The sequence below is a fragment of the Engraulis encrasicolus genome, chromosome 4, assembly GCF_034702125.1.
Source record: "Engraulis encrasicolus isolate BLACKSEA-1 chromosome 4, IST_EnEncr_1.0, whole genome shotgun sequence".
NCBI classification, from domain to species: Eukaryota; Metazoa; Chordata; class Actinopteri; order Clupeiformes; family Engraulidae; genus Engraulis; species Engraulis encrasicolus.
In genome coordinates this window covers 49,451,917-49,524,005 of record NC_085860.1, presented here as the reverse complement: position 1 = coordinate 49,524,005, position 72,089 = coordinate 49,451,917, and the positions used below count along the sequence as shown (strand labels likewise).

At 44.7% G+C, this 72,089-nt stretch overlaps 2 protein-coding genes and 1 pseudogene across 2 annotated transcripts; 2 read left to right on the top strand and 1 right to left on the bottom strand.

The window, feature by feature from the left end:
- The first annotated feature begins 20,805 nt into the window (after positions 1-20,805).
- On the top strand, positions 20,806-24,179 carry LOC134446952 (uncharacterized; annotated as a pseudogene).
- Positions 24,180-24,381: 202 nt separating this feature from the next.
- Positions 24,382-45,396, bottom strand: LOC134446953 (uncharacterized). The gene is made up of 4 exons (XM_063196246.1): positions 45,213-45,396; positions 44,907-45,000; positions 41,863-42,059; positions 24,382-24,575 (listed from the first exon to the last, which is right to left on the bottom strand). Exons 1-4 carry the CDS (start codon positions 45,391-45,393, stop codon positions 24,382-24,384), a joined length of 666 nt encoding a protein of 221 aa, XP_063052316.1. The 5' UTR covers positions 45,394-45,396.
- Positions 45,397-50,339: 4,943 nt separating this feature from the next.
- Positions 50,340-53,043, top strand: LOC134446951 (uncharacterized). Its single transcript, XM_063196245.1, has 2 exons — positions 50,340-50,781; positions 50,926-53,043. The coding sequence occupies exon 2, from the start codon at positions 51,837-51,839 to the stop codon at positions 52,500-52,502; it is 666 nt and encodes a 221-aa protein (XP_063052315.1). The 5' UTR covers positions 50,340-50,781; positions 50,926-51,836; the 3' UTR covers positions 52,503-53,043.
- Positions 53,044-72,089: the final 19,046 nt, after the last annotated feature.

The following is a 72,089-nucleotide window of genomic DNA, read 5'->3' as shown; positions in this document are numbered from 1 at the left end:
TTAGCCACTGACTGTGGGGTGTGCTAGCAGCACTACAGTGTTGTCGCGCGAGATGCTACGTCATACCCGTCAACACCTCACTCCACGATGATTGACATTGACATTATCCAATGGTCGGGGCACGTTTATTTTCTACTCGAGGACTTCGGGCTCGACAAGGCTGAACCAGACCCCTGTGCGAGCTCACGAAGATGCACGAAGCACTAGGGGTCTCGCGAGAGCCAGGCAGCCCTAGTCAACATGTTGGATCAGGAGATGATAAACATGGAGGACACCACCACACGGTACTGCATCTCCAACCTGACCATGGAGGTATACAAAATCGGCATCGAGAGACTGGCAAAGGCTTGGAATGACCACCGAATTCCTGGTATGTGATTTTGCTGAAGTACAGATATTATACAGAAAAGGTTGACAGGTGTGTGCTTATTACGAGGGGATATACATACACCTTATAACAGTTTAACATTGTCCATTGTTAGGTAAATGTAGTGGGCGAGACCGTTACAGGAAGTAGTTCGACTACGCCACCCCCGGGGGTGGAGCCCCCGGAGGAAATGAATTAGGGGTAGTTACAGATACCCCGGACCAACACACAATGTACCCGCACAATAGATTACCAGGCAAACACAGGTTCGTGCACAATGGAGGCAGAGACAGTGGTGACAATTAATAATTCAAATCTTTATTATTCTTTGCGTTATAAAAATATATTTTTCTCACTCTTTGTAATAAATATAAAAAGTTACTCACAATTCGTAAAGTGCAGGGGGGTGGGTGTGCTGTCGCAATCACCCGCAGATAGATAAACACTTGCCCCAAAGTATGTTCACGTTAACAGTAAAGTGCAGGGGTGGGTGTGCTGCCACCACACCCGCGGATCTTGAACACCTGCCCCAAAGTATGTTCCTTAATTCACAATAAACAACACACCTGGTAGGCCTAAGGCCTTAGAACCTACACTCAGGTTGTCAGACTTTGCCACTAGGGGCTGGCACGGCTAACACAATAGGGCGAATGGCACACCTCAGGATTAACAAAAGAAAAAGTAAAGAAATAGTTCACAACAAACAGAAATAATTCACGGCAAACAGAAACAACAAGAAATCATAGCAAACCATGCAAAATAAATCAAAATCCAATTAACACATGCAGTTAAATAAGAAATTAGATAATTGAATGAAATAATGAAAAAAAAGGAAATTAGGCACAGCAAACGAAAGAAAACGAAAATCAAAATATGAGGTAAACCAACCCCAGAGGCTCAGCTCAGTGCAGTCCCCTAGGTATCCCCACACACACTCACACGCACCAACGTACACACACGCACACACACGGTGGAATGGCTCCCACACCAGCTCACACCGAGCCGAGCGCCCACACACACACACACACACACACACACACTGAACTAAGCGCGCCAACGCACACACACACACGAATGTCCAATTTCCCGAGGCCGGAGCAGCAGCCGAGATACGGGTTCCCGGCTTCCAGAGGCACCACACAACCGGGGCTAAAAGTCGCCGCTCGTGCACCTAAACGCGTGGTGTGTCTGACCACGGCCACACGGATACAACCTGCGAGGGAGGAGGAGAGCGTTAGCCAAGCTAGCAGGACACCCACTATCACACGATTCTGCTGCCGAGAGGTTACCTTACCCGGAGATGAGGGTGCACCGATGCGCGATTCTCACAGTCGGAGTGCCAATACAGAGGTACAAGGCCGAGGCGCCGGTAGCGACCACACGCTGAAACCATAATAATGGCCGTCGTTAGCAACCATGGTACGAAAACAAACAGTCAGGGCTGGGTAAAGGCACAAGCTAACCCACTATAATACATACCGGCATGCAGGAGACGGGAAATGCGCAAGGTAACCGTTGGTATTGTCCACCGAAGTCCTTGCCAGTGGAGAAGCAAGAGATCACTCTAGCCAAGTAAGAGACGCCAAGTTGGAATCACAACCTATAGAACAGCAGACGCGAAGTTAGCCACTAGCTGCTGGCTAGCACATAAACAGCGACAAGAAATGGTCCACATACTCACGAGGACAAGAAATGGTCCACATCTCCTAGATCTGAACTGGACACCGCACTCCTCTCAACGGCGAGGGGAGAAGCAACCACAGCATTCGCCGGTGGCGATGAAACGCGCAAAGGGGGACTTTGCAGGCTTACCGAATACTAGCCACTGGCAGTGTTTATGAAGAGACTTCCCATAAGCCTCTACGAGCGGCGTGGTGACGTGTGCCGCAGCGTCAGACTTTCCCTTAAAGGAGCAGCGCTCCACTACAATCTACCCCCCACATGTTGAATCGTCGGCCCGACGATGCAGGTACGCTTTCCCCCCCACTCCCAGATCCAAAATTCCATCAAGAGTTTGAAGTCGCCCCACCAGGCAGCCGATGGGGATTAGAGTGTTGTCCCGCGTTAGACCGGAAAGTCCGGCGTGGGGGCACCTCGCTGCTGCTAGTGCCACGACCGGGTGGCTGAGCGGCCGAACTGCCGGGGGAAGCCTGCGAAGTCCGACGCTGCCCTTCGTTTCCTCCTGAGGTGCCACCCTGGGGTGCATGGGGCTCTGCTGGGACACCCCAGCCAGCATCGCCCACCTGCTCCCCAAGAAGGATATCTTCTTCGCTCGATAGCTCCCCTGAGTCGACAGGGGTAGGTTCGCCTGGTCGGCCCGACCCTGGGGGCTGTTGGGGGCCAGGGGGCCCACCACTCCTTTCAGCATGCTGCGGTGAACGTGCTTCAGCTTCGTTGGATCGTTGACGGGGGCGATCGTGTACACGGCTCCGGTCTCCGAAGGGGTACGCACCACCATGTGTACCTGGGAGTTCCACACATCTTGGATTTTATTTCGACCTCGCACGCCGAGGTTGCGTACATATACCCGTTGCCCTACTTCTAAAACAGCAGTCTTCACCCGTGCATCGTGTCTGTCCTTGCGATATTCCGCCGCTGCGGCCAAACGCTCCCGAGCCCCATCAAATGCCACTTGAAGCCGGGCCTGATGCTCCTGTATCCAGTCGCACACTCGACCATGGACCGGTGGCCGAACTCGGCCCAGGAGGAAGTCTACGGGTAGCTGTGGCTCTTGGCCGAACATAAGGAAGTGTGGCGATTCTCCTGTCGCTTGATGCGGGGTGGTATTATAACAGAAGATTACGTGAGGCAGGCAAGTTGCCCAGTCGCGCTTCCGAGAGACCGGTAGAGTACGCAGGAGGTTGTGTAGAGTGCGGTTAAATCGCTCACATTGGCCGTTCCCGGCCGGGTGGTACGGGGTGGTTCGGGACTTCTGGACCCCGTACAGCCCGCAAAGCTGCTGAATCAGGGTGCCCTCGAAACAGCGCCCCTGGTCGGAGTGGAGCCGACCAGGAATTCCGAACCGGTAGAACCATTCCACAAGCAAGACCTGGGCGACCGTCGAGGCCCGCTGATCCCGGGTGGGGACGGCGATGGAATACTTACTGAAGACGTCCGTGATGACTAAAACGTTCTCCACCCCCCCCGACGTGGGCTCCAAAAGCGTGAAATCCACAGCTACCACTTCGTTGGGCCGAGATGCCAGTAGGTGGCCCATATGCGCGGCGGCTAGAGGAGGCTCCCCTTTGGACTCTTGGCACCTAAGGCACTTTTCACACCATCGGCGCACCTCCGCAAACATGCGGGGCCAGTAACACCGTTGCCCAACCAACTCCAGTGTTCGATTAATCCCCTGGTGGCCATGGTGCTCGTGGAGCTGGTTTAGGACCTCTGATTGCAGGGCAGCCGGCAAAACCAGCTGGAGGCACTCATCACGGCCACTGGGGTGTCGCACTCTCCGGTAAAGGACTCCATCGTTCTCCACAAACCGTTTCCACTGCCGCAACAGGATCAAGGCCAAGGGTGACAGGGCTTCCCGTTCCTCACGAGTAGGCCGCCGACGCGCCTTCCAGAAGGCCAGAATCGGCTGGATAACAGGGTCTCCTTCTTGCAGAGCGCACAGGTCCGGCAAAGGGTGGGAGGGCAGCACCGAAACAACCAACTGAGAGGCGGTGATGCTACCCCCCGGGACAGCGGCCGGTTGCAGCTGACCACCGGGGTCGCTTGCTTGCAGAGTGCGCAGAACCGGCAAAGCGTGGGGGAACAACCCCGAGACACTGGACTGAGAGGCTGTGCCGCCATCTCCCTGAGCCGCTACCTGTTGCAGCAATCTAGGGACCGCTGTACCCGGAACCAGTAGCCTAGCGCAGCCAGACCCGTACAGCAAAAAGCTGTACCAGGGTCTAGGAGAGCTGGGCAGCAGTGTGGGCGGGATAAACGGTTGCTTCAGCACTCAACGTCACGCAATTGGATGGCAAACAACCAATCCCCACACACTTCTGTGTAACGTCACAGCTGTCTCGTACACGCGACACGCCCCTTTGTAGTTGAAGCGGCAATTTCGAGCCGTCGTAGCAGTGAATTCGTGTGATGACCACAGCCACAAACAAGTTTCCTAATAAATCGTGTTTTCACTTATACAGTTCAAAAATGCATCGTTTTCAACCACATGGCCCTCCTTGATCAATCAGCGAAATGTCGAGCAATTTGGGGCTTGTTAAATGGTTATATTTATGATTGTTGTCAACATGGCATGTTCGGTGTTAGCTAGCTAGCTGTATACCCATAACTAATACATGGCTAGCCGCTAGGTCGGTAGACCAGGTGCCATTCCCATCTATTTAGTAAGCGACTTACAGACTTTCAAAGCTCCCAAATGTCTCGTTTTTAATGACATGGATCTTATTAGAATTTGGGGCAGGCATATAATACAAGGCTGGATACCTAGCTCTGCTATTGACGACAGGTTAGCTAGCCACTAGCGAGGGCCTCTTTGTAGGTGAAACGGCAACTTCCAGCCGTCGTAGCAGTGAATTCGTGTGATGACCACAGCCACAAACAAGTTTCCTAATAAATCGTGTTTTCACTTATACAGTTCAAAAATGCCTCGTTTTCAACCACATGACCCTCCTTGATCAATCAGCAAAATGTCGAGCAATTTGGGGCTTGTTAAATGGTTATATTTATGATTGTTGTCAACATGGCATGTTCGGCGTTAGCTAGCCAGCTACCCATAACTTTCCCGGATTGTCGCTCCCAACCAGGACGCTCCCCGGTCAGCTCGCTCCCACTAGCCAGACTATCGATCCCACCGCCATATAACGGAGCTAGTTATCTTTTTGATGTTAGTTTTTTGTTTCTAACCCTAGTTTTTTTTCTAAGACTAACCCTAAACCTAACCCTAACCTGGATACCTAGGTCTGTGTTGTTGACGACAGGTTAGCTAGCCACTAGCTTGGTAGACTCGGTGTCATTCCCATCTATAAGCTACTCAAAGACTTCCAAAGCTCCCAAATGTCTCGTTTTTAATGGCATGTGTCTTGTTAGAAATTGGGGCAGCAATTTCATTCTACACCTACAGTAGTGGTCTGATAATAACGTGTGACTATCTGGTTCTGTAAAATGCTCAACTTAGCTTACCGAGCTAGTTTAAAACATCGAATGATCAAATGGTAATGTGTTGAGATCTATTTGTGCCCCATAAGTTCATGGTGTATTATTACATCAATCCATGTCAGCCACGAAATGTATTATCATCCAGGCTTTTTAAATTAAGTAAACACTTTCGTGCTGTACGTAGCACGGACGGACACCATGCTTCTTCTTAGAAAGTTTCCTGTTTACTAGGTAGCCCGGCCCCCCTCGCGATTTGATTGGCCCTGTCATCGGATAACTTTCAGCCTCGCAAAACGACCGGGGTCCGCTAGACTGCCCCCGGGAGCAAATTCAATTTGCGGTCGCTAGGGGCGTCTAGATTTCTAGGCTACGGAACCAGGTCACTCACGTCTTCTTGGTCTGGCTGATTCTGCCGCGACAGGCCGTCCGCATTACCGTTAGATTTACCTGAGCGGTACTTTAATTCAAAATCAAATGATGCAAGCTGTGCGGCCCACCGGTGTTCGACCGCCCCGAGTTTGGAAGTAGTGAGGTGACTCAGGGGGTTATTATCAGTGTACACGACACACTTCTGGCCCAAGAGATATTCGCGAAACTTCTCGGTGACGGCCCATTTTAGGGCGAGGAACTCGAGCTTCATAGAACTGTAATTGTTCATATTCTTCTCCGTAGGTCTTAACGTTCTACTGGCGTATGCCACCGGTCGGACTTTGCCGTCCACCTCCTGCGAGAGGACCGCGCCCAGCCCGCAATGGCTGGCGTCGACCTCAAGAATAAATGGGCGGCTAAAGTCCGCGTACGCCAGTACCGGCGCCGACACGAGCCTCCCCTTGAGTTCCTCAAAACTTCTTTCGCAATCCTCTGACCATGCATCAAGAAACTGCTGCCCCGAGGGCCGACGGGAACGGCTCCCGTTCAAGGTGGCCACCAATCGATGCAACGGCGCTGCCAGCTTTGCGAATCCTTCGACGAATCGTCGATAATAGCTGGCGAAGCCTAGGAATGATCGGAGCTCCGACACATTGGCAGGTCGCCGCCATGTGGCCACTGCCTCCACCTTGCCAGGGTCGGTAGAGACCCCGTGCTGGGAGATCACATGTCCCAAGTACTGAACCTCCGGCTTAAAGAACGCGCACTTCCCTAATTTAGCCTTCAGCCCCTCCGACTGCAACCGGGTCAAGACCATCTCCAGGCGCTGTAGATGTTGCGCCACGGTGGACGAGAAGATCACGATGTCGTCAAGATACAGTAGAACGGAATGACACTGTTGGTCGCCGAACATACGTTGCATTAATCGTTGAAATGTACCCGGTGCATTGCACAGGCCAAAAGGCATTCTGTTCCATTCGAACAACCCGAAGGGGGTACAGAATGCCGTTTTGGCCCGATCACCTTCTGTCACGGGGACTTGGTTGTACCCACTGGCTAAGTCCATCGTAGAAAACCAGCGGGCACCTGCCAACATGTCCAATGTCTCCTCGATCCGAGGAAGCGGAAAGGCGTCCTTCCGAGTTCGGGCATTTAACAGGCGATAGTCGACACAGAGTCGCAAGCTCCCATCCTTCTTCCGGACTAGAACAATGGGAGACGCGAATGGACTACTGCTTTCTCTGATGACCTTCGCCTGGAGGAGCTGGTTGATATGGGTTTTTACGGCCTCGTAGTCGGAGGGGGCAATGCGCCGGTAACGCTGCCGGACCGGTGTCGGATCCAACAGCGGGATGTCGTGCGAGATTAGGGAAGTGCAACCCAAGTCGCCCTCATGGGCGGAGAAGACCGAAGAGTACCTCAGAAGCAGGGCCCGGACCTCAGCCTGTTCCTCGGCAGGCAGGGGTAACAAGTCCACTGCGCGGATTTGTGTCTCCAAAGGCGACGGGGCAGGCGCCTGAGGGTCAGTAATGGCGGCCACGGAACGGACCTCCACCACGTCCCGTGGCAAGCTGATGATCGACACAGCATTCACCTGTCCGAGTCTAGTACGAGGGTACAGCAGGACGTCCGTACAACCGACGTTAACTACAGGGATCTGCACCAAGCCACGGGTCACCTGCACCAAGGCAGGGGACACCAGCAACCCCCCGGGCAACCCCCGGTCCGTCGGCTCAAAGAGGGTTCCAAGCCCTGAATGTTGCTCAGGGCAGGTGGCAGGAATCAACTTCATGGTCCCCCCCGGAACCCGCCATGGCGCACGGCCCCGGACATTCACCGCGCCGCTGGTCTCGGGGGTGGGCCGGATTTCAGCCTGATGACAGTGTTGCAGCGCTTTCAGCACCGGTCGAGGGGCAGTTGACACTGATGGGAGATCGAAAAGCGTGGGACCGTGCCGCCCAAAAAGTTCCTTATAACACTTGCCGATAACATTCATACCAAGAACCCCAGGGACCACGGAAGCCGTGCCCCCTGGGGGGTCGCGAACGACCAGAACACCGCAATCAGGCATACTCTTCCCGCAAAGCTCAATATTCAGCTCCAAGTAGCCCAAGTAAGGAATCTCTAGGCCGTTGGCCGCTCGGAGCTGCAGCCAGTGACATGAGCGTAAACGCTCCTGCCCCAAAGATTCGAAGTTGGCAGCGAAGAAACTTTCAGTGACGGTGGACACCATAGACCCAGTGTCAATGAGACAGGGGACCTGAACCCCGCCTATCCGGACGAGCAGATGTGGACAGTTAGAAAGTAACGCCTCGGCGGCATTGGGAGGGTGAAGGGCATTACGTGAGCCAAGAGAGGCCCCCCCCCGGACTGTGACTCCTCAGTCCGGTGGGCGTCAGTTTCCCGAGGGCTGGTTCGGTTGGAGGGGCCCATTCTCCGAAAACCCGGAGCCTCTACGGGAGGGTGCTTGTGGGGGCCCCACCACTCGTTCTCCGTCACAATCCGCAGCAATATGGCCTGTCGCACGACAGCGCCAGCAGACAAGGGGTCCCTCCCGAGGAGACCGACCTCGCCTCCGTGGCTCCCCCTGTGTGGCCGCACCCCGAGAAAAATGCTGCAACTGAGCCTGTTGATTTTGCACCATTTCCATGAGCTTCGCCATGTCGGCCTGCAACTTCTCCATATCAGATCTGGTCGGCGCCCCACCACGGGGATCCATGCTTACGGCGCAAGAGGTACCAGGGACCCCAAGGGAGCGATCGAGTGAAGACAAGGAAAAGCTACGCGGCCGCTGCGGTTCGGCGGCGCCCTCCCGTTCCCAACGCATGGCTTCCTTACGCACCGCGATCAAAGTGGCTAACGGCGTGGTCCGAATGAAACTCTTCAAGTGACGACGCAAGGCGCCCTCGTTAACATGCTCCACAAACTGATCACGCAGAAGAACGTCAGCGTTAAGAATTCCCTCAGGCGCATTTCGTCTAACCTTATCAATAAGGGTCATTAATGCGATTGAAAACTCTAGCAGTGTCTCTCCCTCTTGCTGTTTTCTCGAAAAGAACGCCTCCTGCAAGGCCACGTATGACTGTGGGCAACCGTAAAGCTCCTGTAAAATTTCAAAAATTTTCTCTGGGTTTTCTTTTTCTTCTCTCGGCCTATAGCGGATCTCATCCCGTGCCTCGCCATCCAAGTGATCGTAAAGAAAATAGGCTCTCTCGGCAGCAGAAAAATGGCGCGCCCGCATACATGCCTCCGCCTCCTCCTTCCACGCCTCGATACTTATGCCCCCATTTCCCCTAAACAATGGGCACTTCTTTTCCCTTGGGACAAAGACCAAACGTTCTGTAGCGGACCCTGCCGGGGCGCTACCATTTACTGTGCTCGTACTTGTGGCCCGCTGGGCGAGGGAGGCCTTTAAGCGCTCATTCTCGGCTCTTACCTCAGCCAACTCATCCCTAATCTCTTGTGCGTCCCGCGACATGCTGCGGAAACCGATCAAGACAAATTTGGAAAATGCAAAAACTCACAGGGATGGCTGGTCCAAATCCCGAGAGAGAGGCGGTCTCCCAACCTCGGCTGCTGCTCCGCTTCTACAGGAAAAACACAAACTCACAGCGCTTATTCAGTGGTGCTCTCACTTTCAACCAACCACATACATACACTCATTCAACCATTGACCATATGACAAATTTCTATTACAAAGAGTGACAAAACAAAACCTAAAAAAATGAAACCAGTGTCTCTGCTCCTATGCCAATCCTGCCCGACTATAAGCCAAAATGTAGTGGGCGAGACCGTTACAGGAAGTAGTTCGACTACGCCACCCCCGGGGGTGGAGCCCCCGGAGGAAATGAATTAGGGGTAGTTACAGATACCCCGGACCAACACACAATGTACCCGCACAATAGATTACCAGGCAAACACAGGTTCGTGCACAATGGAGGCAGAGACAGTGGTGACAATTAATAATTCAAATCTTTATTATTCTTTGCGTTATAAAAATATATTTTTCTCACTCTTTGTAATAAATATAAAAAGTTACTCACAATTCGTAAAGTGCAGGGGGGTGGGTGTGCTGTCGCAATCACCCGCAGATAGATAAACACTTGCCCCAAAGTATGTTCACAGTAACAGTAAAGTGCAGGGGTGGGTGTGCTGCCACCACACCCGCGGATCTGTAAACACCTGCCCCAAAGTATGTTCCTTAATTCACAATAAACAACACACCTGGTAGGCCTAAGGCCTTAGAACCTACACTCAGGTTGTCAGACTTTGCCACTAGGGGCTGGCACGGCTAACACAATAGGGCGAATGGCACACCTCAGGATTAACAAAAGAAAAAGTAAAGAAATAATTCACGGCAAACAGAAACAATTCACGGCAAACAGAAACAACAAGAAATCATAGCAAACCATGCAAAATAAATCAAAATCCAATTAACACATGCAGTTAAATAAGAAATTAGATAATTGAATGAAATAATGAAAAAAAAGGAAATTAGGCACAGCAAACGAAAGAAAACGAAAATCAAAATATGAGGTAAACCAACCCCAGAGGCTCAGCTCAGTGCAGTCCCCTAGGTATCCCCACACACACTCACACGCACCAACGTACACACACGCACACACACGGTGGAATGGCTCCCACACCAGCTCACACCGAGCCGAGCGCCCACACACACACACACGCACACGCACACACACTGAACTAAGCGCGCCAACGCACACACACACACGAATGTCCAATTTCCCGAGGCCGGAGCAGCAGCCGAGATACGGGTTCCCGGCTTCCAGAGGCACCACACAACCGGGGCTAAAAGTCGCCGCTCGTGCACCTAAACGCGTGGTGTGTCTGACCACGGCCACACGGATACAACCTGCGAGGGAGGAGGAGAGCGTTAGCCAAGCTAGCAGGACACCCACTATCACACGATTCTGCTGCCGAGAGGTTACCTTACCCGGAGATGAGGGTGCACCGATGCGCGATTCTCACAGTCGGAGTGCCAATACAGAGGTACAAGGCCGAGGCGCCGGTAGCGACCACACGCTGAAACCATAATAATGGCCGTCGTTAGCAACCATGGTACGAAAACAAACAGTCAGGGCTGGGTAAAGGCACAAGCTAACCCACTATAATACATACCGGCATGCAGGAGACGGGAAATGCGCAAGGTAACCGTTGGTATTGTCCACCGAAGTCCTTGCCAGTGGAGAAGCAAGAGATCACTCTAGCCAAGTAAGAGACGCCAAGTTGGAATCACAACCTATAGAACAACAGACGCGAAGTTAGCCACTAGCTGCTGGCTAGCACATAAACAGCGACAAGAAATGGTCCACATACTCACGAGGACAAGAAATGGTCCACATCTCCTAGATCTGAACTGGACACCGCACTCCTCTCGACGGCGAGGGGAGAAGCAACCACAGCATTCGCCGGTGGCGATGAAACGCGCAAAGGGGGACTTTGCAGGCTTACCGAATACTAGCCACTGGCAGTGTTTATGAAGAGACTTCCCATAAGCCTCTACGAGCGGCGTGGTGACGTGTGCCGCAGCGTCAGACTTTCCCTTAAAGGAGCAGCGCTCCACTACATAAAGGAAAACCAAACGATTTGGCAGCTGGAGGGTGTCCAAAGAGAGTAGACCAGGCACTACTACCGCTTGCCTCCCAAGCAGCTGATCTGTACCAGCAGGATCTTGGCTCCTCTCTAACGCGAATGCCCTCCTTCGCTTCGGACCCGTTCTCAACAGAACAAGAAAAAGTCTTGGCAGAAAACAACTTTGCCGAATACTGTCCTGACCTCACTGCCCTTCATGACTCAGTGGTCAACCATGACTACCGTCATTTTCAGGATGCTCTGCTATACCTGATACACACCACACAGCACTAATTTGAGCATTGTAATTAAACATAAAGCTCCATGAGTGCATTGCTTGCAGAGTTCTATGCATTGTTGCCAGGTGTGCAATAATTATCGTTGTACCATAATTCTGTCCATTTTGTCCTCTGTACGATCAACAAAATATGATGTAAGACAATTTCAAAGTTGTCATGTAGTTCATTTAGATTCCTTGACACAACAATTTGGATCTTGTACAATAGTTTCCTCCCAAAAATGATAATTCTGAGGTTTTGATTCGATAATTCATCATTTTCCATCTGGCAACACTGGTTCTATTTACATCTGTGCACTGTAATCAGTGTTGCAATTGGGATGAGCGTCGGCATGCAAAAACGGGAAAAATTGGCCATTCGGCGGTTTTTTAAGCCATTTTGGGCCCATAGAAGTCAATGTAATTTGTTGAATTTGGGCGGAATTTAGCGCATTTTGGCGGTTTTTGAGAAGCTTTTGGGCGGGATTTGGTCAGACACATCTGGCAACACTGACTGTAATGCTGTGTACAGACCAGGAGCGAATGAAGCGACGGAAGTCATTATTTCTCTATGGAGGGCACGCGACCTGCGCTACCAAAGCGAATTCGCCAGGAGCGACCAGAGCGAATTTTGACGATTAAACTAAATCTAATCGCAGGCGAATTCGCTCTGACGTTGTTCGGCGACAACGAATCGGAACGTTCATATCTCCAAATGTCCCAGGCTGTCAAGCCAGAGCCGTTATGTGATTAGTTGAATCAAACATGTCAATGCTGCGTCTGGAGCGAATACAGCGAATTCAAGACGAAACTTCTTCTGCTGCCCACGCTACCAGGCAGCGTAGTTCGCTCTTGGTCTGGACACAGCATAAACACACATTCTTATCAGAAACATGCAGGAGGCGGTTGCAAATTTCAGGTGTTTTTAATGTTCAATCTGTGAGTACAAACAACAACGTTAAGTTAAATGCATGTTTTTTAACAATAAATAAAAAAATAAACCTATGGAATGTCCCCAAGTGCAGAGAGGGCTTCATCTAGTCCACAAATTTTGTGGACATTGCCCGAGAAGAAGCCCGCTCTGCACTTGGGGCACGTGTCCACAGCGTTGGCCTGCCACTGCTCCACGCACTGCTGGCAGCCAATCATCGAGTTGCAACACGATGTCGCCATCGGACTGGTCATTGGCCCTACAAAAAAAAAACAAATACACAAAAGTTTGAATACTATTGCCTTGCAATGCTGATCATTAGAGTGAACAAAACGGCGGCTCAGTTCCCAGTCAATTACTCCATACAGCTTAAAGCACCAAAAAAATCAGTTCTGATAAATACAGTTTTCCTCGATTGTTTCCACACAATTTCTGGTACTTCACAAACAATTCTGGAAACATCTCACCCATTGGCCAACTTCCCTAAAATGGAACACAGACAATGTTGAAATACACTACACATTCTCTACTGACCTTGGCAGATAATACATTTAAAGGCCTCCTTAATGTGCCCCGCTGCAGTGTCGATCAGGACCAAGACGGTGCCCTTCTGGGTCCTGGCAAGCTGAGACAGTGATGAACTCACACTTGGGAGGCACTGCGCCGCCTCTACCACTTCGTCAATTTTTTGGAGGACCTCCTGCAATGCAGCTGACCCCACCTTTGAGCTAAAACCAGAGGCCAAGTAAACAACAGACAGACAATGAATAACAAGGACAATTAAGTGTGCACTGTTTTTAGCAATTAATTTCTACAATTCATGCTGCCCATTCACAAATGTTACCTTTTTAAGAAATACTTTGCATTACCATCAAAGTCTAAGTATTCACTACGACTGGGAAAATTGCATTTTTCATACATTTGGCCAAAGGCAGCACAGTTTCAATGAGCAATGGTTACAGTCTCTGGAGCAATGTGGTGTTAGGTGCCTTACCGAAGGACAGGGAGGTGCATATGTTGTTTGCAACAGAATGACAAACTTCATTCACAATCAGTGCAACTTTCTAATTAGACAAAATGATTGCACAGATGTGTGATTAACTTGAACTTGCATTGCATTGTTTTGGTGTTCCTTTCTTTGTCATTTGAAGGAGGTCATGACATGATGAGTTACCTTTTGTTTTTGGTTGCCACTGTCTGTTGGTAGTCGGCGAAGACAGCCTGTGGCACCGCAAAAAAAAATCTGGAATTTTGCCTCCTGAACACAGATCCTAGAAATAAACAACTTAACGTTAATATTTCCAGTGCATAAACCTGCAGTTTCTGTGCAAGACATGATTTGAGGACCTCAATCGGTAAGCGTGTTGTTTATTGTGATTTCCTTTTTGTTATGCTTAATATAGCCAATATCACTGCAAGCTTACTATTTCATCACCTGTGCACTCTTATGATGGAACCACACTATTGTTATATAGTGGACAATGCAACACCATTCAACAATGAGTTTAGTTAAGCAGAAACACACACACAGTGGGGCAGTATATGACAAAATCTGGTACCTCGAGTCCCCTCTGAGTCCATAATTTGGTGACACTGGGCGTCTGTGAGGACGTACGTGTCCTCCGTGGGGACAGCCAGGTGCACCTTGGTGATGATGCTGTCGACAGTGGCCTCATACTCCAGGAAGCGGACCACGATGGTGCGGCTTGGTCTGACAGCCCCGTCCAGCTCAGCCAGGTAAATTGATCTAGGGAAGATAAGATAAAGCTTTATTGTCTGTAACACATGAAACAGAAACTTGACATTTGACAAGACTTGACAAAACAGGACAAGACAATACATGTACTGTATGTTGAGTAGGGCTACAGCTGAGGGGATGAAGGACTCCTTATCTAATTTTGAGTGCTAGTGGAACACTGAAGCGTCAACCAGATGGAAGCAGTTGGAAGGAGTGAGGGGGGTACTTGGTGATCATTTCAGCTTTCCTGATCACTGCACCAATGTACAGTTCAGATAGGGAGCTTTGAGGTGAGCCAGTAATTTTGATGGCTTGGTTCAGTCACATGAAAGTTTATTCGTTTGTCCAGGGCCGCTGACAGGTTTGGCTGGGCACGGGACAAAAAAATATCAATGGGCCCCCCTTCCTCCTACGCCCCCCCCCAAAAAAAAACAACCACCAAAAAAAACAAACCACCAGATTTTTTTCTTGATAATGGAGGAGTGGTGGGTGCTGTGTTCTTAGACCTTCGCAAGGCTTTTGACACAGTCAATCATCCAGTACTCCTCTCAAAGTTGGCGTGCTTTCAGCTGGCTCCAGGTGTACTAAACTGGATAGAGTCCTATCTATTAAATAGGGCCCAATGTGTTAAGATAAATGATAAAATATCTTCCTTAAAAGCATGCTCTATGGGGGTGCCACAAGGTTCCATATTGGGACCTTTGCTGTTCAGCACTTACATAAATGATCTTCCATCTGTATGTGAGGGTGTGGAGATACTGATGTATGCTGACGACACTGTATTATTTACACACGGCAAAGATCCGGTACAGGTGGCCAGCAAATTGACTCAAACACTAACTAAGGTCTCAATGTGGTTAAAAACCTCCTGTCTCACACTAAATACCAACAAAACTGTCACAATGTATTTTCACAATAGATTTAAACTAAATGTTGTTCCAGACATATATGTTGATGGAACAAAGCTAAATAATGTTGATGAGTTTAAATATTTAGGCGTGACCTTAGATTCTACTCTTAGTTTTAAGAAACACATTAAAAAGCTGGGTAATACTGTTAAGTATAGCATATCAAATTTTAGACATATCCGTAACTCTGAGTATTGATGCTGCTGTGACTTATGTCAATGCTATGATCATGTCCCACCTGCATTATTGTTTATCAAGCTGGTCCCAGGCCAACAAGACTGTCTTAAAATCCATTGATTCACTATACAAGCAGGCCCTGAAGGTCCTAGATAGAAGATCTTTTCAGTACCACCATTGTCCTATACTGAGCAAGTATAATATGCTCAGCCTTGAAAACATCATACAATTTTCTGATCTGCGGCTAATCCATAAAATCATTCACAATGCAGCACCCCCACCCCTAAGAACATTTGTTCAACCCTGCTCTGAATTGATGAGCAGAACGTCAAGATCCACCATTAGGGGTGATTGTAGTCTCCCAATCCGACGAACTGCTTTTGCTCAGTCAGCCTTCTCCTTCAGGGCAACCAAAACATGGAATAGTCTACCCAGTAACCTAAAAAGTATTACTGATTATCAGGCCTTCTCAAGGGGTGTGAAAAAATGGATATTAACCAACCAGTCTTGTCAACATTAATCATATGTTTTTAAAATATGACTCACACTGTATGCCATTTTAGTGTGTGTGTGTGTGTGTGTGTGTGTGTGTGTGTGTGTGTGTGTGTGTGTGTGTGTGTGTGTGTGTGTGTGTGTGTGTGTGTGTGTGTTTGACCTATGGCCTATGGATGTGCTTACTTGTTTATATCTTGTCTATGTTATTGTATTTTAATATTTGTTTTACCTGTCCAGGGACTGCAGATGGAAATTAGCTATATAGCTATAATCTGGCACAAGCCATCTTTTTACTTCTGTAATCAATGTGTATTGTGCATGGTCCCTGTTGAACTAAACTAAATAAACTAAACTAAACTAAGAGAGACCAGGTGGCCAGACTACACTTTCGGCCTGAAAGCGCACCACAGACTCTCACATGATATGCTACCGGTGTAAGAAATGGCATTGGTACCAAAGTAGCCTCACAATGATGCATACAATGCCATAGTAAATGATCTAGGCCAGGGGTGTCCAACCTTTTTTTAACCGAGATCTACTTTTGAAGTTGATGGTCTGCCGTGATCTACCAAGTCAAATTTAAGGATGTCGGTGTGAAAATTTCTGATCACCATTATTATGAACAAAATGTTTTTAGTAGGCTACTATGGCCGTATCTTTTCAGTGTATTTTTAAAGTGTGTTGAATAGGCTTATGTTTATGTAGCGGGCAGAGCGTAGTGCTGTGTAGGAGGTGCCACTTCGGGTGGCGACGCAAGCCAATTGTGTGCTGAGCGTAATTAGGTGGCACAGGTGGCATGTCATTTCAAATGGTGGCGGGAGCTTGCCAAAGATTGCTTTGTTGGTGGTGCAGTTGAGCCAGAAGGTTGTTTGTTTGCTGTGCGGCCCGTGAAATTGGAAGTTTGTGTCGGTAGTGCGGAAACGTGAGCAATTTGGGGATTATCGATCATTAAGCCGCATGCAAGGTGCCTACGTTGTCTGAGTAACACGGGACGTGTCTGGATCGCAGCTGATATACTGCACTGAGCTGCCGACACGCGCATTTAATACTTCCTACAGAAGCACGGGCGCTCGCGTTAACCCCTCCTGCGCTGCATTGTAACAACTTCATTGGGAAGTTTAATCAACGTTTAACTTCACCGGTCTCAATCCCAAGAACGCAGCCCAGTCACTGACTGACAGGCGGCCGGTGAGCGCACGTCTCTCTCCAGTCCTGAGGAGGACCATTTTAGGAGCCACAGCCACTGTTTTTCCTTGTTAATTTGTTTGCATTTTCTTTTGAGTTTGGTGGGACACTCCCCTCAGTACGGGTTTTAATTGGAGTTACTGCGCAGTAGGCTACTTTTGGGCCGACAGCCAATCGGTGAGCCACGACGTGGCCCAGCGCAGTGTTACACCCGTCTTTCGTCTCCTGCTTGAGTGTGCGTGTGTGCGCGTGTGTGTGTATGAGTGAGTGTGCACTTTGTGTATGTTTTCTGTGTTTGTCTATTTAACTATCTAGGGCAATGTGCAATATATTTGTTTGAGGACAGTGTCGGTTTGCAGTGCAACACGTGTGTAGTGTACAACCTGTTAATAGTGTTTGCAATTACTTAGCCTACTAAACTGGGGTGCCGTGAATATTGTGTGCAATATACAGTGTGTGTGATCAATGTGTGTAGGCCTACCCTTTTATTATTTTCTATGTTTGAAGCATTGAGAGTAAATAAAATGGAGGCCAAAATTCTATTTCATTGTTGAAGCCAAGTTGGAGCCAAGGTTGGACCCAAAAAGACCAAAAAATGGCCAAATCCCATTCATTCCTATGAGAGACATAAAACCCTGTATCTCCCTTAAATGCCACTCCAGGGGGATCATTTTTCGCTCAACTAGTAGGTCCCCTTGCTCTCCAACTTACCAGGGTGGTGATTTTTTGTGGTGATGTTTTATTTTAGAGAGATATTAAAAGTTAAATTGACCAATGAGCATCAGAACATGGTTTGATTGACCGTTAGAAGTCTTGTTGTTGTCCAATCAGCACCTGCGTTTGGCGTTGCTAAGGTGGAATGTAAGTTGGAATGTTCCCAAATCTGGCTTCAAAGCGTTGAATGGCAAATAGCGTTGATTTGGCGTCCATTCTATTTACTGTCAATGGTTTGAAGTGATCACCTGTGTGACTATTGCATGAACTACACCTATTTGGTGTCCACTTAACCACTGTCTGTCTTCAAGTTGTTGCTGCCTGCCCTAGTGGCCACTATTTATTGTATGTCTTATTTCTTATGTGTTGTCAATAAAATTTGTATTTTTGATTACATCAGCCCCAATTGTTCCTTTACACGAACAGCCTGCATTAAGGCAGTTAAGAGGTCAAAAGGTGTTTTGCGCTCATTAGCGCCCCCTGGTGGTTACATTTACATAACGCATCGTTGCGCACATGTTCTGTTACTGACCCGATGTTACATGTGTGCACACATGAAACAACTGCAATACCCTGACGGTCACTTCCTAATGCTTTCCCCTTAATACCGTGGGACTAATTATCTAACCAATACAGTACCAGCAGCTTGCTACATAGCCTACTTTTGAAAGACAATATTTTCCCCGTCACATTAAATGTCTCGCGATCGACTGTCACTCCCCTCGAGATCGACTGGTTGGGCACCCCTGATCTAATCAATACAGTACCAGCAGCTTGCTACATAGCCTACTTTGAAAGACAATATTTTCCCCGTCACATTAAATGTCTCGCGATCGACTGTCACTCCCCTCGAGATCGACTGGTAGCTCGCGATCAACTGGTTGGGCACCCCTGGGCTAACTAATACGGCAAACACATGGCCTGTATCGGGTCTTTTTGAATTAATGACTGCAATACCATCGATAATAATGTCGTTTTACTAGCAAGTACTTAAACTTTGACAAGGCACTCACTGGCAGACAGAGATTCGGATGATGTAGTTGTCGTGGTTGGAAACTTACCGAAACCTTGTAGAGCTTGTCTCGCATGCTGGCTCGCACGCGACCGACAAGCTCTCCCCCGGCAATGCTGGCACTTTACACATGTCCCGAATTGTAGTGGTTTTCTCCCCGCTTGATGCTTCTTCCTTCGTCCTGGAAGAAGGAGGTGAAGCTGGAGAGGGATACTGCCATCCTGTCAAATTCCAACTGTCAAAGTTGCCTGAATGACGTTAGTTTCGTGGGACGCAGTTGTAGTGCCTTGACTACTTCACAGAACAACTAACTATACGGGGCCAAGATAACTATTCCTATTCCACCGCAATCATATGTGAAATCCAGCGGACGTGTCAAACGGAATCGTGAGTTAGCTTGACTAGTCCATTCAAAGTTAAGCGACTTTCAGCCCCACAGACCGGAAGTAGAAGGGTGTGACTTAGGTGCCCCATTGCCTACAGTACATCTAGCAGCACTGACTGAGGTAAATAAATAAGTCCAACAACGTAAAAGGGTTAGCACTGTGGCTAACTGATGGTACTATCTTTGTATGAAGTATGATTTTGTAAGTGACTTTTTATGATGTAGTTTGTGAAGGCTGCCCCCTCTAGCAAGGAGGTCAAGCAAGTTAAGAAAACATAATTACCTGGAAAATCCTGGCCAACCTGACGATGTCTATGTCGTTTTCACGCATCATTGTGCGCTTGGTTCCCCTGGTAAAAATGTGCACGGGATGATCCATATTTGGCTTGCTGAACTTCCGTTTGTAGTATTAATTTAAATTGCCGGTAACGGTGTGTGGTGGTGGTTCCTCAAAGCGGCTCGGTAGTCTCTAACGCGCGCATAGAGTTCTAGTTCTAGAGCCAGTTATTTGATTTCTGTTTTTTCATAGCAATATCAGAAAATGGTAAACGGGCCGTCTTCCGTCTTTTCAGTACCCTGTAATGAATATAAATAATTGGCAACAACGATATTGAAAATCAAAGCATAATTCCACAATGGTCCGTGGGGGGTCCGCTCATTTTTCCGACGCACCATTGGTCCGATGCGTCAATGTTCCGAACATTTCCCATTGATCCTACAGCACTTAGTCTCAGATAACTTTTTACCAATTAAATGAAACCCTTTGCCCCGACCAAAAGCTGCTTTAGATCACCGTCATCTCTGAAGCCTACGCAGTGGTCATGCTGCTGTCTGTGACAGGTTAGGTTTAGGGAAAGTTTTGGTCAAGGCACAAATTTAAAACTCAGAAACATTGCAATAGCCTACTGACAGGTTAGGGTTAGGAATGGTTTTGGGTTGGGCACAATTGCATTAATGACTGGTTATGTTTAGGGGTGGTTTTGGTAAGGGCACAGCTAGACCGACTCAGACGGCATCTATGTGCTCGTCGCAGCGCATGCAGCTGAAGTTTCTTGGCACCGGGAAAAGCAGGACATACGACCTGGGATGATGACCAACCCCAAACAGCCATTGGTCGGAACATTGAGCTGTCGGAGCAAAGGATTTCATGTAATTATTTCGAGTTAGTGGGCTGTAGGATTAATGGGAATATTGACGAATCGGACCAAAGGGGTGTCGGAAAAATGACATGCTACCGGTCCGTGGATCTCTTGGCCATTCGATTTCCTTTTCCAAATCGGGAAATAGAAAACAAAAAATAACTCGTTATCCGATTTTTGTTTTGGAAATCGGGAAACGAAAATCGGAAAACGAACCAATTTTCAATATCCGTTTCATTCTCTTAAATGCGGGCAGGCTTGTAATTGGGACCGTGTACGGTCCGTGTACTTTTTCGTTCATTCGTTATTCAATTTTGAACGTTGGACGAGAAATGAAAAAGGACTCGTTTATTATGTTTTGCGCTTGAATATCACTTGTGAAATAGGTTCAACCACCATATTTAGTTTTTCTTGTAAGTATTTTAAAATAGTCAATGAATACCAGAAAATCGGAAAAGCACATTTGAAAAATGCCGTTCTGAATTGTGTATTAGTTTATTTAGAACTTGACTTCAGGGTGACCTGGAAGCAGTTAGCCTCGCCACACCGACCGTCCCGGCTCAGACTCGAAGTCGCCTTGTGCATGTGCATGAAATTATGGCCTCATTGGAAGCGTACTCCGACATAATCCGTGAAATGATACGGAAACATGCTACGCATGCAGATATTTCGCAGCACCTGACTGACATTGGAGCAGGACGGGGCTGTTCAGTCATGAGTGTGAGGAGGTTTTGTGACGCTCACAACCTCACTAGAGTGGTGTCTGATGCTCAATTGGAAGTCGCAGTTTCTTCAGCTGTTAATGAGGTAGGATTGCTTTGATGTTTTGATAGTGCCCCTTTCATTTAACGTAGGATTTAAAAAAGCCAGTCGTTATAACACAGTACATGCTGTTCTCTTTGAACCATGTGAACTAGTCTATCGCTCTATCGCTTTCTTTCGTAGACTGGCCCAACTTTTGGTCGAAAGTTCATGACGGGGTACTTGGCGAGCAAAGGGATTGTCGCTGCAGAAAATCGCGTTGGTAGAATCCAACAAGGAGTTGCCCGACCATACCACGAAATGAGACGCAAGGTAGGCTACTATATTGCATGAAATAAGACAAGAAAGGGAAAACAAACAACCTCCTTATGAAAGTCCACATGAGAGACTCAAAGCTGTCTCATTATGGCATTCCACGACAGGCTGTGCGTGACGTCACTGTTTACATTTCTCATTCTTCCGTGCGGCAAGAGCTTGTGTTGTGAAAACAGTGCCTACTCATACAGAAGGTAAGCTTCGTGACTTACTAAAGAATTGTGCAATGAAATCTATTTCCATATCACACCGGATATAATTATTATCTCCATCCTATTTTTAAAACGTCTGAAATGTGAAAGATTCGTAGCCATCAGAAACCTAGATGGCTCCGAGTTGCATGTACACTCACGGTAGCCCTACATAACGTCAACACTACAAAGTAAAGACCTTCACAATGGTTTTAGGCAACCTAGAGTAGTGGTCATCTGTTATGTGTAACAGCTCGTTTTTATGAGAAGTGGAATACACTGGAATCTGATCTGACGTTAGCTAGCAAGCTAACAAAATAGCTATATCCAGAGCTATGAATTGTGCTCTGCACGTTTTCCCTTCATGTGTCCACGTTAAGTAACTGCAACTTATCACATTTTGGTGTGCCATCGGTATGCAAACAGCTATATAATAGAATTAAAATCAGCTTAGCAAATTCCAATGTTTGGACTTGCAGCTGGTGACGGTAGATAATGATATAGCCTTATTCCGGGTGTTGTGTGGAAAGCTTTCATTGCACAGTTCCAGTTCTTTAATGAGGCTTATCTGGGTGTGTTTGTGACATGAAAAACGATTATGATCAACTACACAGCCAACTGTCAGAATGCAATGTCCCGTCTGAACATCTGGATAAAGACATTCAGTGACACACTGTTTTAAGCACATTCCATACCTGGCCAAATCTTCAATTGGCTAAATAAATTGAGACCATAACCCAACATGACAAATAGCCTATATTGTAACAAGTCATGTGATGTCCCGAATAGAGAATGCTGTTATCTCAGCTCTTTTTGCCACCCAACATTTTTGAACACGCGCAGTACATAGAGAAATACGTACATAGAGAAATACATCAGGTTGCACTCCTGCTCTGTGAATATTGCCTTTCACCTCTCCCCACATAGTCTACAACAATACAGCATTAACTGGAATGTATTGTAGCCTACTGTAGGTGAATCATAAACACTAGGCTAGCTCTGCATTGCTGCATTTGAACAGAGATTATCAGACATGGCCAACTTCATTTGTGTTGCAGGGCCTGCGGAACTTCAATCCAATCCCATACAGTGCTGCCTATATGGGGCACAAGATCCACTTGGATCAAAATGAAAAACTGGCAATGTTTGGAGTGACGCATGTGATTGCCATAGATGGCTATTCTAGCAAGGTAGTGGCACATGCAACACTGTAAATTAATCATAAAAGCCATTCTGTTTACGGTTTGAGGTTATGACACTTATTGGTGAAGGAGGTTGTCCATTGTGACAGTGCAACTCATTTTATGCCCTAACAATTCAAGGTCTGCTGTGGTTGACTATGGGATGTGGGATCAGGTTCGTGTCGACCATGGCAAGGAATTCTACTTGACATTATTCATTCAAGAAATTCTTGCATCCCACCGACATTGTCAGGACAAACCCCCTTATCATCAAACCCCATCAACAAAGGTAAATAATAATAAAAAAAAATATTATTTTCCACACGAATAAAATTACAAGCAAAACATGCCATGCAATTAGAGTTGTCTGCCTGCGTTGTGTGTGTGTGTGTGGGGGGGGGGAGGGGGGTCTCTTGCAGTTGACCGTGGTGACTGTCGCTGCTGTGCCTTTTAAGAAAGTGTCCTCGACTGATGTCTTAAGAACATTAAAACATCTCAAATAGCCCTTATCCAGCTTACAGACCAAGAACTCCTGGACATGGACTGCAACATCAGCAGATTCTGTGTGTCAAACCTGACAAGACAGCTCGCTGAACTTGGCATGAATAGAGTACTTGATGCTTGGAATGCACACAGAATTCCAGGTAACTGTACCCTTTACTTTGCATGGCACTGAACATAAAACTTGTCAAAAAAGGGAGTCCAAGGCACTCTTCTTGTGGAAAAATATTAAAAAGCCTTTATTGAAACATGGCTAAACGTTTTAAAACATGGGAGCAGAGACCCACTTGTTGTGAATTTAGAGTTGAACACCTGTACTGTGCGTAGGTGTGTGTGTGTTTTCAGCCAGAAGGGAAGAGATGGGGGTTAGGCCTTTCTCAAGTGAAAGGGCAGCATATGTGGTCAGCAATGTAGTTTGACAGTGTCTGTGTTATAATGTAATGAAATTGTAATGTGTCATCATGTATATCTACAAAAAAAGGTATTATTTGACTAATATATTTTTGACCAATTCTCATTACAGGGAAAGGAATACCCAATCAGCTGGCCAAGGATGGATGCTTGAAAAAGGTACCCGAGGGACTTCTACCCCATGCCACAGAAGCAGCCAACATGTACCAGAGGGAAGTGGGAAACCCTCTCACAAGAGTGTCCTGCTTTGGCACAGACCCACTCCAACTTGAGCAGAAGATTACTGTTGAGCGACAGTTTGCGGAAGCATTCCCAGACGTGACATGCCTGTACAACAGTGTTGTTAACAAAGACTTCAAACCATTTCAGGATGCAGTAGGTCACCTGATAGACCTCACCAATTCGCACATTTAAATGAGATTAAAAGATGAAAATATTCAAGATTAAAAAAACTTTATTAAAATTTTACAGATGTCACACTGTGCTTTTTTAATTTCTAAAAAACATCATAAACATTAACTTAACGGTAAAATGAATAACAATTTAAGGTATGCCTCAAACAGAACGTGCAAAACAGAGTGCCATATAAATCAATAAACCAACCCTTGTGGTTAGCCTAATCCACCCTTGTGATGCCCTCAAGGGCTTTCAGGGCCTCAGAAAGCCCAGACACCTCCACAAGGTTCGCGGCCAGGTTGCCTGCTCTGCACCGCACACAGTCTGCACTCGTTTGCAGGGAGCGGGTCAAACATGCCTTGCAACCAAGAATTGCCCTACAGCAGGTCCCCAGCATGGGGTCGACCACAGGCCCTGCAAGACAGAGACAAAAGGATTTTAACACCAGGGACATAACAGTAAAACGGGCCCACAGCTCGGTACATTTCAGGATTTAAGAGCCACAAACCTGGCACATTAGAACACAAAAACAGGAGCGGAAATATACACAGGTTTATACACTCACCGTCCACTTTATTAGGACACGTTGCAACTGTTTATTGAGGCAAATTTCTGATCAACCAATCATATGGTGGCAACTCTATGCATTTGTGCATGTAGACATGGTCAAGATCAGTGATTCTCAAAGTGTGGTCCGGGGACCACTAGTGGTCCGCGACAGAGCTCAGGTGGTCCGCGAGGAGGAGGATTTCTACTTTTCCAAGACAAGCTAGCAGTAGGCTTTATTTCTAACATTATTACATAGCTAAACATAGCTGAAGTCACAATTTCACCACAAAAAGACAGGCTTGTAATTTGAATAACAAGTAAGTGATTTGCATCAAAATTTGTCGTGTCAAATTAGCAACCTTAAACTCTCAATTCAGTTGACAGGTGGTCCCTGGACATTTTTTGGGGGACAAGGTGGTCCTTGGTCTGAAAAAGTTTGAGAAACACTGGTCAAGATGATGTGATGCAGTTCAGACCGTGCATCACAATGGAAAAGAAAGGCCATTTAAATTACTTTGAACATGGCATGGCTGTTGGTGCCGAAAAGGCTTGATTCAATATTTCAGAAAATACTATATACCGGGATATTCACACATAACCATCTCTAGGGTTTACAAAGAATGGTACAAAAAAAAAAAACACAGTGAGCAGCAATTCTGTGGGTAAAAAAATGCCTTGATGATGGCAGAGGTCAGAGGAGAATGGCCAGGCTGGTTGGAGCTGATACAAAGGCAACATAAGTCAAATAACCACACATTATAACCAGTGGTGGACAAAGTAAAAGTAAAAAAAGAAACCGTTTTTTTTTTTCCAGCAGAGGTAACCTATCTGAGTAAAAAGTAGACCAATAAGTGAGTTCGCAATTACCGGCGCGAAATGAATTATGGGTAATATTCGCCATTTTGAGAGATAAACAAATCAGCGTTGCCCCGGGATACATTTAAACGCGCATGATATTTTATCTAGCCAGGTTACTCCGAGCATGTAATGTTGACAACAAACAATTCACACAACCATTTAACAACCCCAAATTACTCAACATTTCGCTGGTAGGTCAAGGATGGTCTTGGGGTTGAAAACAAGACATTTTTGAACTTTTTAAGTGAAACCAGAATTAATTAACGAACTTGTTTTGGAGAGATGTATGGTAACTAACAGAATGCTAACTATCCGGGTTGCTAGCTAAATCCGAGTATGTAGTGTTGACTACAAACAATTCACACAACCATTTAACAACCCCAAATTACTCAAAATTTCGCTGGTAAATCAAGGAGGGTCTTGGGGTTGAAAACAAGACATTTTTGAACTTTTTAAGTGAAACCAGAATTTAATAACGAACTTGTTTTGGAGAGATGTCTGGTAACTAACAGAAGACTAACCATCCGGGTTGCTAGCTAAATCAGAGTATGTAATGTTGACAACAAACAAGTCACACAACCATTTAACAACCCCAAATTACTCTAAATTTCGCTGGTAGATCAAGGAGGGTCTTGGGGTTGAAAACAAGACATTTTTGAACTTTTTAAGTGAAACCAGAATTTAATAACGAACTTGTTTTGGAGAGATGTCTGGTAACTAACAGAAGAGTAACCATCCGGGTTGCTAGCTAAATCCGAGTATGTAATGTTGACAACAAACAAGTCACACAACCATTTAACAACCCCAAATTACTCTAAATTTCGCTGGTAGATCAAGGAGGGTCTTGGGGTTGAAAACAAGACATTTTTGAACTGTGTAAGTGAAACCAGAATTTAACTAGAAATGCATTCTCACAGAAAATGCTGGAAGCGGGCTTGCCTTTTGGGGCAGAGATGAAACAAAGTACTATTGAGAAAACAAAGCTAAAAGAAATCTTGGAAAAACTCCATCCACCCAGTCAGAAGTTATGGGCCAAACAATTCAGCCATCTTGGATTCAGCCATCTTGAAAGTGTTGTAGCTCTGCGTTTTGGGGATATACTAAATGACATACATGGTATTTTAAGTTGGCTAAGGAACACTGCATATGATATAATTTTGAAAATCAACATGGCTTCGAGCGGGATTAGAACTCACAACCTCCATATCTGTAATCCAACCCCTTTGCCATTGATATTAAATGACATACAATACATGATATTTGAAGTTGGCTAAGGAACACTGCATATGATATCATTTTGAAAATCAACATGGCTTCGACTGGGGTTCGAACCCCCATATCCCTAATTCAGCACATTTGCCATTCATACTAAATGACATACATGGCATTTTAAGTTGGCCAAGGAACACTGCATATGATATAATTTTGAAAGTCAACATGGCTTTGACTGGGATTCGAACCCCCAACCTCCATATCTGTAATCCAGCACATTTGCCATGCATACTAAATGGCATACATGGCATTTTAAGTTGGCCAAGGAACACTGCATATGATGTAATTTTGAAAATCAACATGGCTTTGACTGGGTTTCGAACCCCCAGCCTCAATATCTGTAATTCAGCACATTTGCCATCCATACTAAATGATATACATGGCATTTTAAGTCGGCCAAGGAACGCTGCATATGATATAATTTAGAAAATCAACATGGCTTCGGGTGGGTTTCGAACCCTCAACCTCCATATCTCTAATGCAGCGGCATGCATTACCACTAAGCCAAGCAGCTAATTGTCATGCATAGTCCAGCAAGACTATATTACATTGCATTGCAGAGCTGAACAGGGTTGCCAGATTGGGCGGTTTCCCGCCCAATTGGGCGGTTTTGCGTTGGTTTCTGCGGGAAGGAACGGTCTTGGGCGGGTGTGTAACAATTGGGCTGTTTTCAGATGAGTTGGGCGGTTTTTTTTTGTGGTTTTTTTTTAAATCCCTCTGTAGCTTAGGCTACCCCTTCTGTGCCTCCTCCAATGTTCAGACAACACATTTAGCCTTGGCTACATCACCCATAGAATATAGGCTACTATTCTACTCCAGCTCAAATCCCTATCTACTCAACTCCAGCCCAAATCAACATATATCTTAGCGCTTGCGCCGTTATGACAGCCGAGAGTGTGGACTCATTAATTTCACGTCTCACAGCAGCATTGCGCTCACCTGCATGTGAGGATAGAGACCGTTTAGACCATCAATCTTTTATAGACAGACAGCCGGGAACTGTAGGAGTGTAGACTGGACTGTGCGACTTCCAAGCAAGGAGCGATTAGTCTCTCGGCGCGCTGGACTCTAGTCGCCACCCAGTGCATGTTGCGGCGCCGTAGACCCCAGGGATGGTCTTGCTTCACAGGACAGTTACGTTTTAACCGTGTGTGAGAGAGAGAGAGAGAGAGATTTGTTTTAATGATGGTCATGTGAACGAGTGGGGAGGGTCGAGGGTCTTAACTGAGAGGGGGTTAGATCATTTTGTGGCATGTGTCAGTGACATGCAGAAGTGCCGCAGTGACATGTCCATTGATTTTATATTAACCACAGACTTATACTAATTATTATCAATAAGTGTAATAATATTTATTAATAAAAAGTATTATTTTTGGGGAGCGCATGAGCCAATAAATTAAACCACCGGTTGGATACAGGATAGCCTGAAAGTGGTGCGCAACCGAGCTTCAGCTATCCAGGCACAGGTGTAGGGAAAAATGATCAATATGAGAAGTTCATTAATAAACAACGCACTGGATACAGTCCCCCCCCCCACACACACACACTCACACACACTTTATCTCGTTAACAACGCGTTTCGCCCTGTGCTTCTCCGAAGACGCACTGGGCGAAAGGCGTTCTCTCAAAAGAATAAGCTAGAGAGAAAATAAAGATCAGTATCCACCGAAAGTGGTTTGTTTACAGTTAATGGCTTACAACCAGGGCCGGTTTTTAGCATAGGCCGGCTAGGCGGTCGCCTAGAGCGCCATGTGAAGAAGGGGCGCCGAAATGGCGCTCTCCTATGCGTAATTTTGCGATATGAAGTTTTTTTATGAAGTCGCAATCAACAAAGAGTGGCGAAAGCGCTCCTCACGGCAAAGCGCCCCTCAGCCAATAGTAATATCTCTTCCAACTGTCTCTGGGAAGTCTGTGAACCAATAAACAGACAGTTCTGAGAAAGGGGGCGGGACGAGTGACAGCGTGCGGTCTATTTTGAATTTGGAGATTCACTCGAGAGACACAGGGGGCAAGCGCAAACAGTAGTGCTGCTCTGCTGGATGGAGATTATTATGTTCTCATTAAACCACTCATTGCATGATGCAGGAGTTTCAGAGGGTGTTTTGGAACTATGTGATTTAATCAGCAACCGTTTGTGATTATGGAAAGCCTAATAGTTATGAGGTTACTATTTGGAATTAGAGAGAAAAAGAGCTTTGTTTTTGATCAGAGAAATCGCTAGTTAGCATGCTAACATTAGCCAAGTATGCCAAGCAATGAAATCCAGTAAAGTAGCTGTTAGTAGCCTACTCACTACTCACTAACACCCACCTGATATCATAATACTTGCTTAGGTTGACAAGCAATGTAAAGTAAGACTGGTGCAATGTTTAAAACAATTTTAGCTGCCATATCTCCTTCCATCCACATGAATTACCTGCTTGTTGTAAGCTTAAAAAAACATTAATTTCCAGACCAGAATGACATAGCCTACATTAATCATGTAACAGAACCATGCACAGCAGACAAGTGAGGCTATTTACTATATTTTGTATATTATGAAATTCAATAGCGTGACAGCTCTTCTCCCTTTCTCTCACCCTGTCCCTCCAAACACATAGATAGCCCCCTTCTCATTCTCCTACTCACAAATGCACCACTATTTCCAGTCCAGAAATGAAATTGGTTTGGAAGACAGCACAAATGTGTAGCTTATTAGAATTGTTATGCTGCCATCATGCTTTGTGATGCTGTAGATAGTGTAGATCAATGCAGACCTCCTTGGTAGGCTTATTGTCTACACATGCATTTTACATGCAAATGTAGCCTACTGTATCACTCTCCTGGCATTTCAATTTCACGTTACAAGTCAAACACATAGATAACCTCCCTCTCATCTGGGGTTGGGGGCCCCACCACCATCACATCCAACACACCACACAGTGAAGCTACTTTCATGCGACTCAATCTGATGTGTTGGTCGCCTGTCAAAAAGAACCACAAATCCATTTGATGAAAAACTGTTATTGTTCTTGATGCTATTTAGGTAAGCTTACTAAGGATATTAGTCTTGTGTTCTGTGAGGTATAAGAAAGATTTTTTTTTTCTTTCAAAGGTAGGGGGGGGCGCCAGAAATCAAACTCGCCTAGGGCACCAAATAAGCCAGAACCGGCCCTGCTTACAACACCATGACAATTGCATTCACATAGCCCAAGCTTTCGTTTACAAGGTGGACACTTACATTTCAATAAAGTAATATTATAATCATTCAGTTATAGCCTAGGCCTACAGGCCACATGTGGTTTTCAGTCTACAGCCTGCTCTGTTGGCTGGCCGTCGTTGTGGCTGTCTGACGATTGCACTGACAGACTTCGGCTTAACACAGATAGGCATAGGCTATAGGAGACGTAACTCAACCGGCATCAGCAATAGCCTATTTGCAGGTTGTCCTATGACAAATATGGCTGTGAATTGATTAACGTTCTACCCCCAGCTAAGCAGTCAATCATTGTGACAGAGCAGTCAAAGTCAAATCAAATATTGAACTTTATTGTAATACCATGACATTACGGTGCATTTAGGCCTACACAATCATTTTGTCAAAACAGACAATAACAAACAACCAAATTAAAAATCATTCAAGATTAAAAACAAAATTGTTGGTTTTGTTCATTTGAACAATTAGGCCTAAACAATAACAATTAAAACTCAGGGCAGAGTTGAGGGAGGATATAGGCGACTCCCCCTATTCTAGACAACCGACATAACAGTGAATAGCCTACGGTAAATTAGGCCTATTGTGCATAGGCTATGCGTCAAATAGGCCTAGGCTACCCATCAACAAACCAGAGAAGAAAGAGAGAAATTTGTCAGCATGAGCCTGAATTTAGTGGAGCTGCTGTGTGGCGATGCATCCTCGGTCAACCAAATTTTAAAAACAATTTAAAAACAAAATTGATTTAGTTTATTTTTAACAATTAGGCCTAGGCTATGCTGCGGTGCAGGATTAATTACGGTAGGCTACAACCAGAGAGGTCTACATACCGGTAGGCTGCTGGTGACGGCTCTATCTTTATCTGTTAGCTAGCAAAATCCACAGCACACAATCGTTGTATACAGTATGGTGTGGGTTTAGCTAGCTAACAGATCGAGATTGAGCCGCCACGATAGCCTACCACAATAGCCAATGTGTAACCCAGTCTGCATAGGCTATATAGGTTAGGCTTACATTTTCCGCACTGCAGCCGCCGCAGTCACGTCAATATACCTGAACCTGAAATATGTGTGTGATCGTTATGGGTCACACTGTCTGTCACTGGCACACTACAGTTCCCTATATCCCATTCTTTCCCAAGATGCGTAACGTTACGTTGTTAAGCTGTCAGTGAGGCGTAGGGGGACACTACGACGACCCGCCCCCCTCGACTGGATGTCCGGAGGCTCCAAACGGAACGGGGGTAGATGCCTACTGGGCTCAGAGTCAGACCCCGGGCCCCAACAGTCAATGGGCCCGAGGCTCTCTCACATCTGCCTTCTCTTTAAAATCACACTTTTGTAAATTAAAATGTTCTCCGGGGACAACCCAAACCCCCATCAACACACCCAGGCTAAAACCCTGAATCAGTTTGTAAACTAGGGGTGGGGTGGGGGGTCTTTCTTGTTGTCTGGCCCAGGGGCCCATGGAATCATAAACCGCCCCCGATTGGGAGTCAACTTCAAGGGCGAACTGTCACTGTGAGGGGCCCCTGTGCTAGCAGTAGTTTGCTAACACGAGCTTGAAGCACCGTTAACAAGATCGAGATGCCAAAGTGGGCGAAATACAAGAAGCAATACAGAAAGGAGTGGGAAACGGATCCCGAGTTAAAAGTGTGGATCGGGCCGGCCCAAGACGAGGGGAAAGCAAGATGCAAGTTCTGCAACACAGAAATAAGGGCGCATCTGAAGGACCTGCGGGACCATGCTGCAACAAAAAAGCACACGGCGAGATGCTTGGCGCCCTCGGTCAAGACCTTCACCGTAAGCGCTGCAAAAGTCCACGATCCACCCTCATCACAAAAACGGCGTGAGTTGCGCATTGCCACTTACGTGGCTTGTCATACTTCCATTAATGCCGTAGACGAGCTGTCAGACATCCTGCAAGACGAGACCGGTGCATTTCAGATGCACCGGACGAAATGTACAGCCGTCATCCGCTCTATGTTGGCCCCCCATTTCAGGGCAGAGTTGAGGGAGGATGTAGGCGACTCCCCTTATTCCCTGTACCTAGACGAGACAACCGACATTACAGTGAATAAGTTGCTGTGCATATGCATCAAATACCCATCAACAACCCATGATAAATTTGTCAGCACGTACCTGGGTTTAGTGGAGCTGATGAGTGGCGATGCATCCTCGGTCGCTACAGCAGTAATGGGGTTCCTGGACGAATGCGGTCTCTCCATCGCTGCGCTTGTGGGGATCGCCACTGATGGGGCCAGCGTGATGGTCGGGAAACATCACTCTGTGTATACGCTGTTGAGGGAGAGGCAGCCGACCCTCAAATTGATCCGGTGCGTCTGTCACTCACTCGACATTGTCGCACACAAGGCCATGCCCCGGCTTCCAAGTCATGTGGAGTACCTCATCAGGGAAACATACAACTGGTTCGCACACTCATCAAAGCGCCAGTCTGACTACCGAGCAGTGTACGAGACCATCAATGGAGGGGAAGCACCCTTGAAGTTGCTGTCGCCAAGCGGGACACGCTGGCTGGCAACAGCTGACTGTGTAGACCGCATCGTCAGCCAGGAGAATGAGTTGGGGTTGCATTTTGCCATGGCAGCCAGCGCAGAGCACTGCTATGCTGCCAGGGTGCTCGGTGAAATGTACAGGGACAAGTCCAACAGCCTGTACCTCCACTTCCTCCGACCAGTCCTGGCAGAAATTAAAGCGGTCAACAAAGCATTCCAGCTCGAGACAGGGGATAGTGTTGCCGTTTTCCGGGACCTCAGTCAACAATGAGGCGTGTGATAAAGCCATCCGTGTTCCGCACTCATAGCCAAAAGCAGCTCAGAGAGTTGGACCTCGCATCCTCCGCTCTCTACCTGTCCCCCTCTGATGCAGATCTGGGCACCATCTTCGGACAAAAAATGGAGGAATGTTCTCTGCCCCCGGACACCAAATCCGCTGTACAGGCGAGATGATTGGAGTTCCTCAAGGAGTTGCTGGTCCAGTATCAGATGCGCCTACCCGAGTCACTGGAGCTGCTAGCACAACTGGAGCTTATATGTCCACCGGCCGTGTTGTCTCGCACCACCACCATCCACGACCTACCCAAGGACTTTTTCCAGGGGTGCCGCGATACCCTGGAAATCCAGTTGAGGAACGTTGCGTGTGCTGGTTTCCCGGCTGACCTCCCCATCGACAAATTTTGGCTGGAAGTGGCAAACTTCAGGGACGCCGGAGGCAACGCATGCTTCCAAGAGCTCGCCTCTGGAGCCGTTAAGATGCTGACGCTCCCTATCTCCAACGCCACTGTAGAGCGAGCCTTCTCGCAGGTGTCCCTACTCAAGAATGACTTGCGCAATCGAATGGGCCTGCCTCTTCTGTCCAGCCTGATGGACGTGCGTGCTGGATTGGCGCGGAATGGACTGACGTCGGCCACGTTTCGTCCACCACAGTCCTTGATCGAAAAATTCAATTCGACCATATATTGAACTTCTACAGCCTATTTGTTTTTGCACGTTGCATAGGTTTAATGCAGTGCTTTTGTTTAGATGGCCTATGTTTCATTGAAAGTCCTTGTTCGTAACGATGTAGGCTAGGCCTACCTCGCGCCTGTTCAGTGTTCAAATGTCAACTGCCAACTAGTGCCAGTTATCAACCGAATGAGAAATCGTCCAATCATTGTACAGTTCCAATCATTGTACAGTTCCATCACGTGCTCCCCTGTCGTTCACTGTTTTTTTTTAACTGAAGCAAAGTAAATGGCAATTCAATTTCAGACCAACATGTGTTTAGAGAATGAATGAATGCATGAATGAATGAAAGAGAAAGAAACTTTACAGTCTTGTGCGAAAACACAGTTTCAGTGCTCACATCAGAAGCACAACCTAAGTCTTCCCCAAAATTCACTGAGGTAGGTAGGCCAGGTGAAACAAATCCAAAAGCCCTCTGCCAAAATTCTAACTTAGAAGAAAACAGATCATATCACTGAAGTCTTTATGTCACCTGTGTGTGGCTGTAGCCAGAGTTAATAGCCACTGCACTCATCAACAGTCAATGATGTAAGGGGGTGAGCGAGAGAGAGCCAAGAGGGGCACAGAAAGAAGCTGGGGGAGCAGCTCATTGGTGAAGGCCTTGGTAGCCAGGTTACAGTACTTATCTTCACGGGGGGGGGGGGTCTCGTCTGCCTCCCCCTCCAATCCCGACGAGGCACCATCTTCAGCTCGGGGCGCGTATCCATCCGGCCGTAGGCCACCGCGCTCCCTCCGTGAACTGTCAGGCTGCCTGGGTCACCGTCCATAGGACTCACATCGCGTACCGTCTCATCCTCCGCTGGCTCCACCCGGATACCGGTATGCGGCGTTCTCTCCTCTGCTGCCGCTGCTCCCCAGCCTTGTCACAGTCACCGGGCCCCCCTCCTCGGCTCACTCACCTGCTCCGTGCTCACCCCTCGTCCTGGTCGTCTCCCGTCCTCCCTTCGCTGTCCAACCCTTGGTTTAAAAACAGTCATTAATCCCGTCTGCACCAATCATTCTTCTCAGTTGTTTAATCAATCACACCTGCATATCATTGTCATCATGAAAACACAGGGGGCAGCCATCTTTGTTTTACCTGGTGTCACAATAAAAGTTCACCCAAGTTAGTCACCCTGTGACACAGGTAGGGGGCGTACCAGCGCCCCCCTTTTACTACCAGCTACCCTGAGGAACATACTGCACACCCACAGACGCACCAGAACACCAGAATCAAGTTTTAACAATTATATTTATTTTCCATGCACCCATGTCAGAAGTGTCCAATTCTGCATCAGTCCATTGTCTCTAAAATAGTCCCAACTACTCAATGTCCCAATCCCACAAACCCCAAGTTCATCTTCGTGTGGCCTGCGTTGGGTCTGGTCGCAGGCAACGTCAGGTTCTCGTCTGGACTCCTCTCCTGGGCGTGGCTGGGGGAACAGGTGGGGAGAAGTCACTAGCCGGTGTTTGTGCTTACGAGCAGAGCTAGTAGGTTACTAAAATAAGCTACTCAGTCAAACAGGGGGTCACTACAATTATTCGTGAATCAATCCACACATTAAGTGTTTCACACATCATGCTTAAGAAGGGAAACATGGCACCAAATGGCACAGCACACTAGACCAAACGAGAGTAGCGATCCCACTGCGTTAACTGACCAGACTACTGCTAAAAATAATAAACATCTCTGCCACAGCACCGGGGACTCAGAGAGAGGGAGAGAGAGAGAGAGAGAGAGAGAGAGAGAGAGAGAGAGAGAGAGCGCAGCACATCCAAGCGGGGGCATCACGGGCATAACCACGGTGACCAGGTAACGAACGTGAACTTAACTCATTGAGGGGTGAGTGATCTCACCCCTCCATCTCCGACTTCGCAGAAACCCCTGGGCTCAGGTCACGGACTTCATTCGGGCACTATGCCGTCCGACTCTTCCTTCGAGCTCCAGGCCGCCTCGATCCCTAGGATCGTCAAGAGTCCCGGTTCCATCTCACATTCTGGCCCCGTCCGGATACCGGCTGCGTATGCCTCCTCCGTCTGATGCGTGCTGGCCGTCGCAGTCTCCCTCTCCAAGCCGCTCCCCTTTCTGTGTCTCAAAACTGACATATAAATGTTGGCCTCCCCAGTGTACTCCAATCGCACGTCTCCCCTCATCTCCACACCTGTAGCCATTCATCTGATTGCGCACACACCTCCACGGCAACTCATAGGGGGCCGCCATGTCTGTTTACTCGTGTGTTGCACTCCAAATGTCCCTCTATGGACACAAGCGTCCAATATCGTGGTTCCCTCCCCCACTTGACATAGTCACCCCTGTGACATTTAGGTAATGACTCCCAGTGAGCTGTAATTGAGTTTAAAATGTTAATTCTCTATGAATCACTCCTAGGTGCTACGGCAATATCTGGGAAGATGAGGCCCTTTCTCAAATAGGCCTACATTGAATGACAGCTGTCACGGTGTGTTGCCTACATACACATAAAGATATAGCGTTGTGAAAAGTGGTGTGGACATAATTTTTTACATATTGTGTGGTGTTCATAATTTACATAAGACTATGTGGAAAAAGTGGTGAACACACCCACACAGTGATCTTAAACACTGCGGTCGGGATTTGCTGAAATATAGGCCCTATTTGTCTGAAAAAAGACTAGGCCTAATACAACAATTAATTTTTCAAATTAATTAGCCCTTGGTAATTGGTAGATTGAAAAAAAAAAAAAAAAAAAAAAACAACTACAGGCCTACATTTTACATTAATGCAGTATAAAAAACAAAAAAACAAACAAAAAAACATTAATTTAGGCCCTACCTCAGGCCTATTGTATTAATTTGGAATATTTGGTATATGGTGGTGAGGTTTTTAACTTCGCCCTAGCTGCTACACCTTATTGGTACCTAAAAGTAACATTGAGCAACAATTTTTGACATTGTATCTCATTGTAGCAAAGAAACCAACAGTGATCCATCCTTCTCTCTGATTGGCAAGAGCAACTCTGTCAGCTGGCCACCCTGAAGTTCCTAAACTGAGATTGGAAGGCGGCAGAGTAGTTGTCATGGTAGCGAGAGACTCGGAGGGTAAACGGAGGGTTTTTTAGACTTTAGTAAATGACAACCAACCACCGTACATCTTTGACAAAGGGTGATTGGCCTACTTGGCCTATTTGATAAGTGTTGAGTAAATCCAATTTATTCTGTAATGCAATCGAATATTTGATTGCTGCCCAAAGCTGAGTTTTTGACAAGGTGCATAATATGCAGCGCCGTGTGATATGTTGCAAAATGTAGTAGTAGAGTCTAGTAGTCTCCTAGGTTACACAGACGTCACACACACACACAGTCACAGACACAGCCAGCGCGCAGAGAGAACTTGTGCACCTCTAGTTAAGTTGTTTAATATTTTACATGAAAGCCGAATAAAGCTTAAGAACCGTCTGATTATGTTACAGATGCCAACCTCTTCGAACGTGGTGGTGGTGGAATATTTTCTACCTAGTGAAAGGAAGGCTATTCAACCGAACTTTGCTGAGGCTAAGTTTAGCCATGAAATCCGCGGAATACAGTCTACAGATGAGACGTTCAATTGACTGCTACGGGGACCTTACCGTAGGCTATGTGGAAGTATTTGACTTTATTGACAACGAATTGGATAGCAGTTTTCATCAGCATGATTTCGGAGTTATGACGATGATGTAGGCTATTGAGGCTACACACGCAGCCTGGGAAGGGTAACTCACTGGCTATTTCCATTATTAGCACAGGCTGCTGAGTGAATATACTTTGCTGTTTTAGTATGTGCAGTTATGTGCTGGCATATACTTGAAGAATCTCTGCTGGCATGTTATGGGTTGACGGCATGATACCTGCTCTGTTCTTCTGTGCTGGAATAATTGACTGATTGTGATGGGTTAGAACACTCTTTCTCAACAGGGGTGCCGAGGCACCCTGGGGTGCCACAGTCCCCCCTCAGGGGTGCCGCGGAAACGTGGCTGATAAATAAATTATGTAATATAATACATATTTGTCTAAATTGATAAATTAATGCTAGTAAGTGGAATCTTTCATTTGCCATTTACGCACAATAAAGTAAATATAGGTCGTCCCAGTCATCTGCAACTGTGTTACTTTTCTAATCTTATGTGGTATCGGATGCGATAGTTGGTTAGGAGTGCCTTGAAATTTTTCATGAATTGAAAGGGTGCCTCGTCTAAAAAAAAAGGTTGAGAAACACTGGGTTAGAAGGCCTACTGTTGCCTGCTTTGTCATTTTATTCCCAAAAGTGGTCTTATTTCTGCTTTGCTTCGAAATAACCAGACAATCCCCCTGTCGTCACATACAAGCAACAAGTACAACTGTTTTGCGATGTGGAGTCAAGTTTTACAAGCGTCAGGGCTCTAAATTATATCAACCAACTGGCCAAATACAGGTGAAATTTCAGCTTTGGCTGGATGAAAAGACCAACTAACTAGCCATTTCAAAGCTATAAAAGGCAAATAAATACACCTAAATGTATGTACTAGCAGCCTCCGACGCAACTCACTTCAATATATAGGCCCAAAAAGACTTTCTGAGCCCCTATTGAAATTGGGCGGGTTTTAGTGCCCCCTGGCGGTTTTTGAACACATTTTGGGCGGGTAGTCATCAGCTACATCTGGCAACGCTGGAGATGAACAATAGACTTCTAGGATGCTTGCTCGCACCTGCTCGTTAAGAATGGAATCTTGAGACAGTGACAGTTGAAATGGAATCCTTCACTGGCTGCACCTGTTGTGATTGACTGAAAGACAGTTAGTATTGAGCTCTAAACTGGGGAGAAAATGAGAATGAGTTTTTTGTCTTTACAACATCGTTGTAAAAAAACTAAAAGGAGTTGGCACGTGTCCTTTTCACAGATCGGAGTCATGCTTGTGATCTCTCTAACAGTCTTTGAATGAAGTTTATAGGTTAAATTTTTCAGGCACAAATGGACCTCCGTGTGGGACATGCGCTGATCTCTTGAAAAATGCCCTTTTCGAAAGACTGGGATTCTCCATAGAGCCAGGCCTGTTTTTTTTTACAAACCTGCCATTTAAAAAGTATTGGGATTTGGGAGATGAAACTTTGACAATTTGGAGACATCCCATAGAGCTCGCTAACAACGTTCAACTAAACTTCTAGGTGAAAGTGTTGATGTTTTATGACCGAAAAAGCCTCCTACACTCTAATCTCTAGAGTGGCGGAACCTTGGTTCATGGAGGTTCCACCACTGTTTCCAATGGGGACCCAGGCTTTAACAAAATCGCCAAAAACAGGAAAACGACAAGAGACACGGAGAAGCCTATAACTATACGCGATCTCCAAGCCGAGCCGGTCGTTTTAGTGTTTGAACGGTGTCTCTATCTCGAAAGGCCTAGGAGGAGATCCATTTTCTATTTTACTGCTGCCCTGCACAAGACCAATAATAAGAAACAGGACTTAGAGATTACTATAAACGGGCCTTGCTCTGAAAGGGCCATGCTCTGCATGGTCCTTGCTCCGCAAGCCCGCTTAATAACGAATTTGTTTTGGAGAAATGTCTGGTAACTAACAGAAGAATAACCATCCGGGTTGCTAGCTAAATCCGAATATGTAATTTTGACAACAAACAATTCACACAACCATTTAACAACCCCATATTCATCTAAATTTCGCTGGTAGATCAAGGAGGGTCTTGGGGTTGAAAACAAGACATTTTTGAACTTTTTAAGTGAAACCAGAATTCATTAACAAACTCGTTTTGAAGAGATGCCAGTTAGCCCACACATAGCTATGTCTTCAGTACAGCTTATGTCCTTCTTAAATTGAATGTTTCATTAATTTATTCTACCAGTTCATGATATAGCTTCATTAATCACCTGTGGCCACTGTCCGTCATCGTCTATCCATGAAACTTTATTCAAAACTTAATTCAGGCTGTCATTTTGATGGTCTCAGTCACCAGAATTGATAAGCGCAGCAACTATAGATGGCATAACGGAGAACGGCACACTTCAGCAATGGCGACAGTGCACAATGTCGGCGCCCATGAATCGCAATGCAATCATTCTAAAATCTACAGAAATAACCACTTTTACCCCACTACGAAATCCACAAATTATGACATTTATTTAATTCGTTTACTGGTGTGCAGCTCGGTGTCCTACCGCTTTGGGAAGGCAGGATCTGGTATCCACGTGTAGCAAAGTGGACGTTTTAATAATTATTACCCAAGGTAAGAATTACCATTAATATGTAATTGCACGACTACGCCACTAGGGGATTTTCGCCCCTAGAAATATTTGTGGACAAAGGCAAACACAGGTTCTGACAGACTGGGACAGAGACGTGGATTTCTTGATGCAAAAATAAAATGATCTTTCTTTATTTATACAAAACACCTTCAATATCCAGACCGCCAACATAAAATAAAAGACAGACTAGAATGGTGGCCTAGGCCGACAGGGAATTGTGCCAGGGCCTGGCTAACAGGACGGGCTGCCAGTTAAGGATAGAGCTAGATGTGTTGTCACCTCTTGTGCTCAGAGACAAATGGCCTATGTCGAGGCACACAGCACACACACACACACACATAGGCGTACTAGCTAAGCAAGTGATTCAATCAGTTTGGCTACCCACGCTAAGCAAGTGATTCAATCAGTATGGCTACCCACTACCCAGATGAGAATTCACGCTCAAACAACTAGGCTACTAATAATTCACACTAGCTCTCTACTACTGGGGCCCGCCCTGCGAGCATGAGCTAGTTGGCAACAGAAACTAAATACAGAGAGTAGGCGGTCGGATAAAATAACAACAACAGAACAACAAACGGAATGCTAAAATCACTATGGGCAAAACAGCGGCGAACAGTGCCTATGACCCTCGATGGTACCCTCTGAGGAGCCAAGCATTTACACAGATGGTTAGCAGTTGTCCACCATTAGCTATACATTGTCACAATTATTGCACATACAAAAGAATGTTATGCATACCTCAGCATCAGTGGATAGTGCGCACAACAGACACCGTGTGCCACGGGGATCACCTGGCTACCCTGGCAATCAACAATAAAAACAATAGTGAATATACACAGGTTTAGATGGGCAGAGGAGGCATACAGGCACATAGAATGTTACACACAAACACTGTTTACACACACATACCTCAAACATTCACAGAGGGGGCATTAGTCTCTGTAGGCTGGAACCAGTCAAACCTCAGCCTACCCAGCAACACTCACAGCACAGAACACAAACAAATCCGGGAGAGCTCCAGCGAGTCTACCCATTCTGGCTGTTTTTATAAAACTGATGCCTTAGTCACCATTAACTGGCTAGCCAATCAGCGGCCAGCTGTACAATGACATCACCGGCTATGGAAGCCGTCAAGGGACAATCTTGTAACAGTGACAGTCCCACCTGTTACACACGCATTTGTTTATCTACCGTTTCGCGTTGCTAGGTCAATTTCGCGCAGACGCACTAGTAATTGCGAATTCACTTATTGTATTACGATAAGCTGATTCTGCACAGGTTGGATTGAGTTTGTGGTGGGTCCTTGTTAAATTATTATTGTTTTTCAGTAATAACAGTCTCTCAATAGGTAGGTACAATGGAGTAACCGGTGTAAAAGCTATGTAATAAGTGCTACTGTTGTAAGTACACCACAAAAGTACTTGTACTTTTATTTTGTCCACCACTGATTACAACCAAGGTATGCATAAGAGAATCCCTGATTACACAGCACCTCAAATCTTGAGGCAAATGGGCTACGGCACCAGAAAACCACATTAGGTGCCACTCCTGTCAGCCAAGAACAGGAAAATGGGGCAACAATTTGGACAGGCTAACCATAAACGACACTAGAATATCGGGGAAATGTTGCCTGGTCTGACTATTTTGCAGCACTCAGGTGAAATGGTCAGGCTTTGGCGTCAATAACATGAAAACATGGATCAACCCGGCCTTACATCAATGTTTCAGGCTGGGGATATAATGGCATAAGAATATTTCCTTAGCACAATTTGGGCCATTAGTACCAAATTACCTTTGTTGGAACGCCACAGCCTGCCTATTGGTACAGGCAGTTCTGAAGGCAAAAGGGGGTCCAACACAGCACTAGAGAGGAGTTCCTAATTAAGAAGCCGGTGAGTGTATGTTTAAAACATACAGCTAATCAAAAGTGAACTCCATATGTACCATTTGAAAGTTGTATGCATACTTAAATTGATCAATTTAACCCCAATAAAAACCACCCTGGAGCTTAAAAAAAGGTTAAGGAGCACATAGGGGAACTAGCGGTCTGTTTGAAATTGTGACAATATTCTGTACCTTTACACACACAACAGGAGAATGCCTCCCGGATGCAATGAGCCTGGTCGTCTGTGATTATCCTTTTGGCCTCAGTGGCCACCCTGGCAAGCTTCTCCAGCGACTCCGTAACATCCGGCAGGGACTGGGCCGCCAGGACCACCTCCTCTATTTTTTCATAAGCGTCCTGGAGGCTTGTTGTGGCGTCTTCGGTTCGACTAAAAGAACAACATTTGAACAGAAAATAAATAGCGGTGTATATATACAGTGTTTCCCACAGAAATTTTGGAAACTATGGGGGCAGCCGGGGTTTATTTTTGTCTGGGTGAGGGGGGGGGGGGGGGGGGGTGGATGTGGGTCTTCTCACACGGGCCTTTTTTTGGGGGGGGGGTGCGGGTTGTATTCTTGCAGCGTAAATGCAAAACGGCAAAACAATGACTACAGTATGACATTGGCGCATGGAGAAACTGTAGGCCTGGGCCTATATTTCAGCCATTTATATTTTGAGAAATAAGGCTACATAACATTTTACCCATGACTTGTATAATAGTAGTACATTGTCATTGTCAAAAAATGCAGTACAGTGAATAATTTCTGTTTACAACACAGTTTCATTCGTCCCTCATGCAGGGGTCTGGGAAACAATAAAACAAAATAGGAGCAGAGATAAGAATTTAAGAGCACTGTGAAATTGTTAACGCATAGATAAAAAGGGTCTTAGAGGATAGGCTATGCCTTTTCCCCCACACATATCTGTAGGCGTACACATTCTACATGAGGGGTGCTGGTCACAGGGCCAGTTTTTTTTCCAAATTCCTCCCATTAAAAGGGCTGAACAACATATTACACATTTATGTCTATATTCACATTCATTACACATTAATTTCTATATGCAGCCCGATGTCTCCTCTGCTGTGTCAATGAAGGTCTGTCACCAAACTCATTACAACTGTAAAACAAAGCCTAGGGAGTGTTAGTAAACTCATCCCAACTGTCCCTTCTCTGAAGGTTTTTTTATATTGCTCCCAAACCCAAGTAAACTACAACAACTTGACTAGGCTTTTGATCCCTGTCTTTCAAGCACTTGTGGTTCTCTCTATAGCAGGGGTGCCCAACCTTTTTTTAACCAAGATCTACTTTTGAAGTTGATGGTCTGCCGAGACCTGATCTACCAAGTCAAATTTAAGGATGTCAGTATGAAAATTTAAGACCACCATTTATTAATCACCATTATTATGAACAAAATGTTTTTAGTAGGCTACTATGGCCGTATCTTTTCAGTGTGTTTTTAAAGTGTGTTGAATAGCCTATCTTTACAAAGCAAAGCAGCACTGATAGTATGCAGAGATAATTTCAGTCATACACAAGTCATAAACAACTGAAACAATTTCAAAATGATAAACATTTGGAATATAAGGCACATAGGCCCTATTTCTAAAATATGATGAAGCATTATCATGCCTTCAGTGGTATAGGCTACAAATTAAAAAGGGCTCAGAAATTCACCATTTGTAATGGGTAAATAGTAGGCTACTGAGAGAGAGAGAGAGAGAGAGAGAGAGAGAGAGAGAGAGAGAGAGAGAGAGAGAGAGAGAGAGCAAGAGAGCAACGAGAGAACTCATTGGATTGGTTAACACCCCTGTTAAGAGTGACTTCTTCTATGAAGGGTTTTTTTTCCAGCTCTCTGGGACAGTAGCACAGCAAAGGCTTTCTATTGTGAGTTTGGCCAATCGTTTTGTCCACAACTGAAGCAATAAACAGCACAAATTGAAGTGAATTCCATACATGTCAACAACTAACATTTCCCTTACACGCGGCACGCGATGTAAACGCAGTTAGCGATGATGCATGAGACTAGCGATTTGGACGAAGATCCTCGCATATCGGCGTGTCATAACGCATCGTTGCGCACATGTTCTGTTACTCACCCGATGTTACACGTGTGCACACATGAATCAACTGTAATACCCTTACGGTCACTTCCTAATGCTTTCCCCTCATTCTGTGTTACCATGGGACTACTTATCTAACCAATACAGAGTCTATAGGATGTATTACTCCAGGAGGAAAATGCGAAGGAAATTCAAAATCGTAATTCAAATCGTTTTTAACAAAAACGGATATCGTTTAAAAAAAAAAAAAAAAATTAAAAAAAAAATAATAATAATAATTTTTTTCCTTTTTTTTTTTTTTTTTCTTTTTTTCGTAAACTATGGCGGCCAAATTTAAACTATGGCGGGCCGCCATAGTTTCCTCAATGTATGGGAAACACTGATATAGATTTTGTCAATAATACTCAGAGGTGTCAAAAGAAAACGTAAAAAAAGAAACACAGTTTCCTTCCCATGGAAGTAACTTATCTGAGTAAACAGTAGACCTGTACTCGTCTTACTGTGCACTGGTTGGATCAAGTTTGTGGTGGGTCCTTGATAGGTTTTCAGTGTTTTTCAGTAATAACACAGTCCATCTAACCCATTAGTTACAATTGAGTAAATGGTGTAACAGCTATGTAATGCCATGTGTTAGTGTTGTAATTACACCACAGAAGTACTTTTACTTTTGACACCCCTGATAATACTGTCCTCAAGCAATCTCGATAAATCAAAAAAATAAATAAATAAATCACTTACATGTTGTAAATGAAAGCACACCATGTGAGGCCCAAACAGAATGAGATGTAATGATATGCAATTAAATACATTTATAGAAACAATTTTGTGAACTTAAGACAAATGCACTTAAGAGGTTTTTGGTATCAGAACCCTGAATTTGCGCTTATTTGACATTTAGTGATTGGTGTACAGCCATCGTTGCCTTTGTCCTGGAATGCTTACAATGAGAGCTATTCCCTTAGGGATGGAAGAGTGGGCACACTAGTAAAATATATGAGTAAGCAAAGGAGTAGGGAAACGTCAAGATGCCTTCACACTTGCCAGGTGAATGTTCAGGAGGGAGAAGCATGGAGAAGATAAGACAGCAGTCAGCCACTCCACAGGTTTCATCCCTTGGTTTTAAAAACAATATGGAGATATATATTTTCAAGCTCTTTCATTAAGAGTACTTACGTTGAGCGTCTCCTTCTCCCCGACCTCATTTCTGAAAACTGCCCCTCCTGAACGGCAAGGATCTTGCGGGCATTCTGCTTCCAGTAAAATGAGCCTATAGAGAGTAAACAGGAATGGCTCTAAATACACATCTATGGATGGATAGGCAATCAGAGAATAAAAAGTTATTCTATTTTCAGTTAAATGATCCATTACTTTTCAGTCAGTCACAGAAACATTTGGGGACCTACTTAGAGGTTTATGTACAATATAAGAGCAAAAATGTGTGTGCGTACATGCGTGTGTGTGTGTGCATGCATGCAATACCTCTGGTTCCCTCAGAGTCCAGCAACTCATTGCCCTGGCCATCTGTGAGGACAAGGGGGTCGTATACGCCCAGGGCATCCTGAACCTTCCCCACGATCCCCTGGACAGTGGCATCCCCCTCCAGGAAACGGATGACCAGCATTCTGCTGGGCTGGAGCCTCCCGTTTACCAACTCGGCCATGAACACAGATCTAGAAAATATTCAAAGGGTGACATATTAGTAGGTGCAAATTTATTTCCAAGGCTTTGAAACTACAACCGGCCAAAATGGCTGTGGCACTGACGGACGCCAGGGCGCCTAAAAAATTGTCTTTGGGGAGTAAAAACTGAGTCTCACTAGGCATCTGGACGGTAACTTATTGGGATATGATTTTTTAAAATAATTTAGTTGGAGATTTCTGTAGGCTAGATGCTCCACCTCCCCATGCGTCTGACTATTGACAATTCTGCGGTTTAAATAAATTTGCCATCAGCTGACAAGGCGACGCAAAATCTATATTTTGCGATCTGCCTTTACAATCCAGTAGTGGTCATCATCAAAATGTTCAAGGCAAGAGTAGGCTATACGACATGAGAAAAGTAGGCTAAACAAGTTAGTGATCAGTTGAAGCCTGAAGACGATAGGACTCAACATTAATGCTCCGCATATTGTCGGCCGTTTTTGATTCATTTGGATGCTTTTCAACACACATACAGTATGCAACACTTGTCGCCCTTGTTGCATTGTTTATCAAGATAAATGTTAACAAATGTGTTTTGTTCACTTCAAACAGCTTAAAACTAGTTGACACCGTCAGCTATAACGTCCACAATATTAAGTAATGGTCGGGCTTCAATCGGTCTCGGGCTCATAATTTACAGTTAATGTGATGGGCCGGTCCGGGCCGGGCTGGAATGAGCGCGGGCTCGGAAGGGTCGGGTTTCATTCTTTAGGCCCGATCTAAGCTCTACCCTGAATACGGACTCCACCTCCACAGATCATGTTTAGTCCTGTTGAGCTTTCGTCAGGTACCCTCATCTGATTGCAAGGAAGTTCAGTCAGGTGTTCCTGAGTGAAAGTTAAACTGGATAAGTGAGCTGAATCACAACAACTGCGCCACAGTGGAGAGAAGGGAAGAAATTGCCAAAAAATGGTAAGTCGTTATTGTTATGCTGGATTACTGTATGCCAACAACAGTGAATAGATAGATACAGTATAGTAGAGATATGGTAGCAAATAGATGGCTTTAGACAAGGTAGTACAGTGATAGCAATTAAAATACACTTTTGGAAGTTGCACAATGTATAGTATAGGCCTATCCAGCTAATTTAGCACTAATGCACCCTATGCATTTTGGGACATCCTCAGCTATCAGACTCAGGTGTCAGACAAACGACAAAAATCATAGTAAACTTTCTTCCGGCACCCAAAACTGTACACACATAGTAGCATAATGATTTTACAATGTGATTATGCATGACAACAATCATGATAATGCCACAGTTGTTTGGTGCAAAACAACGTATTTAGTTGGCATAATGTTACACACTACACTTGACTTGACTTGAAAACAAAAGGCAATTTGTCTTGCAGCACAGCAGAATGACATAAAAACACATAGGCCTACAATTAAAAAAAACACATACAGTACAAACACAATAGATAGCTAGACATATAAGTTAATATGTAAATAAATACAAACAGTTAATATGTAAATAAATACAAACATGCAAATTTTGTAAATAAATACAGAGCACTGGTCAAATGCATCCGTTAACACAAGGGGATTGCCAAAAAGTAGAGAGGTCAATTGTGCATTAGAACAAATATGAATGTCCATAATGTCAAGAATTCATCTCCCACATCTTGTTCAATTGGTTAATTGCCATAGGGATGAAGGGATTCTTTGCTCTATTTGTTCTAATATTAGGGTATCTGTACCTGCGTCCTGAAGGAAGTGTTTGGAACTTAACTGAGAGGGGGTGGGTAATGCCAGTACAAACTTTGTCCGCTTTCTTGACTAATCTATCTAAATAAAGGTTATTAAGCTCATTTTGCTGACGCCCCATTATTTTCCCCATTGTTGACCCTTTTTATATGTAGCATGGGTGCATGTGCCTTTAAGCACAGCCAGGCCGGGGTTGTCAGGTGGTCTGACGCACACTAAGTATATGCATTTTATTTCCTTATAAAAGGCATTTTGCCGACTACAGCAGGGCGGCACTTTTAAGTCTTAGTGGCCATAATCGCCAGGTGTTGGTGTGGAGTTTGTGCATGTAAATCTGCACTCCACTGAATATGCCAGTTTGTGTGGGGTAATCCGTGACTGGGGCGCATCTCCTGGCCGTGAACCTGATTGCGTTGCTTATGGGCGTCTTGTGCCACATTGGGTACATAGCACAATTTCTCGCTAAAGTAAATACTGTTGTATAATACGTGCAGTATATCTGACTAGCTCATTACCTCGCCAGGTACCGTAATTGCGGTGTGCGTGTCCTTCCCTTCCTTGTTGCTGCTTGAGATGATGGTGCCACGCTTCCCTTGGTATGTCGCCACCCGTTTGTCCTATTATCTCCTGAATTATACAGCGACAAGTGTCTCATGTGTTTTCTGTACTTCTGCCTGTAGGTAGCCTGGCCTTCTCCCGTACCCGCGGCTGTCAGGCCAGCTGGTTGCTGTTTTGTTCAGGCTATATTGACCGTGTGCGTAATAGTGGTTGGAGTGCGTGCGAGTGTGTGTGTGTTGGTCACCTTTATTTTCGTTCGTGAAGTGTTTATCTGAGAAAGTGAGAGTTCTCTGTTTTGTTTCTTTTCTTGTGTGTGTATTTTCTTTGGTGTCAGTGCGCACCGCACTTGTAAGTGGGTCTGTCCAACGTCTATCACCTCATGCCCAATAGTTTCATAGACGTTTGCTGTGTTAGAGTAAAGGTGTCTATGGTGCCAGTGTGCAATTATGTGCCGTATCTTCCTTGCATGTTTTATTATTAACCTAGACGTGTTTGCTGTGTATTTATGTTACTAACGTGTTAACTTTTAAATAACCGAAACTACATGAGCTTGAGAATCAGTGGGCCATAGGCATAGCCTACCAGTGCGGTTCCATGTAAATAGCATCTTGTCCATGTCTTGGGTTTTAAAACATTGTGTAAATTGCGAACCCTCCCTTTTGGCAAATTAAAAAAGAAGAATCATTGTTCCCTTAACCCTGTTTCTGTGTTCCTTAACGGACCTGTGGTGTCTTGGTTTCAATACTCTGGGTGGTGAAAGTCCCCCAGTGGCGTAGTCGTGCAACTGCATATCAAAGGTGTTTATTCTTATCTTGGGTAATAATGTCAAAAATATTCACTCGGTTACATATAGATCGCATCTGCACAACTGTCCCATGACAATTTGTGGTCTATAATTAGACCGAGGTATTTATAGTCCGTCGCGGTAGTGCATTGGTGTATACTAATATACACTGCACTCCACACTCTACTATGACTTCAGTGTAATCTCTAATCAACAGAGTGCAATCTCCTCTAACTGGTTAGACTGCCTTCAGACCACAATCCTCATAAATGCATAAATGAATACAGCCTACGTGCTTCAACCTAACCAAACTCACATTTAGTGCCAAGCAAATTCTTCTATTGTTGTTGTTGTTTTTTTGGGGTTTTTTTGAAAGCTCACTACATGATGATCAGAGCCTCACACATTTTGGCCATGATGAGTGACCAGGCAGAGAGGTCTGATGATGCCCAAAGATGTTGAGGACCATCTTATGTTCATTTCAGCTGCATATTCTTTGCAGCATTATACTGATGCACATCAATAGAGTAGTGTGGCCTGCGTTATCTCTTTACCGTAATATTTTTTTATATTTTTAATATTTTTAAGATGTTTAGTGACTACGCCACTCTCATTTGTTAGGGTGAGAGAACCCAACCATCAAACACTTGATTTGACTTTCCCCGCAACAGGTTAGCGAATAACAAGAGATACAACTGTCATACAATTCAGAGTTCTTTTTATTTTCTTTCAGTGATTCTCATCTTTTCTGTATTTCAAGATATCTGCCTCTCAGGCTCAGTCATGGATTTCATGTAACTTCTGAACAAGTGCACTATAAAGTGGCATAAAGGGCAATTACCAATAGTTACAATAAGGTGCAAATTATGCAATTGCATGAGGAGGGGACCAAACAGCAGACAATGCACTGCAAACACTGTTAGTAAAGAAATAAAATAAATAACACACAAAACTGCCCGTAGGCAAAGTCTGGAATGGTCACACACTTGTTAGTTAGATTATGCTATGTTTGGTCTCCCCCTACAGCAACCAAAAACTGTTCCAAAGGTCATTGGCAATACTGCCAGGGATTGCACTAATGACGCTCCCCTTTCCTTCCGGTGTGTAGCATATATAATTGCGGTGGTAACTAGCTAGCAAAGACGCTATGTTTTTGATGCTGCAGAGTGTAGCGTGGGTACACCGCTCTCTCTGTCCCTCCGTTTGTGGTTGAGCCATCGTACAGGAAAGGTAGGCGTCCTTCTCGGTTGGTTTATTGCTCTTTTTGGTGCATTGTAATCAAGGCTTTGAACCGGTTCAAGGAACGAAAACGAAAACCGGGAACTTTTTGTATTTTACACGGAACAGAAACGAAACCGGAAACGTTATTATTTTTTATGTTCTGGAACGGGAACACTTATTTAAAAATAATGGTAACCGGTTAATACCGTTCCTCAAACTAAAAAAAAAGTAATTATTTTCCTGCACACGTTACCATGACGGCTGAGGTTCACGTCCTGTGTGACATCAGACATTCTCTGACTGAATGGAGAGAGAGCTGTGGATTACAAAGTCTCCACTCCACATCTTAAATAAGAGAAACCACTGTCATACAAAAGGGCAGAGTTTCCATTGCATCATTGTAAGACATTGCAGAAAAGCGCATGTAAAGCAAACCGAGAATGTTCAGCGTTATTGGGCATCCATGGCTGCTTCAAATACAGTATGCACAAACTCACAATGTCCATCATAGCGTTCCCCGTGACCCAAGTCAGCGTGGAGCGCGCATTTTCATCATTGAGGTTTATTCTGTGCTTCTCCGCATAGGTCGTCCCTGAATGACAAAATTCTGGAGGATATTCTTTTCATCCGCTTGAATAAACAGATTGGAATGTAGGCTGACTCATTTGCATTTCCGTCTTTCTTGGATAATTAACGTCAGTTAGGCCTATGGGGAGTAATCAGCTGACAGGAACGAAATTAACCGTTCCGGGAACAATATTTTTTTGTTCTAACCGGTTCGGGAACGTCAATTTATTGGTGGAACCCATAACCGGAAACGTTATAATTCTGTTTCTGTTCGGAACGGAACGTTTGGAAAAAAATAACGGTTCAAAGCCCTGATTGTAATGTACTTAGTTGTTGGTTACTGACACCATTTAACTTAATCGTAGCCCTGTCCATAGGCGGCTGGCGTGGGGTCGGCTGCTGTTCTGGGATGGTGTGTCGAGCTGGGCAAACTCAAGTGTCGCTGGTGGCGTGTCTCCACTCTGTGTCCTTTGGGGTTGACTGCTTGCGTGCCGCTTCGAGAGAACCAGAGGTAATGCCGGCATTTTCTGTAAGAGTCTCGACGCTTAGCTCTTGACTTGTGTAGGGAGTTGTGCATTTCCACAATACACAACTCCTGTTTAATCGATTTATAAATGCCGTGCCTAATGGTAACTTTCTCGTTAAATGTACATAGGAGGAGTTGGTGCCTTCGACTACACTGATGCAGTGTCACTAGAGAAGGGGGGCATCACTGTTCTTTTCCCAACCTGTTTTCCTTGTTTTGTTTTTGTTCTCTTGTGTACCTTGTGTAATGTGATTCATGTATGAAACTTAGTGTATTTCTTGGGCTAGTGCAATTATTATTAGTGCAATCTCTGGCAGTATTGCCAATGACCTTTGGAACAGTTTTTGGTTGCTGTAGTGGGAGACCAAACATAGCATAATCTAACTAACAAGTGTGTGACCATTCCAGACTTTGCCTACGGGCAGTTTTGTGTGTTATTTATTTTATTTCTTTACTAACAGTGTTTGCAGTGCATTGTCTGCTGTTTGGTCCCCTCCTCATGCAATTGCATAATTTGCACCTTATTGTAACTATTGGTAATTGCCCTTTATGCCACTTTATAGTGCACTTGTTCAGAAGTTACATGAAATCCATGACTGAGCCTGAGAGGCAGATATCTTGAAATACAGAAAAGATGAGAATCACTGAAAGAAAATAAAAAGAACTCTGAATTGTATGACAGTTGTATCTCTTGTTATTCACTAACCTGTTGCGGGGAAAGTCAAATCAAGTGTTTGATGGTTGGGTTCTCTCACCCTAACAAATGAGAGTGGCGTAGTCACTAAACATCTTAAAAACATTAAAAATATAAAAAAAATTTACGGTAAAGAGATAACGCAGGCCACATTTGGCAGTAGTCGGCAAAGGATAACTAAGTGGATACAGCTGTCTACAATTGTTAGTGGTGGGTTTTGTATGCATTTGGTTTTGTTTTGTTTTGTTGGGAAAAGAGCAGTGATTACCCCCAGCCAGCGGAGGGCCCCACCGACGATCACCGGCAGGGGTGCTGGCATAGCCGACGGCCAAGCTGCGAGAGAAGCATGGAAGGACTGTCTGAGTTGAGGGAGATGGCAGCGCATCAGCAAGGGCAGCTGGATGTGCTGTCAAGGTGGCTGGGCATTTCCCAGCAACCTCAACCTCAACCGGAGTCGCAGGAGGCTAGCTTCACGTGGGAGAGCCAGCATCTGGGGCACCCGGTGAGAGACCGTGATGGGCAACGGGCCTCTGTGGGTGCGCAGCGGCAGCCCTCGCCGACAGCCCACTCAGGGGGCAATGGGCAGGCCTCCAACCGCAGACTGTCATTTAGTGGACAGGAGAGTAACCGTCCAAGAAGAACGTCCATGTCGCATGAGGCTAGCTTCACGTGGGGGAGCCAGCATCTGGGGCACCCGGTGAGAGACCGTGATGGGCAACGGGCCTCTGTGGGTGCGCAGTGGCAGCCCTCGCCGACAGCCCACTCAGGGGGCAATGGACAACGGGCCTCGGTGGGTGCGCAGCGGCAGCCTTCGCCGACAGCCCACTCAGGGGGCAATGGGCAGGCCTCCAACCGCAGACTGTCATGTAGTGGACTGGAGAGTAACCGTCCAAGAAGAACGTCCATGTCCATCCAGCCTGGCGTGACTCCATCCTGGATCATTATGCAGTGTCTGTGTATGATTATGTGCATGTGTACTTTGTTGATGGTTAATGTGCTGGGGGGCTTCTAGTGTGCGTGTGGTTGCGCTCGTTGGATGCGCATGCGCGCGCGTGTGTGTGTGCGTGTGTGCGAGAGAACCAGAGGTAATGCCGGCATTTTCTGTAAGAGTTTCGACGCTTAGCACTTGAGTTGTGTGGGGTGGGAGTGGGGGTGCTCCGCAGGTGTGATGGCGGGACTGGCGGCGTGGTGCCTTTGATATCGCGCTGTGGTGTCGTGGTTGCACCTGTGGGAGCGCCCACATTTCCACAATACACAACTCCTGTTGAATCGATTTATAAATGCCGTTTCTAATGGTAACTTTCTCGTTAAATGTACATAGGAGGAGTTGGTGCCTTCGACTACACTGATGCAGTGTCACTAGAGAAGGGGGGCATCACTGTTCTTTTCCCAACCTTTTTCTTTCTTTTGTCCTATTGTGTAAGTGATTCATCCTGTGCAACCTTTTCACTTTGTAACATCCGAGACGAAGGGGCTCGTGTAAGTTTCTACTTAGTAACCGCCAAGACGGAGCTTGTGTATATGATTAGGGTATGAACACTGAAGTATTACTGGGAGACGTATCTTAAATTCCAAACTTCTTTTGGAACCTATACTTGCTGTAGGGGGAGACCAAAGACGTGTGTCTAACAGGCTTGTGTGTGTGTGTGGTGGCCATTACCAATTTTGCCCTTTTGGCAGTTTGTTTTCTTTTGTACAATTTGCTTTACTAATTTTGTTTGCCGTGCAATTTTTGTTATTTGGTCTACCCCTCGTGCAATTAGCACTTTTGCATAACTAGCACATTTGCACCATTTTGTATATTGAGATGACTTGCCTATAAATACTGTAAAAGGTTCATATTCTATTTTTATATTTGACTGAGCCCGTGAGGCATATTTTCATATACAGAGACTCATTACGAAAAGAAAGAAAATAAAAAGAACTCTGAATTAGGGGTCGACCGATACAGGTTTTTTAATGGCCGATGCGATACCGATATTTTTTCCATCACTGTTGGCCGATACCCGATTTCCGATACCCGATACGCCGATACCGATATTGTTAAAAAAGTGTTAAAAATGACAAAAATCAGTACTGTTTCATTTTTTTAAAAATCCTATCCCATCACCTTTTCATCACACCATAACATGAATAACAGGAAAATAACTGTCATGTACAAAGCACACTGAGCAACTAGTTTTTCAAGCATCTGTAGCCTATACTGTATTATAGCCACCTAAAAAGGTATACATAAGGCATTAAAAATTCAAAGGACTGTGGCTTGACAGTGGTACAATAGCATAGAGCTTGACTGTAAATTTGAAAAATGTTGGGGATGACCAAGATTATTATGGGTTTAAATATGTATGCCTATTTTTTCACCTGTATAGGTGTACTTGATTTACTAGGGCCTTTCACAAAATAAATCAAATCAACTAAATAACAAACAAAAGCCCAAAATAACAAACCAAAGAACTGCAAACAAAACACATAGACAAGTAAAACCATTTTCTTATTTTCTTATTATAAAATACATTGCAAAGAATGCCACCAGTAAAAACACCCTCTATTTTACTCAGATTGGAACATTCACTTGTTGCTGAACGAGGAAGTGGCAGCATGACGGTGACCTGTTAAATGTTACAGAACTGTTTTACACAGTATTTCTAACCAAATAAACTTCTATGAATTGAAATAGCCAGTTTGCAAGTGATGTTTGTTACTCATTAGAGATCGCTAAACAGATGGAAGTTGATAAATGAATGACGCTACGAAATGCGCATTTTGAAACGCGGTGGAAATTTACACTGAAACATGCTGGAAGGCACTCGTTACAACGCTAGGTAAGAGTTATGGCAAATGGATGTGATAAATGACCGAACAATGAACCAGGGAAATAAAAACAGTAGTTTACCCTCGTTGGAAGAGCTGGTTGGTTGCTCAACAAGATGGCTGCATTATGCAGTCTGCATGCTGGTGAGTTGAATGCTACAGAAATGTTTTACAAGAGGCTATTTTAATTTAGCCAGTTTGCAAGTGATGTTTGCTACCTATTAGCCTAGATGTCGCTAAAACAGATTGAAGTTGATACATGAATGACGGTATGAAATGCGCGTTTTGAAAGGCGGTGGAAATTAGACACTGAAACATATGCCGGTAGACACTCAGTTACAACGGTAGAAAGATGGCAAAAGGTGATTATTGACTGAACAATGAACCAGGGAATTAAAATCAGTAGGCCTACAGAAAATGGATGGAGCTGAAACATTCTCCCTTTAGGCATATTACATGCACATGCCATGTCATTCAGTGTCCACATTAAAATAGGATGCATCTGAAAGTCTAAAACTTTGTGGCAGCCTGCAAGGCTGTTTACTTTACTCCATGAGTGGGGGAGGGGTGACGCAGCTGCGTGCATTGCGGGTCTGCCAGCAACACAGAGCTGCCCGTCTGTAGTCAAAATCTCGGGGTGGGCGTATCGGCCAAAACCGCATGCGTATCGGCCGATGCCGATACACTTCATAAACGCAAATATCGGCCCGATATATCGGCCGGCCGATATATCGGTCAACCCTTACTCTGAATTGTATGACAGTTGTATCTCTTGTTATTCACTAACCTGTTGCGGGGAAAGTCAAATCAAGTGTTTGATGGTTGGGTTCTCTCACCCTAACAAATGAGAGTGGCGTAGTCACTAAACATCTTAAAAATATTAAAAATATAAAAATATTACGGTAAAGAGATAACGCAGGCCACATTTGAGTACTGTGGGATTAATTGTCATCACAATCCCTATTAGTTCAGTAGTTCACCCTCTGACCGCTTGGTACAGTAAAGCATGTTTGGCAAATGTTAGTTGTGTACATGTTGGCCTCGCCACCGGGATGGTTTTAGAAGACATCATGTGGGGTGAGATCCACTCACACCCACTTATGTATAGGGTAGCGCAGTGGTACTCAATGGTTTTTTTTTAACAAACACCCTCATCATAAACTAACCTGATTTTCATCATCTGGCTGCGTTCAGCAACTACACGCGAGGGCGTTCCATTCCCTGCTGCACGGAATGGCATACCAGAGGGCAAGAGTCAGGTTAATCGTAAACCTCCCAATGCCACATTGACCACGTCATAATCCTGCCACCTCGGGGGAATAGAGACCCCTTTGTGAAACGCTAGAGGGATGGTAGAGTGGGACTAGTGACATGGAGGAGTGACATGGAAGAGGTGGGACAATTCGACTTGTGCAAGGCGAATGGGAAATTATCTCTAGTAGCTTTCCCTCTACATCAACCAGAACTGATGAAGCTTTTCGGATGAGGGGTGAAACATCTTTCAATTTCAAAGAGGTCCAGTTGCTTACAACTTATCTATTTTGAAAACATGACCTGACCATGATCATAGATAGTGTTTTGCATGATTGTTAATTATTGTAGTCAATAAAAAATGCTTTACAATTGTTTTGTTTTTGTCTAAGTGCAAACCTGGAGAGCTTACCAAGCACTATGTCTGAAAAACAAAAGTCTGTGGATGTGCCAGAGGATATTGGAAAAGATGGAACACCTTTTGAAGAAGGGTAAGATTTCTTGGCAGCTTCTCCTCATTTCCTATAACAAAACTATACTGTACATATAGAATGGGGTTTCACTTTTCAGAATTCGATGTTTAGTATGTTGCAGGTTGTGAGAACAGAAATGGTTGAACTGTTGTAGGCCTAGCCTATAGCCTCTTTGAGGGATCTTAACACATTTAGTTAAAGGTGCACCACAATTGGTAATTTCTTTCTTTAGGAGAAATTTACAATAAAGAAATTTCATTTAGAATCTTGTGTTTCTTGACTACAATGGTTTTGACATAAATTAAATTTGGATTAAAGTGTAAATATAGATTGTGATAAATGACTAGGCCTAGGCATACATTTAATCTCATTCAATCATTTTGTTTTTGAAGTGCAAACCCAAAGAGCTCAAAGGTACCTAAAGCAAGTGTTATGTCGAAGAGGTCCATGGATGTGCAAGAGGATTTTAGGAAAGACGAAACACTTTTTGAAGAGGGGTAAGATTTTGTTTTGTTTTATTTTGGGGGGTATTTGGTATTTTGGTACTTTTTTTGGTATTTTGGAACTTACTTTTCCTGACAGGGATTTTTTAAAAGTAACATCTGGAGCATCGATTGAGTTGTAATATTGATTGGCTTATTTTTACCTGGAAAGGTGTCATATGGTAGCTGGCCTCGGCTCCTGGATGCTTTTAGAAGACATCATGTGGGATGAGATCCACTTAAACCACCTGTGTATATAGGGTAGAGCAGTGGTTCTCAACCATACCGACAAATGTAATTCATAGTTTATAATAAAGAAATTTCTTTAGAATCCTCTCTTGCATTTCTTGACTAAAATGGTTCTGATAGAAACTTAATTTGGATTAAAGTGTAGATATACAGTAGATTGTGATAAATGACTAGGCCTAGGCGTAAATTTAATCTAAATTTAATCGTGCTATACACAATGATGGTACATGCAAAAAATGAAGGACACAATAAGTTACAAGTACATGAGTGAGTACTATTCATTCGTAAAAAGTGTGCATTTCTTTCAAAAGCTTAAAGGTACCTGGACGAAGTGCTATGTTAAAAAAACAGATGGCCATGGATGTCCCAGAGGACATTGGAAAAGATGGAGCACCTTTTGAAGAAGGGTAAGTTGTTTTAGTAGCTTCTCTCCACTTCCTATAGCCAAACCATACACCTAGAATCAGTTTTCACTTTGAGGGAGCTTAACATAATTGTTGTAAGTGGCCGTTTGTCAATCAAATCCAATCATACTTAAATTGGAGCAAATCAAACGAACGCTTCAGGCACCATGGGCAGGTAATGTACGCAGACAAGACAAAGTCCAATTTCCAGGCAAAGACTTGAGTTAATGGTGGTTTATTTTTTATTCTAGTTGAGCAAACAAAATCATGGTCTCTCTCGCACTGGTAAAAAACCACATGCCCATCACCCAGGTGCCTACACAGATCCCCACCTGCTTCCTACCTATATACAGGTGTACCTGTGCCCACTACTGCCCCCAAGTGTTCAAATGATATATCAGTACATAAATCAAAGATAATGACTAAAGCAATCAACTAAACAAATAACTAGAATTATCATTACCAAAATGTTATTAACTTTACCATATTACAAAAATACAAATAATTAATATAGCAAAATAATAATGCATATAGATTGTGGGTGGTAAATGAATATGCCAACATTTAGACACTGTGTGTGTCTAGTCCTCATTAACTATTCTAAAATCTGAGTGGTATATCCTGCTGCCTTTTGCAGCTGACCAACAACTGTATGACTATATTGCAAAGTTTTAATTCCTGTCTTTCAATTAATTGGGCTAGGATTGTGCATGTTCACTCTTACGGCTTCTGATATCTTGAGCTCAGAGCTGGCGACTCTGCCATTGAAGGTCACCCAGAACACATTGTTCTTGATATCAGAAGCATCCCTAGGCCCGTGTGCTATCCGTAAGCAATATGTGTGTTTATGATTCGTCACTACTGTAGACATGGGGACGCCATCTCCCTTAACTAATATATCATACTTGCATACGTGTAACCTGCTGACATGAGGAAGATGATATAAAAACCGTTGCCACCATTTTTTCAATTGTCGATTGGCTGTCACACGCCAGAGATAGGATGCTGCCTAGTTAGTGAGGCACTGTGATACTTAGTCTCATTTCTCATTTTCTTTTAACGTTTACTTTTATTCCACTTTTACTTCTTTTATTTTCTTCTTATTCTTTTTGTAATCTCACTTTTTCTATAATAAATTGTATCCTGATCGATCCTTTTAATTATGAAGTCAAGACTTATTTTATTTTTTACAAGTGAGTCAGCTAAAACACAACGCAGAGCATTCAGCCTTCAATTTTTATTGGAGAAGAGAATTTTGGAAACGTCCAAAATCTAACACTATCAGGAAACATATGAAACATGTATGTAGAAAAACTGAAGAGAATGCCCCATTTCCTTTTATTGCAGGCTGCCCCAGTGCTACACAACAGAGGAAGGGTTCATTGCCCTGGCCTTAGCCCTGCATGCCAACCCCTCCCACCTGAAAGAGCTGTATATGAGCAGGAATAAATGTGGAACATCCGTCTGCTCACCGAGGCCCAGAGGAACCCCCAAAGGCAGGAAACTAGAGTATGTAGTGATATTATTAACACACTCTTATTTTCTATAAAGGTTCAAAGTGATTTTTACTGAAATGTGATTATTTTTGTCCTATCTTTTCAGCACATCGCCATACACCAGATATAACAGCACAAGAGGACGTTAACCTCACCTGGGAAGTAAAAAAGACTAATCCAGACCATGTTGTAAAGGGAGACAAGGCAACATTTTCACAGTAGTGAACCTTAACACACAATGCACTCTGTATTTGTTTCGCTTTTTTGTCCGTTGTCTGGCCGTTGGATGCAGCGATTTGTATGTGTGTTTTGTCTATTTGTGTCTATTTGTGTTTATATTCTGTTTTGATTTGACAATTTTCATGCTGGCATGACAATAAAGTCTATTCTATTCTATTCTATTCTATTCTATTCTAATCCACCCAAACAGAACTGCAGGAAATGTAATTTAAGTAACTGTAACATTGCCATTACACACAATTAAACACCAATTCCATTGAAATTGGGACAAGGATACTTGGGACTAACTAAATACTGTCATTTTTAAAACATCCGATTCTTCCATTTGATGGAGAACAAAGAAAACACATCCACTGCCAAAACTGAGCAAAATTGTTTTGGAGCTAATTCCCGTCTTAGACACAGACGGTTTCAACATCTCAAATGGTAGGCGTGTGTTCCATCATGTTTTCCTTTCTGTAGTGCTCACAATATGACTGATCTTGACCACAAACGTATTGCCTGGTTGTCCTTATGATGGAGCTAAACAGTTAGAACATAGTAGAGAATGCAATTTGGCATTAGTATGTGACAATAATTGAAGGCCTTCTTTCAAAATATAATGTCTGAGTGGCTTCTCATGCTGTTTAAAACCCATATCATTCAGCATGCTATATCTTTACATCTGCAGATGAGTGAGAAGAACTTAACCAAAAATATTACTGCACCCCATGCCATTACAGATGCTGACTTCTGAAGTGAGCGCTATATGCAAAAGTAATTAACATCACACATCTTCTTCAGAATCAAATTGTGTGTGTGTGTGTGTGTGTGTGTGTGTGTGTGTGTGTGTGTGTGTGTGTGTGTGTGTGTGTGTGTGTGTGTGTGTGTGTGTGTGTGTGTTAGTACAGTGTTAATTCAACATTTGGAGAGTAGGAGAAACAATATGAAATTCAACTCTATATGTTGAAATAACACTGCTGGCCTAGAATTACTACTGTGTTTGTATGAATGTGTGTAGTCTACTTGTTTCTTGCTGCACACGTACTGCCTTTTTGCTCATCTGATATATTTATTTATGCCTCATCATCATATAGACCAGGGGTGTCAAACTCAAATTCACAGTGGGCCAAAATCAAAATCTGGAACGAAGTCGTGGGCCGAACTCAAAATTCAAAAAGTATTGAAATTGTGCATGTACGAACATGCTTAAAATACTCAAATGCATACATCTTAAACACTCAATCCCAGCAGNTATTGTTGTTCAAATGTGCCTGCAGGCTGTTGTAAATGAGTGGAAAACATCACTGATTCACTTGTATGAGCATGTGACGCCCAAAATGTCATGCTCAAGTCATATTAAATACATTAATGTGTAGGGGGCCAACTGTAATATAAATTAGAAATGATCTCGCGGGTCAAATAAAATGACTCCGCGGGCCAAATTTGACCCCCGGGTCTAAGTTTGACATCCCTGATATAGACTAAAGATGTAAATGTACGTACATTTGTTGTGGAGCTGTTGTTCCTTTGAATTAAATTAAATATTAAATCACACCCTATAGGCTTCCAATTCTATTATTTTCCTGGGAAATCTTTGTTTAGTATAATTCAAGTGTCCATGAGGCTAATGGGTAATAATAATATAATAATAATAATAATAATAATAATTGTATTTGTATAGCACTGTGTCATACAAGGCATGTAACTCAAAGTGCTTAACAAATGGGAAAAAACATTGTTAGAGATAGATTTAAAAGGAGAGGTATAGAGGAGAGGCAGAAAAAGCAGGAAGGCAGAGGAAGAAGAGATAGACAGAGAATGTAGAGTCATAAGGTCAACGTAGGTTAGGACCAGGATTCTTAGATGTGTAAGGTCCATAGTGGCTGGGCCTATCATAAGTCATAGATAGTCACACAGAGATTGGGCGCTCAGGTGCGGCCCCTGGTGGCATCAGGGGTGAGGAAAAACTCCCTTTCGCTTGATTCATAGTTTGTGAGGGAAAAAAAAAAGCTCAGTGAGGTCTGAGAAAAAAGACCCCCTGTAGTCAGGAAGAAACCTCAGGCAGAGACCAGCGGCCACCTAGGGGAGCCCCCTGCCAGGGCTGGATTGCGAGTAGTAAGGGCGCTGCGGCGGCTGGGACACTATGACGCCTTGGCAGCTAGGAGTTGGCAAGGATGAAGAGGTGGGTCTTCAGCTGCTTCTTAAAGGAGTCGACGGAGGTGGCTGATCGGATCTCGATGGGGAGGGCGTTCCATCTCTTGGGCGCATAGCAGGCAAACGCGGCGTCGCCGATCTTCTTCTGCGGGGGGGTGGGGGTCCTTAGCAGCTTGGCATCAGTGGACCTGAGAGCTCGAGCAGGGGCATAAAAAGAGAGCATGTCTGAGATATAGCTAGGGGCAAGTCCATTTAATGCTTTAAATACTGTGAGCAGAATCTTAAAGTCGATTCTGTATGAGACAGGTAACCAGTGCAGGTCTGCCAAGACAGGAGAGATGTGCTCTCTCATTCTGGTTCTTGTTAGGATTCTTGCCGCAGAATTTTGAATGAGTTGCAATTTGTCAATTAATTTTTTTGGGAGACCAGAGAAGAGAGCATTGCAGTAGTCTATCCTACTGGTGACAAAGGCATGAATAAGTTTCTCAGCGTCTTGTCGGGGGGCCAAGCCGCGCACTTTGTTGACATTTCTAAGATGGAAAAAAGCAGATTTTGTTATCTTGTTGATGTGAGGCTCAAAGCTCAAATCAGAGTCTATGACCACACCTAGGCTAGTAACCTTATCTTTAATGTGTATGCTTAGGTCACCTAGGCTTGAGTGGAGTTTTGCACGTTTTTTCTTAGGCCCAATGAGCAACACTTCAGTTTTATCTTCATTTAATTTTAGGAAGTTACTGTTCATCCAATCTGTAATGGCAGACATGCATTTAGTCAAGGCATGAATGGCAGTGGTTTGGCTAGGCTCGACAGAGATATATAGTTGAGTGTCATCGGCATAGCTATGAAAATCAACATTGTGCTCTCTGATGATGGAGCCCAGGGGCAACATATAGAGAGAGAAGAGGAGAGGGCCCAAGCAACTACCCTGAGCAACTCCAAAAGGCACATCATACTTGTTGGAGACGTATTCTCCGATGGTGACAAAAAACTGTCTTCCTGTAATATATGTTTTGAACCACTCTAAGACGTGACCGGACAAGCCTACCCAAGACTCAAGGCGGTCAATTAGTATGTTGTGGTCTATCGTGTCAAAGGCGGCACTGAGGTCGAGGAGGATAAGTGCTGAAACTTTGTTTGCGGCAGTGTTGAGCCTAAGATCACTTATTATTTTGGTTAGTGCTGTTTCGGTGCTATGGTTGGCTCTAAAGCCTGATTGGAATTTTTCCAAGATATCATTCCCAGCCAGATGTTGATTAAGCTGTTTAAATACAACTTTTTCTAGTACCTTGCTTATAAAGGGGAGGTTTGATATAGGTCTGTAGTTGTTTAAAGAATTCTGATCTAAATTTGTCTTTTTTAGGAGTGGCTTTACCATGGCTGTTTTGAATGAGCTTGGAAAAATGCCTGTAAGCATAGAGGTGTTAACAATTTGCAGTAAAGGTGCTGCTAAGCAACCAAGTACGTTTTTTAGCAGATATGTGGGGATCGCGTCAAGGCTGCAGGTAGACTGCTTACTTTCCCTGACTATTTTACATAGGTCGTCCTCTGTAATTGGACAAAACTTTTGGAAGCTCTCAGGTCTCCTAGGGGGGTTTAACCCTCCCCTCGGTGTATCGCCTGAGTGGGCGACAGAGGTTGCTGCGTTTCCACCTTGGATGCCTTCTCTAATGTCGGCAATCTTTTTATTAAAAAATCTAGCAAATTCCTCGCACTTGGCATGTGATGCTGCATTTAGGTTGTTATTGCTATGTGTTGGATTAAGCAGGTGGTCAATAGTGGAAAAAAGAACTTTCGCATTATGCTGGTTGTCTGTTATGATTTTGGAAAAATATGCTTTTCTCTCTGAGCGTACCGCATTATTGTAGGAGGAGATCTCATCCCTAAGGGTTTGTCTGTGGACTTCTAATTTAGTTTTCCTCCAAAGACGCTCGGTTACTCTGCATTTTCTTTTTAAGGCTCTAAGTGAGTCATTCATCCAAGGTGAATACCTAGCTCTGGTTCTTGTCGTCGTTCTAATTGGAGCTATGTTATCTAGAATTCCTCTTAAGTTGTTGTTGAAGCTATCAACCATTTCATCAGGTGTGCAGTGACCATTTAGTAGGTCACCTGATTTGATGAGGTCTGAAATCTTAAGCTCAGCAGAGGCATTAATGCGTCGTCTGTGAATGACATTGTTGGGTGTGCTAATTTGTGTTGAAATGTCAAAATCAAAAAACACACAGTGGTGGTCGGAGAGGCCGACGTCCGTGACCGATATATTGTTGATATCAAGTGCATGTGAAATAACAAGGTCAAGTGTGTTGCCTTTTCGATGGGTAGGCTGTTCTGTAACATTCTGGACGAGACCGAATCCATTTAATGTGTCTAAGAAAGACTTGGCTATTGCGTCATCTGATTTATTTACGTGGATATTAAAGTCGCCAGCAATTATTGCTTTGTCATAGTTAGTAAGTACGTCCGACATGAAGGTGGAGAAATCAGATAGAAATGACGAAGAGAATTTCGGTGGACGGTACAGAACAATAATGATCAGTTTGAGGTTTGCTTGGACCCTCATTGCCATGTATTCAAATGAAGAGAAAGAGCCCAGATTCATCTTAGTACAATTAAATTTGTTGGAGAAAAGTATGGCTACGCCTCCGCCTCGTTTCTTTGGTCTCGGGGCGTGAAGGAATTTGTAATCGGAAGGGCAAGCCTCAATAAAAGTAGCAGCCCCGTCGTCTTTAAGCCATGTTTCGGTAAGGAACATAAAGCTTATGTTTTTGTCCGAGACCAGCTGGTTTACTACGAAGCTTTTGTTGGTCAAGGACTGCACGTTAAGTAATGCAGCATTAACATTCAAAGTAGTAGAGCTATTGTTTATGCGTTCAGGTGCAATCGTGATTAGGTTGTTGTGTACACAACCAGAGGGTCTATATCTGCGAGCTTTCCTACGGGTAGTGACAGCGTGGATAGCTAGTGGGGTACTCTCTGTTGGGCACGCAGTGTCTAAATTGGTGTAGTGCTTTGGATTTGAAACACCTGTTAGTCAATCCAAGGACCGATGGGCTTCGAGGGTCAGCTCTAGGTTGGTCGCGAGGAGACGAGCGCCAGATCTGTTTAAGTGCCTTCCATCTCGTGCGAAGAGGTTTCGGCCGTTCCAGAAAGCGGAGAAGTTGTCAACGTAGGGAATGGCTTCTTGGCGGCAGTGTCTCATCAGCCAGACGTGCAGTTGGCGGATTCGGGAGAACTGGAAGGCAGAGAAACAAACAGAGGGGATGGGGCCTGAGATAGCGTATTTTTTTCCAGTGCTGCGAAGGGTATTAATAAGGGAGAGGAAATCGGACTCAAGTTTTTTAGACTGCTGCAGCCGGATGTCATTGGAGCCTGCGTGGACGATGAGAGTTGTGGCAGTAGGATACTGTGACAGCGCGTCCGGCACATTCGACTGGACATCGGCTACGAGAGCTCCAGGTAGGCACCACGTCTGGGCGTTTCGTAGGGTTACGTGGCGAACCATCGAAGATCCTATGAGGACTGTTGATGGTCGCCGGGGTTCTGAATGGGCAGGCTGCTCTCGGGTGATTTGCCTGGGGGTAGCGAGGGTCCGGCGGCTTCTGGGTCGCACTCTTTGTGGTAGAGGCTTGGGCACCTGGTGGGAGGGGGGGACAGGGTCAGTTTCTGCATCGATGACTGAGTCAAGTACAGAAAAACGATTGCTAGTCACTAGAGGTGGTGAACATTTCTGCAGTACTCCCCTGCCGCCGTTAACCACCTCCGTCCAGCTACGACGCGCGGGAGTGGAGCACGGTGGATTCGGGGGGGACTTCGGCTGGTGTTTGCTGTGGCTGGGGAAAAAAGATAGTGTAGTTAGGTTGGCGCTAGTATTACTGGTTTGGTGTTTCAACGTGGTGTTATGGGATTTTATGACTACCTCACATTGTAGCCGGCGAATGTCACGTCTAAGTGTTTCAATCGTCATGTTGGCTTTGGCTAGTCTTTCATTAGCATTAGCTAGATCACTGCAGGCGCAGGTAGAGTTGGCCATAATTAGGTCTGCGGATGCAGCAGAAAAGGTTATTTTTGCGAGATAGTTGGTGTAGTGTTGCAAAATTGACTATGAGGTGAGGTGAAACTAAAGCCGAGTAGGGCTCGGCGCGAAAAAAAAGTTATGTAGGCTAGCCTGGTGGAAAGCAAAAATCTATTTGGATGGTGGGGAGGTTAGCCTATGTGCTTATGTTGTTTTAAGAGTGATAACAAGGTAACGCTAAAGTAACACTACATCGAATCAGTTGTTTGTAGTTGTAAGTTTCAGACAAAGCTTTTAGGAGAAAAACGAGAAGAAACTTAATTTCGTCCGAGTAGCTCCTCGACGGGAATAGCTTGTAGGAAGAGGTCTGATTATATAATATATAATTTCATGCTAAAAGGATGTAGAAGGACCTAATTCACTATATATTATAGGATGAGAGTGTTTAGTGAGTCTGACAAAGGTGTTTATAGCCTACTCCACCAATTCCCTGGTAGGTTAAGTTCATACTTCTTGCATCAGTGTAAATCTATTGATCACTTACAAGTAATCAGTCAGGACCCAAAAGCAAATGTACGACATGAGAATAATATTTTATTTCTTTAAGTAAGTCTTCAAGCATAAACACAGACACAAAAGGGTGAAAGTTTCAAACATTTAATTACCAAAATGTCCAGCAGAGGGGGCTAGTACGAATGACATGTTTTCTGCATGATGATTACACAGTGGTAGGGTACATTCAAGTCCCTACTTCTTCCTGTGTAGAAGGCAAAAAAATAAGGAATGGACTATGTAGTACATCCGAATACCCTTGTAAGCTTTCATACCGGAGGTGAACGGTACCCAGATGACTCTGGTCATATTTGCAGTAGGCAAACAATGGTTGCCTACCACAGATTTGGGATGCAGACAGTATGTCAAACTGACATTCATGTCATTGATCATAGATTAAATGTTCACTGCATTGTTGCATTCAGATTTGCATTACAAACACATGTTCTGCAAGATCCCTTTTTTCCTCAAAAGAATTGCTCAATTGAAAGATCAATAATCTAGATTTCACAAGTTGAGTTGGTAAAAAGCTGTTTAAAAGGGCTGTGTAAAACCTATTAATACGTACAATGTAATATAACATAATAAGCGAAATTATTATTAATATATTAATAATGTAATATATTACATTTCTGTTGTATAATATGTCGATGTCTGACATTGTGTGTGTCATGTAGAAAGGTTAGGTATCCTCCTCGCTCTTGTTCTTCACTGTCTGGTGTGTCATAGGTAAGGAAGGACTGAGCTCAAGGAAGGAGAGTCAACTGTGTTCTTCCTCAGAGTCAAATTTGTGTGTGTGTGTGTGTTTGTGTGTGTGTGTGTGTGTGTGTGTGTGTGTGTGTGCGTGCGTGCGTGCGTGTGTGCGCGTGCGTGCATGCATGCATGTGCATGTAGGTGCATGTGTGTGTGTGTGTGTGTGTGTGCGTGTGTGTGTGTGTGTGTGTGTGTGTGTGTGTGTGTGTGTGTGTGTGTGTGTGTAGGGGATTCAGAATAGAAACAAATAAAAAGATGGCAAACATTGATAGGGTTTCAAGTGTTATTATGACTGTGAATACATCCTCCACCTAAATCCAACAATCAAACTCGTGCTTTGAGTTCATGTTGAGTCTTCTTGAGCTTGCGTCAGGTACGGTAACCTGATCTGACTTCCAGAAAGTTCAGTCCAAGGCATAAGTGAAAGTAGAATTGGATGAGTGAGCTGCAGCACAACAACTGCGCCACAGTGGAGAGAAGGAAATCTATAGCCAAAAAATGGTAAGTCATCATTGTTATGCTGGATTATACACATTGTAGGCAGATAATAGTGAATAATAGCTGTACAAGTACTAGAGATGTAGTAAAGAGATGGCCTTAGACAAGGTAGTGCAGTGATGGCAATTGAAATGCACTCCTAAAAGTTTCTCAACTCCCGTAATTTAACATGTTAAGTATAACCAGCTAATTAAGCACCAATGTAGCGTATTCACTTAGGGACAGCTGTCAGACTCAGGTGTCAGAAAATTAACACCACACTAATATTTCTTCCACCACCCAAAACTGTACACACAAAGATTTTACAATATGATTATGCATGACAACAATTATGATAATGCCACAATTTGTTATTTGTTTGGTGCAAAACAATGTATTCAGTTGGCATAATGTTACACGGTAGTGCATTATTGTATAATAATATGCACTGCACTCTCTACAGTCTATAACATTACACTCTCTTAAGTGTAGGCTAATCTGTAACCATTAGGAAGTGCAATCTCGAACTGGTTAGACCAGATTCAGAGCATTCCTTGCAAATGCATAAAAGACTACGCCCTATAACCTACCAAGCCTTAAATGTATTGCCAAGCAAATTCTACTATGTAACAATTGGGGGGTTTTTTCTTTTAAATCTCACTATATGAAGATTGTTCAGAGACTCTACTCTACTCTACTCTATACTACTGTATATCACATCAATATACTGCAGAATTCATCATCATATCTGAATCTCTATTATATCATTAGTTTTCCCTCTAACCGCTTGGTGTACCGTAAAGCAAGTGTGGCATGTAGCTGGCTTGGTTGCTTTAAGCAGAGATCATGTGGGGTCATATCTGCTCATACCTTCTGTGTATAGAGCAGTGTTTCTCAACCTATTTTGAACAAACACCCCCCTGACCGTATCATAAGCCTGCCGACGCCCAACGTAGTGTAACCGAGTGGTGTTACACTTAATTTAAACTTTGTGTTACTCAGATCAAAAAGTTTAATTATGGGTGAGACAACCCAGGTGTTATATGTAGCTCTACAGAACAATTTTGGGGCTGGAGGTGGGACAATTCGAGAGCCATCATGCAAGGCAGGTGAATGGGTAGGAGGGATTAAATCTCCACTCCTCCTCAGGCTCCTCCCTAACAACGTTTGACAAACGGTATAATAACCAAAAACACATGGCAACAAATCTATCGTTTGCTCATGCATACAAAAAAACAGAGAGAGAGAGAGAGACACGCGACAGCGACAGCGACAGAGGCAAAGACACACACACAGACAGACAGGAGAGAAAGAGAGGGATGAATTCTAAACGACAGTATAATTCCATATAATCTCAGTGAATTGTTTTTTTGAATGCAAGTCATACAACATTATTTACTCTTTATCTGGTTCTCCTTTGCCAATGTTCATTATACCAACTATCTATTGTGGGTTAAATAAAGCACATACTGTAAAGTAGCTCTGGCATTCTACTTCAAGCGCGGAGTGTAACTTTATGAACAGCCCAACTCACATTAAGTATTTTAATATAACATTGAAGTCGCTGTAATCTAGTGGTTGGGTCACATGGAAAACACTTCTGCTCACTTATTCATCCAGTCTCGGGGTGGGAATTGAAGGTTCAGAAATAGTCATGTCACACCTTTACATGTGACACCTTTGTCAAGGTGTGCAAAGTAAAAGAACCATCTCTCATTTTCAAAGAGGTCCGGATGCTTATGTAACAGTACCGAGAGGTAGACACTACTTTAAGCACCAATTTGTGCAACTCAATATTACCTTAACCACACAGGTTGTAGGGTAGATATGACAGAGACGTGGGTTACAAACAATTACAAATCTTTATTTGTCGTTAATTATCCAACAGGTAATAATCTTTAAAACACTGGATAGAATTTCGCTCGCACACACACACACACACCCTAATGGCGATACTTAGGATACTCCTAAGAGCAAAACCAACGATGCTGAGACAAAGCAAAATTACTAACAAACTACTACCAAAGGAAAACACTGCAAGCAAAACAAAATTAAGGGAAAGATCACCATGCAAATTATTCAGCACATCAGTTCACACAGGAATTACCCCATTAACTGGGGGGTTAGCGCACAGTCACTGCAGCACAAGCAGCCAAAGCAGACATGGACAGACTAACGACACAATTCACGGGACAAGTGACACCGCGTAGCGAGCTTCAGCGTCATGCACCCTGCAAGCCCACACCCAAAGCAGCCAAGCGAGCAGCAAGCAGCAGTAGGCTCGTTGGTGACGAAGCAGTGCTGCTTTTGCTAGGCAGTGGGCATGCACACTTTGGCCCTCATTTAACAAAGCAGCGTATGACGAGAATCTTACGTACGTCGTGCTTACGTTATTTTTCTACGACCAGTTGGTATTTATCAAATCTCATCGTAAGCGCAGGAAAGATGAAATCCTACGACTGCTCTCAGACGGTGTACGCCGTTTTCAATTTGGACTTGAGATGACTATGATCACCAACTTGAGCAGCAGTTGTAGCGCAACAACTCATTATCATAAATATGTGGCCTACATAATTACAAAATGTTTTTACATTGTATATTTTGGCTATAAGCCAACGTCTACCTGTTTGAATTGGTGCACCCTTCCTGGGAGCGCTGCGTTAATTTGGCATAGGAACAAGAGACTTCTAATTTGTGATTTGACGTGATGTGTGAATATTTGTGCAATATAGGCCTACAGCCGCGTATTGGAATGTGCCTTCAGTCGTGGGATCAATGACCGACGTCCCTTCTTTTTAACAGCTGGGAGTTCATGCGCACATCAATCAATAGCCTACAGACAGTAGCCTAATAATCTCCCGGTTGAGTTTCGACGTTTGATCGCACACAACTACTATCCGAATATAGGCTACACCTGACACGTGTGTGTCCTATAACATTTTATAGTCGTCCACTCCATAGGTGGTAAAAGGGCTATCCGGTCGAAGGACTGGAGCGCTGGAGAGAAGCAGGGCACAAGTGAGCGCGAGAAGGACAGCGCACTGTACAACTCTCCTTCCCCAACCAATTGTTTGGGCACTGTTTGTTGGCCAGTTTCACGTAGGACCCTTTTCTTGACCTCGTTTACAAAATATCATCATATTTAATTTTCATATATTTAAATAATATTCATTAAAAATATCTTCATTATGTCCACTGTAGTCAATCAAACATTTCATTATTTGGAAATCAATCTCTACCCCTTCCATATTGAGAACCAAAACACTGTTGACTACTGCTGTTGATTATTTCCACGTGTTATTTTGTTGTCTACCTCACGTAAAGCCTAATTTCAAGCTGTCAATCAACCAGAAACGTGGACGTTTTAGCCGGTTTGCGTCTCTCCATGTCGCAAACTGAGGGGTGCGGTCTCCTTCCCGCCGGTTTAGAGAAGGTGTGATTATTCTAATTACGATGGTTTTCAGACGCTGGATTTATCAACAGCCGCTCGCTCTTACGATGAGATTGGAGAGGTACACATGTTTAGTAAATCTCACGTGAGCCTCGTCGTACGACGAGATCTGCGCTCATTTCTGCGATGGTTTCTACGCAAGTTTGATAAATGAGGGCCTTTGCCAGTTTGATGCATTCTGGTTAGAATTTTCTAACCACAATGCATCAAACTGGCAAAGTGTGCATGCTCGCTGCTTAGCAAAAGCAGCACTGCTTCGTCACGAACAAGCCTAGTATCGCAGCAGAGCGACAGCAAGCAACAGTATTACCGCGGGGACAGTCACCGTGAGCAGGCAGGAGGAACAGAACAGGGGAAGACAAAGCGGGAACTCTGAGCGTAATTGGTTAGAAGCCACACGGGCCCTAGCTAGCACAATTAGAAGAGGATGAGAGGAGAACCTACCGAAGTAACCGGCACACGCCATCCAGAGAGGTACACGCTGCCAAGGTGGAGAGACTTCGATTACCAAATTGTCTCGCAACACACAAAACCACCTGCCGCATATTGTGCAGTTATTATTTGTTGGTGATGCCAAAACAACACGAAACCAGCTGTGGCACATTGGAGACCAGAGCCAACCTAGTACACTTGAAAGAAAGCGAAAGCCCATTGGGAAACTCATTGTCATTGTGACACAGCACACAAGTGAACACTGCACACTGGACACAACGAAACTGCATTTATGCCTCACCTGTGCAAGGGGGCAGCCCTCAGTGGTGCCCCATGGGGAGCAGGTACCATGGTACGGTACCATTCTCAGGGTACCTCAGTTATGGAGGAGGATGGGGGAAGAGCACTGGTTGATTACTCCCCCCACCAACCTGGTGGGTCGGGAGTCGAACCGGCAACCTCTGGGATGCAAATCTGACACCCTTACCACTCACCCATGACTGCCCTATACTTAGACATAGCCTATTCATTTGATTGTGGTATGTAGCCGACACTTGTGTCAGTGAAGAATTAAACTGGGCGCTGAATATAAATATTACAGCCAGTCTCCCTCCGTGTCTGGATATTGTGCAGTCAGAGGGGCGCGCACACACACACAACTTTTCTCTATTAGATATGAAAATATCCTAAAACGACCATAACATCAGAGAACTCGTGGTTGTGGTGGATACTTGCGGCGGGGTCGGAGACCGAGTTGTTACGGGACAATCATGTTACAGCGGGGGCTGAGACCGAGTTGTACGGGACAATCATGTTATTATTGAAGGGACATTCACAGGCTCACAGGCTCACAGGCTCACAGTGCGACTCACATAGGGTAGCTGTGGTACCGCAAAGCATTTGTGGTGTTCGAAAAGCACATCTGCGCATGTGAATACTCTCCCGAATATCCGGAGGACTCAAATCCGGTCACGACTCACAGAGGGTTGCTCCAGGGACTGTAACCAAAGTGAACATGCACAGGGAGGAAACAGAAGTGACGGACAGCAATAGAAAGCTCTACTGCTACACTTTGCTTACAACTAAGCTCTTTGGAAAACATGGCCTGGATCATAGATAGTATTTTTTTAGATATCACAATCGCTACTGGAGTCAATCAAAAATTGTTACAATTGTTTTCGTTTTGAAGTGCAAACCTGGAGACCTTACCTGAACCAAGCACTATGTCCGAAAAACAAAAGTCTGTGGATGTCCCAGAGGATATTGGAAAAGAAGGGACACCTTTTGAAGAAGGGTAAGCTTCTTGGTAGCTTCTCCTCATTTCCTATGACCACAAAACTATACATATAGAAAGGGTTATTAGAATTGATGTTGGGGGTG

Excerpts from the sequence above, each read along its gene's own strand:
- LOC134446951 (XM_063196245.1), top strand. The coding sequence starts at position 51,837 with ATGGAAGGACTGTCTGAGTTGAGGGAGATGGCAGCGCATCAGCAAGGG.
- LOC134446953 (XM_063196246.1), bottom strand. The coding sequence starts at position 45,393 with ATGGCCGAGTTGGTAAACGGGAGGCTCCAGCCCAGCAGAATGCTGGTC. Across the intron at positions 45,001-45,212 it reads GGACTCTGAGGGAACCAGAG|GCTCATTTTACTGGAAGCAG; the intron begins GTATTGCATGCA and ends TACTCTCTATAG. Across the intron at positions 24,576-41,862 it reads CTCCTGTTGTGTGTGTAAAG|GGCCTGTGGTCGACCCCATG; the intron begins GTACAGAATATT and ends TCTGTCTTGCAG.